Raw genomic sequence first — 72,089 nt, 5'->3', positions numbered from 1 at the left:
ATCAACCTTTCATCATCAACCTTTCGATATCAACGGCCTGCCACTACGTTCGTCATCCGCTAAGGACTCACGATTTTAGTAAGAATATTAATCATAAATGTGACAACCTAATAAAAAAAAGAGGCCCTGTTGCCGCAGGAGACGTATGGATAGCAGTAATAGTAGTAGTAGTAAGACTTTTGAGGACTCTTTCCCATTTTACCCTATATTTGAATGTAAGGAAGGATTTTTATTGCTCTTGAAACACTCGTACATAAAGGAATATGTACCTGGTAACACAATCTATAGGAACATCGGTGGACAAAAACAAGTCAGAGACATTGTGTTTGTTAGTTATTACTTAATATAAGCATTTAGAGTAACAGAAAGGGCCAAATATCTGGTCCTTGGACTGGATAGGAAGCTAAATCTCTTCCCAGTTGTCGTTACAACGTTAATGACCCTCCTATCCTCATGGAAAGAGTGGGAATGGGATGATGTGAGTCCATCCATGCATACAAAGAGCTCAACCGTAGGGTAACCGGAGATGAGTATTTTCAACATCTGGCGATCTCCTTTAGTTCTCGGCTTCCCGTCTAGACAATGTCTTTCATTCAGGCTAAACTGATGGTAATAATAAAGGCCGTGTCACTGGTACAGAGTGATTCGATACCTGGAGATGATATCTACCTTTTCACTGTTGGCCAGGCGGCTATAAAATCCCTAACAAAGCAATCGTCAACCTCCAAGGTAGTCGTGAAATGTCGCACATCTTTTAACGAGATGGCTGAGTCATTTCAACTACAGGTAACATGGGCTTCTGCCATTGCGTCATTGAGGGAACTAAATGGCCATGAACTAACGAGACTTGGTACCAAGTTGACCGAAGAGTAGGCACACTCTTACCGACATGTGAGCTACTTAGATTTGAGTAAATTGTAAGAGCAGAGAAAGAAAGATGGCGTAACGAACCCAACTGCAGAATCATCCAATAACTGTGCCCAATTCTCAATGCTAAACGCACGGAATCTCTGCTAAGTTAAAAACGGCATAGTCTCAGCTCACTGATTTCCGTTAAGAAGGAGGACTGCCTTATATACAGATATGCCCAGAGGATGGATGTGCAGACATCCGACTTCTACAGAAGCTCTCTGATGAGGAAGAGATGATCTCGTACCTGCTGTGCCATGTAGACGTAGATTTACTATTTTAGGTAAGCAATTTTTTAATGAATTGGGAGATCTGAGTATCGTGAATGTTTGGAATCTTTTAAATTTTGAACACGCTGGTTTGTACACACTGGTTTTAGGAGAGATAAGCAATTTTTCTACTTGGCATCGCAATGGGCCATGAGCCTGAGTATTGCCCACAGTGGATAACCGCTTCAACCTAATCTAACTTAACCTAGGAGGTAAGATAATAATTTTGTGCATTCAGAATGTTTCTCTATCCTACTGTGCGTCGTACTTGTGAAAAGTGGCTCACCTACAGTAACAATAATCCAGTTGAAGTACAGGCAGTACTTTAGCGAAATAAATGAAAGATACCATTTCAAAACTTCAAGCCCCGGTTTCAAAAAGTGTATTCAGAAGATTGGATGCTCATTGAATTTACTACTGCTTAATATAAACTATAAACATAACTATTAATTATAAGTAAATATTCTATGGTTTTTAGAGTTCTTCTTAAATAACAAATATAGCCAACTTAGCGTCAACGCGCAGGCATCGATATTTTCTCTTAGAGCAGTGCAACAAAAAATTTTATTGCGTGAAGGAATTCGCAGTACAACCTATATTGAGAGCACTAAAAAATGTACATTATCCCAAATACTGAGGCACACGAAAAAACCTACTAGTACAGAAAAATCCTGTTTCAATAAATGCAATATAAAATCATCTCATTTATAGTTCAATTCATAGCTCAATATTTAATCACTTGTCAGTACCTTTCAATCACAACTGCATGACTATGTGAATCTCTATGATGCAATTACCTCATATCCATTTATTCAAGTTTAATAATCCGCTCCAATGATGACCTACTAAATATTTCCAATTTAATCCGCCTATGACACTATAGTTTGGCGAAAACTGAATGACGAAAAGTGGATGAGAAATGAGCGCACGTTCCGAAAATTGAATTGCCCATTTGTGTGAAGCACACGTACTTACCAACAACATACAAATATAAGCCTTTTTATATGTAAGTAAACGTGACTTTACGAGTATCAAGCTTTTACCTTCACTGCTTCATATACACCTTTGCCGTTACTATTATATGAATGTATATTTGTGCACATGTGTAAGTATATATTCCTGATGGTGCCGTAAAGAATGCACTGGTTTGGCATTCTTGGCGTGAAACAGCTTTCGAAAGTTCAAGCGACTGGCTGGCAGTAAGGCCATTAAGCCAAAGCACACTTACATAAGTGACATCCGTGCTGCCGAATAGTAGTTGAATCGAGTCGTACTGCAACGTAACATTCCAAAGCAAATGTGCTTGAACAAACAAACACATCGCACATCGTACATTCAAATATTCAAACATATTCCCATATTGTTTGTTTGTTTGTTTGTATTGCGAGTATGCTTTGGCGCCGCATTCAGTTGCAACTTTAAAATTTCCAACAAAAACGAAACCCAAATCGACACTAACTCAGCAAAATAGATTCTTTCGATACTCCCATATCCTGCTGTGCACCGTAATCGATTTCTTTCAAGGACAGTTCGACAGTTAGCAGGCGGCAAAGCAGCTGCTGCACAGCATGGCATGGCATATCAAACGTGCGGTGTGCCCTGCTGCTTGGCTTTGGGTTGTGCTTTGTAGCCCGAATAGTAAGCAGTTCATCAATTCATCTGTAACTTGCGGCGTACACCTCCGGGCGCGCTTGTGTGCCTACGTGATGCTTATGAACTTATCAACAACAGGATTGCGCTGCAGAAATCTTGAATTGAGTTGGTTTTAAGGTTACCAACTTTTGAGTTTGGGGAATAAAGCGCGGTGTTGTGACCTTGTCGAACTGAAAACTATTTATTTAGGAAAGCAGTTGAAAGTGAAGTAGAGGAAGTTTGAAAATTGTGTGAGCGTTTTAATATAATTAGAAACGGCCATCGGTAAAAGAAGAGTAAGGGAAGATATGTGACCTAATAAGTAAGCGAATTCTTTAACTACCAGATAGGGCACATAAACCTAAAATTTATTATAAATTTATGCAACTTTAAATATCACTTTGGGACGCAATTATTGGTGTGGCACGCAGAAGAGTGAGATGAGAATCATTAGTAGCTGATGTTCATATACAATCGCTCTATTAAGGGGTAACACCACTGTACACGCGTAAAATAAACACGATTTTTAAAGAATTTTTTTGTATAGAAGGAAAGGGGAAACAATCACTCTGATTTGGGAAGTTATTACTTATATACTAAAATACAAAACTACAAAGTTTGATCGAAAAATTTTACAAAATGGCGGCATTGGAGACATTTTTGTAATGTGGTTTCTCTTGAAGGAGCTCCGCGGCACGCAGCACAGAGGGTGCAAATTTTAATCTGGAACAAAGAAACATTTTTTTTCTTAATCAAGATAAGAATAGCTAGAGAAACACGTAGGGGATTTAAAAAATATTTATTTTTGTGGAATTAGCAAGCATTTGAAGGAAAAAACTCTATTTTGGACTAAAAAAACGGCACTTAAATAATTATAACAATCGTTTAAATTAATCTATCGAAAATCCCCTACGCTCTTCTCTTAAGAAGGTTATTATACAGACGTAGTGAAAAACCTGATTAAAAATATTTAAAATTGTTTGAGTTATGCTGCGTGCCAATTTCAGAAAACGTGTTTTGAGAAAAACGCGTTTAAAGTTTGGAAATTTGGAGAAGTCGTTAGGTAGCAGTCACTAACGCTTGGTTAAAAGCTTAAAATATTTATGAAATAGACTTCGGTAACGTATAAAACTTTTTGTTCTCTATTTTAAAAGGTTCAAAGAATTTTTTAAGCTTATAAAAAAAAATAAATTTTTTGAAATTTCTACAGTGGTGTTACCCCTTAAAAATTAATACTGGGAATATAATTTCGGACGGTGAAAATATGTAAATGTGTTTTCTTATTCCAAGTTAAAAACAGTCAAAAATTTGAAATCCACAAATCTTAAAAAACATTTTACCTAACTGCTTTTGCAGTTTTCGGAGCCGTAAAAGGGTTAGGGTTAAGCATTTTCATTAGTAAAATTAATATATAAATTATACACTACGGGGCGAAGCACTTCTTGTAATTTCATCAGCGGAATACGTAGAACTAGTGCGAGTGCTGTCCTTAAGGTCATTTTGCACATACTCGACTTTTACGTTATTTCCATCGCTGCTCAAAGTGCAATCAGGTTAAAGGAAGTTGGCCTCTGGAGGCAATCTTTCAAGGAGAATGGTCGCATTTTCGGCCAGTAGCTTTTTCGCATTTCTCTGAACTTCAAACATATCTCTCTATCCACAAACTGGGGCTTGAGGGTCGTGTCCGGGCAATCTTTCCAAGATTGGAATGACCCGAAAATCTGTATCGAAGCTGTTACCTCTGCCTTCACTAACGGCTTCAAATGGATTCGGGAATAGGAGCAGCGGTTTTTTTCTAAATAAGTAAATTTATCTATATCCTTAAATCCGGCGAATGCTGTTAGTGTTTGTCGGGTAGAAGCCTTTGCGATAGTCCAGGCATACATAATGCGTAGGGAACGTGGGAGCGAGAGAGATATCAACATTTTTTCCGATAGTGAAGCTGCGATCAATACTCCGATGCAGCTGCAAACTGGTCAACTCCTCTAAGGTGCCGATCAAATCTCTTAGGTGTGCAGGTAACATTTTTCCGATATGGGTTTCTGATAACGAATTAGCTAAAGGTGAATTAGTTAATTGCACAACTTATTTCTAACGAAAGCGAAGATCAGATAGAGCTCAATTTTTTTTGTGTGTTATTTCGAAAACCTTGAGGCCACAATACAATAGACGGAGGACTCAGAAAATCTTCGGAACTACATCTTATTCAATTTCCTAACTCATAAATGTGCTTACCGATGAAGGAGAAAATCTGGGTTTATCATTTAATGCCCATTGCAAAAGCTGTGAGTACTTTTCAGAGAAGAGACTGTTGAGCACTTTCTCTGTAAATATCCTGGTTTAGCAGGTAGACAATTAAGGTCACTGGGTGCTCCATTCTTCAACAGCCTGGGGCAGTGCTCCCACCTAAATCCCTTCAACCTTCCCCGTTGCATTAACAGCTCTGGTTGGCTGTAGATATGCTACTTGGGGAATGCCAGAGTGGTACTCCAATCATTTCGAATCCTTCAATCATTTCATATCCTACGTAGACCAGCTTGAAGGTTTTTTCTCCATATATTTTATTTTTTTTACAGGAAAACTAGCGGGCTTCCATTTTTTGAATATACTGCGCTTTGTTAAAAATTACGTTTGTGTGTTTTTATTATGAATTTAAAATTTGCAACACAGTTGCATGACTACCGTTCGGTATTGCCTGGGTTCCAATTTCCGGACATGAAGCACCAAATAATAAAAAAGGTTTTTCTAATGCGGTCGCTGCTCCGCAGGGAATTGAAAGCTTTCGAGTGTTTTGCTATGAAAAAGGGAACTCACAAGGGTCTACTTTCATCACCTCTTCGATCTAGGGAAAAGTGAATGCAGGAAATAATTCAAAGATTTTGATTTTAATACATGGCAAATGTGTTAAGCACCAATTTCTTAGGTGATGTCCTATTATTTTATTTATATCAGAGTACGTGAGAAGAGCAACAAAATGGTGCGGAAGCGCTAGTTGGATTCTGGAAGAATCACCACAAAAACCGACGCGAGAAGAATTGCTTAAATTCTTATTCACCATTGTCGGGCAATAATTTAATTTAGAATATAAAAAACAGAAGGTCAATGCGCTGAATGAAAATCTGATCTGGAAAGCTCAGCCTTCTGTTAATGCCAATCCTTCCTGCCAGAGAATTTTTCCTTTTTTGTACAAATCTTAAGAAAAGGTTTTAACTTAACCCAAAGCTGTAATCCAAACTGAGTCGCAATCATTGCATCAGCAAACAGTCATCAGGTTCTTGATTTTGGTGTTAGTTGTGAGTAAACGCGGCACCCATCTTGCGTATAGTTGCTTTCATCGACTTTTATCGATTATTTACTGTTGTGATATCAATTTGACAATCAAAACCTGACGTGACGTTTTTTGTGCTGGTTGGAAAAACCGAAATCGAGTATACCGGCTAGGGATGATTTCAATTAATGACTTGTCAAGATTTTATTCGGTTTGAGTGATATTTTTTGTGGCAAAAAGAGCAGCTTTCTCACTTTTCCCAAATTTTTGTCATAAAAAAGAAAAAAATAAAGAAATTATTTAACAGATAAGTCAGAAAATAATTACGATGTGTTTTTCAAAAGACGTTTCTTGCAAGGCGGATCTATTAAAGCTGATATCAGTACACCAGTTTTTTTTCGCTGTGTACATTGGGATGTTAGGACATGATGAAAGCTGTTCCATTCGTACCATCGTCGTGTGTTTCTCCTTTTCTTTTCTACTTTCTTTTGTCGTGACATATAAATGGACAAACCGTTGTTGTTGGTTTAATGCCATCATCTTTATTGAATTCTCTTTGGTTTCTTCAGAAAAAAAGCTGTATTTGCGATAGCAGCGCCACCTCTTCGAATTTTCGAGGGTTTATTTATTTAGCGGCTGTTGAAGTCGGATGGGTTTGTGGTTTGATTACCATTCAATGGGGTCTGTGTTCCAAGTCCATGAAGCACTAAATGATAGCAAAGATTTTTCCTAATGCGATGACACCTCGGTAGGCAATGACAAACCTCCGAGTGCTTTTCTGAAATGAAAAAAAAAAACTCCTCATAAAAACTTTCGCAAGCGATAGTGTCTCTGTTTCGAGCCACACTCGTAAACGGCTCTTTTATGCCTTGAAACTGCTTCTAACCCTGGAAACCCTATTTCATTGTAAAATAGAACAATACGGCAGATTTGCTTTTCAGCGCATCTAGTGAATTTTTTCTTCGATACTGCACATGGAACGAGTTTGTCGAATAACTACCAACTCAAGCGTGCGACAGGTGTTGCCTGATGACATCATACTTTGCTGCAATGTGTGGCAAGTACACCTGTGAATGCATTTGCTTGTAGTTGGAATATTGAAGTCACCGTTTCGTTAGGCGCCAACATGGGGATGCAATACAAAATTGTTGTACATACATAAGCCAACAAAACCCAAACAAAAATACAAAAAGAAGAAAAAAAAAATCTGATGCAAAAAAGGAATGTGAGCAAGAAAAAGTGAAAAGTGACTTTTGAAAAAAGTGTGATTGAAATAGGAAAGAAAATATCGAGCTTAAGGAAACTGCCGTACGCAGAAGAATGATAGCAGCAGGCAAAGGAAGGAAGGACGATAAAATGACGACGCTACACGCCCGACTGCCTCTGGGACTTGGCGACGAAGGTGTCAAACTTATCCAATAAATGTAATGAAGTTAAGCAGCAGTGGTGCGCCGCCGCGGAGAAGAGTGGATATATCAGGCTGGCTGCCTTGCTGCGTATAGTTACAGTTGGGCATGCAGGCAAGCAGCGACGGCTGGGGCGGCTGTTGAGACACACACATTTGCAGGCAATGTACGTAGCTTTTGACAGTGCTAACACGCCTCTCTTGTTGACATTGCACTGGCATTACCACCCATGCTTTTGCTGCCGCTGCCGCTGCTGATGCTTTTGTTGATGTTTACTTGACTTGATGGCGAATGATGCGTTGACAAACGGCGAGTGACGCTTCGCCTCGTCTGTTTTCATGGCTGCTGCATAAATGTTGTTGTTCTTTCGCTGGCAAGTACACTTTGCCTTCTGAGCACAGACTTTTTCCTGGTATTTTTTGTAAATGTTGTAAATAAGTAGTTCGCACATATGTTTGACTTGAAGAAGAAGAAGATACACATGTATGTATAAGTACTTGCATGCCTACAAACAAACTTTCGTGCATCGGTGTATTTGGGCAAGTTGGCACATATTTGCGAAAAGTACTTATATATGTACATCTGTTTGTACATTTAAGTTGCAAATTGAAACAAACGAGTATACGACTTTAAAGTACCTCGTAGTTGATTTTGCATTATGCATGCAACACAAATACAATGAGAATATTTAATACAAGTACACGTCAACGTGCCAGCATTGCCTGTGTACCGGATTTTTATTTTTTATTTTGTATTTTTTATTTTTGTTCATTCTAGCTCATTTTTCGCTGTGAGATTATTTTTTGGCGGACTTACGTTAAGTTCTTTTCTGAGCACTTCTTTTATGACATTTTTAAGAATTCTTAAGAATGTGTGAAAAGGTCTTGTGTTGACGGAAAAAAGTTGTTGTTGAGTCTTGAATTTTAAGTAGAACGAATTGACACACAATTGACATCTATACAAACGCGCATAACTACATACATAGATGTGTACATATATACAGGACTGCATTAAACTTGTGAAGTATATACTAGAATTTTTTCAAAGTAGCAGTGAAAATTATGAATTCCCCTATTTCAAACTTCTTTAGGTCCTTTGTGTGTTTAATTTTTTACTTTTTGTGCGAGTTATGGGATTAAATACCTACAATATACATACAAACATACTCGTGTGCACAGGAATTCGTTTAAGAAGACATTTATTTGGAATTAGTTTCGTAGAAAATCCTGCTCATCTGCATATCGGAGGTCCCTGATATTGCCGAAGAGAGAACTTACTGCAAATATTCTTCATATGTCGCACGTTCAAAAGATTTGCTTTTACTAAAACTTTAAATATTAGATATATTATATTATATTTATTGTCGAAAATGATTATAGTAAACTTCTGTTTTAATTTTCTTGAGGTATGCAAAGAAGCTGAGAAATTTTTTAAAAATTTTCCAAGACATTTTTGATACATTTTTTTATGACATGCAGCCGCTGTAACGTAGTATTTGAACGCTTGGCTTACCAGATTTTAGACTTTCTGTGAAAATATACTTATATAGGTATATATAATATGCGAGTATAGTTAGGAAAAACATTTTCAAAAAGTGGTTCTTATCTTCTACCGGTTATGAAAGAAAGAAACTCTATATAACAGCGAGCTACAAGTAGAAAGTAAACGTTAGAGGCAATTCAATTATTTTTAATTGATTTAATGATTAATTTTTTTTATCAACTTTACTCTATTATTTCAACCTTTTTGGCTTATAACAAGGCTAATCTACATAGGATGAAGACAAATTTGCTTACTCTTAGTTAAGATAATCTTAATTCGTCCCACCTACAAGGGGATGTAGCTCACAAAATGTATTAAAATATATTTTAATGTACCCAGTGTAACTGTTTTTTTTATAAAATGTTTCAAACGTATTAACAGTTAGTAATGAGCTAATGCTAGTTATTATTATTAAGGCGGCCATCGTAACTGAGTTGGTGTATGCGTGCCTAAAATATCTTTTATTCGATAATTAATAATATAAATATTTTTTATTTATTGAAAAGAGTAACAATTAAAAATAATTATTCCACTTAAAAAGGTAGGGAAAAAAAGAACAGCACTGGCTACTAATAGTATTTAAATTCATTTTTGCGTATTAGCCTTAATAAAAAGTTCTCGTAATGAAATATATTTAGTTAAGGCTATTTCAACTCTTCGTGTGTTATTGGTATATTATATTTTTAATTTTTGAGTTAAGGAAATGCAAGACATTTGTGGAGAATTAGATGGCAGCCCTATTAACACATATTTGGGCTTTAACGTTTTAAGTTATCGGCACATTGTGTTTCAACTTTTTTATGAAATAATGATTGAAGTTATCAGTAAGCTTTTATTGCAACTTTTTAAGGAATTAAACTTGTTTTGAAAAGGATATCTTAACCCTATTCAAACATATTTGTGCTTTAATTTTTTAAATTGTCATACATTGTAGTTAAACTCTTAAATGAATTCAGTAAGTAATTTTTTTTATTAGATGGTAACCCTTTTCAAACACATTGGTGCTTTAATTTTTAAGTTATCAGTGCTTTGTGTTTTAACTTTTTAACGAATTAAATTATTAAAAAAAATTTTGAGAACGAGGTGGCAACCCTATTCAAAACTGTTTTTGCTTTACCTTTTTAGCTACCGGTACATTGTATTTTAACTTTTTAATGAATAAAATAGACAATTTTTTTTACTTAGATGTCAACCCTATTCAAACATATTTGTGCTTTAATTGTTTAAATTATCATACATTGTGGTTAACCTCTTAAATGAATTAAATAAGTAACTTTTTTCTTAGATGGTAACCCTTTTCAAACATATTTGTGCTTTATTTTTTAGGTTATCAGTGCTTTGTGTTTTAACTATTTAATAAATTAAATTGTTAAAAAAATTTAAAAATGAGGTGACAACCCTATTCAAAACTGTTTTTCATTTACCTTTTTAAGGTTTCGGTACATTGTGTCTTAACTTTTTAAAGAATTAAATAGACAATTTTTTTTAAATTGATGGCAACCCTATTCAAACATATTTGTGCTTTAACTATTGTATTTAAATTATCGGTACATTGAGTTTTACCTTTTTAATAAGTGAATAGTGAAAAAGCAACAAATATTTAAAATGTATGGCAACCCTGCTCAAATATATAACTGATTCATTTCTGCCAAAAATATCTTTTTCGTATACAAATATTGAGATATTTTACTTCGGTTTTTAAATAATTAAAAAAAAGTGAGTAAACTTGTAAGAATAATCTCAGGGTTAACAACTAGTTAAATAAAATTATGTTAATACAAACCTTCGTCCAAATACTTAGTATTTTTTCCGATAAGCTAATGAAAATTGAGCTCCTTCCGTTCATAAGTTAACATTCTTTGATAGCTGCTCTCATAACATTTCTCATAAGGCTTGTATGAAATAGTTGCCCCGAAGGCTCTGCGTCATTTGAGTACGTAAAAGAGAGATATTTCCAGAATTTACTTTTATATTTAAAGCAAAATTTTGCCCCAAAACCGGGACATTGCGGGAAACTGCTGGATGAATGACTTAACTAGACAGGGATCCCGTGAATCCACAAAACGAGGGAACTGGATTGGACTTCATTTGACTACCTATGCTCTGCTTTTGGAAAGGTGGGCTTCACCTGAAATCAATAAGCGCTGGGCAAGCGCACCAACTTACACAGCCGCGCAATCTTTTGGCTCCGAAGCTCTCGAGGAAGCTGTTAAAATTAACAAAACCGCAGCTTTCGAGTTTTAATGGTGTGCTTGCTGGATATTATTTGATAGTTATACCTGCGGCGGGGCTAAGAAAAATTCATCTTGGCGCTCGTTTTTTCATTATGCCTATGGTTGTAGCTGGTTTTAATACTTACATTATTTACTGAATTACTTATTTATTTATTCATTTAATAATCAAAAAGTGCACTATTTCTTAAGGACTACGAAAAATAGATTAATGCTAAATAATCCAATCAAAAATAAAATAGAAATATTATTTATATTAGTAAAATGATTTATATTCAAATTAGTTTCCTTGGGTAGGGAGTCAATCGCGCCACTTATCAAATCGAAAACGAAAGTGAGGGAAAAGAGGCATGGAATTGAATCAGTACAATTCAAAGAATGCAAAATATAACATACAGATGCTTTCTGGTTACGCTCAATTTTGCTAATATTACAAAACCTGCCTCTAAAATAAAGTTCCGTTTTGACTAAAAGCTGGTTTAAAGCTTACGACAATAGCTGCTGGCCTCTCAGTTTTCGTTAAATCGCGCAAAACTTTAAATAAAATATTAGATATGACAAATAATTCCCATTTGTATATATGTGTATGTGTTTATGTACATACATACATACATACACACACGCGTATATAGAAATGAATATTTAAGCCCCAGTTTGCACTTCTGTATTTAATTTCAATCTGGGGACCAATTTTCACCGAAAAAGCCCAATTTCGAGCCATGCGGCCATTTGTCGTGGAATATTGCAAACAAAAATAACAACAACCAAATATATTCTACGAATACCGACAATATAACAACAAGTGCTTGTCAATTCCGCACGTAGAAAAAATATTTGCAAGCGTTGAGGATTTATTTCTTTGTGTGCTGGTCATATAAGTATGTAGAACATATAAATATTTATGTGGCGGTATGTATGTTTGTATGCATACGTAGCAATGAAGAGCAATGCCATTTGACTTTTTCGTTGCCGATTGTTGTTGTGCTCCATTGTTGCTGCCATAATGTTCGTTCAGGTCCGAAAGGTTCGAATTGGATTCGTACTCGTATGACAAGCACTGCGATACGAAGCTCTCTGTTTTGTACTTGTACTATGTGAGTGTGTGATCAAGTACAAGTGTCACGCTCTTGTTGCTGCTGTTAGTTGTTTTTGCGTATATTGGAGCTGTTGCTGCCGCATCCATAACACATCTGATTTATATTTATTAACACCAATTTCGTACTATGACCATCAAAATATTTGGGATCAATTCGGTCAGTTGCCGTTTTTGGTACGCTCTCGAGGCGTCACACAGCCAGCGCTCATACAGACATATGTACTGGTATGTGTGCGATTGTAGTAAGAACACTGTGTTTTTTGGTTTTTGTCTTGTTGTTGTGTTATTGAGTTGTTTTTGTATGTTATTTTTCATGTTGGTTGTTGTTAGCCGTAAATTTGCGCTGCGACAGCAGCAAGAACAACAGTAGCACTAGCAGCAGCAGTGACAACAATAGCCAATAAAGCAATAAAGTGAGTGGAGAGTGTATGAAGCACACATGCACACACACACACACACACACACACACATGTACCCATTCATTAATTTGGTGTCTGTGTCCGTGTGCCCTATTGCTGTGTCACTGACTAGCAACACTAACAACAATAACCTCGACAATAACATGACACTGACAGTTTATTTATCGCTGGACGAAAGCGAAAAATGTTGAAATTGTTTTAATTTTGGCCAATAATGTCGATATTAGTGTCAGTGTTGTCGAGCATGTAGTGGTAAAGTAAAGGACATTGAAATTGTAACATAGTAAAATCAAGAAACAGCAAATAATGCCAAGCACACAACCGCAGCTGCCAACAATCAGCAAAGTATGTATGTTACCGGGGTTGTGCAGGGCAGTATTCAAAAAAGAGCAATATGGCGCAGACATAAAAATAAATAAACAACAATAACAACATGCTGGTATAGTTGTCCCATTGCTTTTAAGGGCAAGTGCCAAGTAATGGATGAGCGCGGAGAAGAGGAGTGTGGGAGTGTGGCGCTAAGCATTCGCTAATAAATAGCGGCATGCAAGCGTCGCCTACGACCCACCGTTCAATTCAGACAGCATGCAGTACTTACCAAAATAAATGCAAACCTTATAAGAAAAATCAAGCAGTTTATAGTTACTTGCTTAACTGGTGTAACGTAAACTACTACAGGTTTTAGCTACATCCGATTATAAGGAATCTTTTAAAAGTGACGCCAAGATGTCGCTAGTAAATAATTGCTACACCTTTTCTAATGCCATATTTGATTTTGTCTTTGTTATTCTTTGGTAAAACTAGTCGTCCGAATGAGTTGACAATACAAAAGTTGTCGAAAAATTTTCAAGAAATTCTGCTTCTGTCGAGGAGGGAAAAAGGACTGGCAAACTAAAGAGCAAAAACTGGACGTTCTGTTGAGAATATTGTTGCTGTAGTGCAAAGTATTACTGAGCAACTTTCAACATCCAAACATTAGGTATTAATGGACGGACAGTTTGGCGGATTTTACCTATTTTATTCAATAGTGAAACCTGAAAGAATCTAAATTTTTACTGGAAAGTTATCCTATTTTCTTACGACACATAATTTTTTCGGTAATTCCTGATTAATTGCGTTGGTTGAGAGCATGTTGCAAACTCAACAGCTTTTGAGATATTCGATATATTTAAAACTTTTTTTTTTCTAGATTTAATATTAAGTAGCTAGGATGACTTTCCCAAAGCCGAATATGCAGAGGTCTAAACGCTAACGCATACTACATTACTCCTCAAGCTAATTTTAGCAGGGAACCAAAGGTAGCATTAGAAAGAGAGGGATGGCGGGAGGAAAAACTTTCAATGCGCCACCCCTTTAACATATACACAAACGGTTTCAAAATGGAAGAGGGTTCGGAGCCGAAGCATTCTGTACAGAATTCGGCTAATAACAGTCATACAAATTACCTGACTACTGTAGTATATTCCCAGCTGAAAACGCAGCAGACTTAGCCATAGAGAACACTCCTCCGAACTCTCAAATTAACTTTTACATTGACAGCAAAGCACTATCACCATCACAAAAGCAGCTGTAATGACAAGCACACACTGTGTACGAAAAGCCCAGAACAGCATAGATGAGCTACGAATAGAGAAACAAGCCACCATCTACTGATTCCATTCCAGGAACTGAAAGCACCGAGAAAATGGTCATACTAGCCAAGAAAGGCGCAAATCTTCCTGTAGCTAGACCAGTACATAGTACAATGGATATACATGCAGCAATGATTCAAGCAGCGAATTCAGGACGGGAAGAAACCAGGTAATACAGGATCGTGAAAATCATACTACGTAGGCACTCTGTCAGGTCTACAAACCATGTTTTATCTCTTCCCAGGTAAGAGGGTAAACTTCTAGCGTCGTCGATCGTACGCGGCCACACTGAGGCTAGTGCAGAACGATACATGCACAACATGTAATGAAGCCAACGCGAGAGGACCTCCGGAACACCTACTTAGTTTGAAAAACAGAAGGAGTAAAACCAAACAAATTAAAAAAGGAAGTAGGGGCTTTGGATTAGAAGATGACGACCAACAGTGGCTAATTACAATCGTGAGTGAAGTCAGGCATTTTCCGGCTAATTTCGAACGCACAAGCAACGAGCTCAAGGCCCTAATTGCCACTTGGGTGTCGGAGTAGTAGAGTTCAAGAACTAATACACTGCTTCTTTAATTGCGTCTATCGCCGTTTGGAAAATAGTACAGTGGTCCGGTAGCCTAAATTGCGTTTCAGGAGGCATATATATTAAGTTCCTCGGACTGGAATCTTTGCAATTTGTTACTGGAAATTTATCAAGCAGAGTTGATCCAAAGGCGCTCTCATTGTGTTCAATGCCCAGAAGGAGTTTATTGAATAGCTTCACCTTGCACGGACACTCAATTCGCTGTAAAATCTGCGTGTCTGGTCGTTTATTAGCTCGTGTCTAAGCGAGCAGCGTGAGATAAAAAGCGTTTTCGATTCGTTACTTCTCTGTTCGCTATCTCTGGGACCTGTTCACTTAACACAAGATTCGCTTGTGAAACCAACAACAAAGTTTTGAGCAAGATTCACCGCCAGCGAGTATAATTATACCTCACGAAACTGCTATAACTCACTGTTTTCAGTGCTGCCAACTCTCTTTAGAATTGAATTAGAGCGCGTTCATTTAGGGAGATTTATCTTTTGGTGTTGTCCTTCCAATTCCACACCTAGCAATTGTAAGTCTGCAGGCAACAGTAACATTGAGAAGAACGAGAATACCGGAGTTGTTCACCGAATGTGAGCATCGCAAATAACGACTTGAAGCAACAAATATTCCCCTGTGTGAAGCGGTCTTAATAATACTCGTCAGTGTTTGAACTCGGTAAGGTATAGCCAATCAAAGGCATCTAGGGCAATGTTCCCAAATGATAAGAGCAAGCTTAATAATCGTGTTTCGAAACTCACAGGATGCCGACTCCCGCTGTTTATACTGGATTTTGTTCGCTGGACTCAGTGGTGGGACTTAGCGTAGAATATTTCAAGCATAATCTCAGCAACGATTCGAGAGCTAGTCTGATTTCGAGAGGGTAAAACTCGGACTCCTTAGCTTCCAGTTTTTAAATAAGGCAGCAGAGCTACCAAATTTGCCAATGCCTTATGGTCAGAGTTGGAAAATTTCTTGAACCGCTGTTTTTCTTATTTACCTCTCCCCTCCTTTCTAAATATATTATATTTCTATTTACTCACCCATCTGTGCCCGTCTTCTTCGGGAGCCTCCATTTAACCTAAGTCAAACCATTTCTGGTAGAAATCAAACTCGACGGACCGCTAAAAAGCTTTTTCTAGTTTGATCTGGTCCAACAGGGACACTTTCAGACATATTAGCGTACCTAAGAGCAGTTTATGTGTGTGTAAAAGAGGAGGCAGGCGGTAGCGTTGTGTTGCCTTGCTGCGCTGTGCTGTGCTGTGATGTGCTGAGCACTAAGCGAGTAGAAGCAGCTGCTGACACATGTAATAATTCAATTGTGCGAACGACTATTAAATAAGATTGATGACAAGCGTGAAACACTCAATGGCGGCACACAATTTACACAAGCGCCCGCCTTCTACTTCTACAACCACGTTCCACACGCTTCTAGCACGACGATGGACTCACTGAACAATGCAGTCGCCACGAGTTAGGTTGTTACCGCTTTTAGCGCAAATGACGTCATAAGAATCGTATGCCTTTTACACAATATGCCATCGCACTTGGGACGGATTCACTAAACCAGTGGGACAAAATGCAAAAATCAAAGCCATGCGAATCGTGTCAAAATGGAATGGCTTACTTCTCAATGCAGTAGATAATTGTAACTCTTATTCTGGTTTAAGCTTATAATTGGCTAGTCGATGCAAGTCAGATAGCTGCAGTAGGGAATTATTTGGGGTATTTCAATTAGCTGTTAAAAGAAAACAATTGAAAACAACTTTTTTTTCTTGGGAAGTGATTACCGGTAGTAGAAAAATTATTTTCTAAATGCTTAAATTTAAGAAATATTTTTTTATATCTTACAGAGCTGAACGTGAAAAGTTGGACTTGAAATTATTTAATTGGACTTTCAAAGAGAAGAAACTAAATAGTTTCCCAGAATTTCGATTCAATATTTATAATATCTATGTAGTGTTGGTTTTAAGGTGGGATATACTTTAATACCGGCTTTGTGACTCCTATAAAATTATTTTCAATTTTCGGAATGGGGTCTCCAATAACGTCGCATTTTTTTTTAAATTTGGCGGTGAACTGAAAAAGAAACCAAAAAGATGTAATGTGGTAACGGCATCTGTAGGTTTGAATTTTCGGAGCTATTTCAAATTGCAATCGAAAGTTTGAGAAAAGTGGGTGAAAAGCCGGTAAAAAACGATAGATATCTTAGTAAATTTTTGGTGTCACTGCCTATCATATAATTGAAAATATATAATCCAAAAATACTGTCGGGAAAACAATAAAAATTCTTGAGTATTACCGTGAGAAGTTAAATTAAATTTAGTAAATTATCGGAGCTTTCATTCAACATATAAGAACAGGTAGAGGAGTTGTGCTTCGCAAAAGGTATAAAAAGAACTGAGCAAACATCATTTAGAACCTTTCAGAAGCTTCATCCAGTCACAGTACTGCTATGGAAGTATTTTTTAAAACCCGAATCTCTGATCATGAGTTCCACTTACTTCTCACTCCCGGTGAAGCACTGAATCTAATGGCTGACATTAATTTACCCAAGCATCAATTTCAGCTCTCACAGCAAAAAATCCAATTGATGTGTAAGGCTTTTAGCCCTTCTTATCCCTTCAAAAAAACTGCCAACGGGGAAAAAAACACTATCCCAAAGGAGCAGGGCTTCGTAGCTCAAAATATGTTAGCCTCAAGGTGGCAAAAAATGTCTTGAAATTTTGTTCAAATGCTGCTGCGATGGAGCCCAGTCGATCTCAGTACAAGCAATCATTTTCAATGATTGCAAGAAAAATGTTGGGGATTAACTCGAATACAGTTATCTTGAATCAACTGGTAATTTCATCAGGTCTACAGAGTCCGGCACTTGAAGTGTAACCACCTTCAGACCGCTCATACATCAGCTGTCTGCTAGTTGGCTAAATGTCAGTTCAGAGCATTTTGACGAGAGTATACGCGAAACAAGAAAATCAGTAATGGATTACAAACGTACCAGCGATTGTTGGTGAGCTCGAGCACCTCAAAGTTAATAAAGTTTTTGTTTGTCGCACCATTACTCATTACAATTATACTGATAGCATCGCGAAACGTCATGGAGGTGGCCATCAAAAGACTGCAACGGCACCTGAAATGTTTCAAAAAGTGAAGAAGAGACTTGAGCGCAGACCCCGACGAAGTGCCAATCAAGTGGCTAAAGAACTGAAAATATTTGACAGTAGTACCCGCTGCATACTAAAAAATGATCTCAAAGTTAAGCCTTACAAGATCCAAAAGGCACATGATCTTACAACAAAGCAGCAACAAGTTAGACTTGAGAGAGCGAAGGAGTTGCTTCGCTTTGCCGAAAGCGGTCAGTTTCCGAAAATTGTGTTTTCCGACGAGAAAATTTTTGAAATTGAGGAATTCGTAAGCTCCCAAAGCGATAGGGTTTATTTGACCGACCGTTCATACCAGAATTTGAGTCATCGATTTTCCACCAGGAGGCAGCACCGCCAGAGGTAATGGTGTGAGCCGCACTGACCGCAGATGGACGCTCTGCATTCGTTTTCATCGAGCCTGGCGTTAAAGTAAATGCGAAATATTATCGGGAAAGTGACATCTAGAATGTTGCTTTGAAGTCGTGTGCAGACGAACATTTTACATGTTTCAACAGAACTCGGCACCGTCTCACAAAGCTCGAGTGAGAATGGGCTAAAAAACGACGTTCCGAACTTCATAGCGAATCCGATGGATTATTTTCTTTGGGCCATTTTGGAGAGCAAAGCTCGAACTTGTCACGAAGGTCAAAGTCCAACGAAGTCACCAGTCTCGGGGAGCTGAAAAAAGCTATTGTCCGCGAGTGGGCTAAAATACCAACAAGTCACATTCGAGCAGCGATTCGTTTGTGGACAGTTTGAAGGCCATAGCCAAGACAAAAGGTGGTCATATCGAGCAAAAGTAAATTGATTCTTAATTTTGTATTATTTTCATACATGTTTTAGTTTGAATTGAATAAAAGAAATTTTTCAAACTAAATGTATGGCCTTTTTAATTGGTTACACTTCGAGTGCGAGACCCTCTATATAATTATAGGAGGTTTATAGTATGTCACACTCCAAAATGAAATCGTTCTATGATTCCAAAAGAAGTCTTTTCCTTGCTATCAATAGATAATCGCGGATAAAAAGTGGATACGAATGTGAGTAGCTCAAAAGTATGATATTATTTCTTCTTGTTTAAAGTAAAAATAAATCCAACTATAAAACAAAGAACACTATAATATAAAATTTTAATTTTTTGTACTGTTATTACGCCATCGATTATATGTTTTTACTTTTCTGAGACACTATTCCTTATCTATGAGGGATCGTAAAAATAATTCATAGGCACTCATGAATCATAAAATAATTAATTTAAAATATAATTTTCCTTCGCGAAAGAATTTTGCTCCACCAGATTCGTAAATCCAACCACTCTGCGTCGCCTGTTCCTTGGCTCACACATTTAGATTATTCTTCGTTGGCAGCCATACTGTCGCCTAGCGTTTTCATGTACTCGCTAACAGCTACTTTCGATTATTTGTGTGGGTGTGTGCATGTAGGTATGTGTGTGTACCACATTGTAGTTGTATTCATTACTGTCGGTATATAAGCTACATAAATTTAGTCTCCCCGTGAGGAAGTGCCAGCTAGAGATTGTATGCGCTGTTGAAGTATTTCTCAACTTTTTTGTGTAGATACGAGTACTAGGGTGAGGTAAAATTTATTTGGTGAAAGTAACGATATTTTTGAAATAGAAAAAAATAATTTATACTAGTACCTTTCAATTGCTTTTAGAGGGAGTTTCTTTTACAAAGAAGTCGGTTAAAGTAGACAAGCAAATAAAACTTTAAATTCGCCATAAAAATAATCAGAATTTTGCTTGAAGTTAGGTATCCGCTTTTGGGATGATTTTTTTTCTGTAATCTTTTTGTTATGTCATAACGTATATCAAATTGTAGCTCACCTTCTTCGTCAATTACAAAAATGTTGCAGTTCTCCCAACTCTGAAAATCAGCGTTATATGGGAGGTGAGCATACATAGGTACTGATAATTCAAATGAGAATTTTTTTAATAGGAAGAAAAAACAATTTCGTTATTTCGTTAAATTATTTCAAATTTGAATACCCATCCCAATAGTGGCATCTACGATGTGAGCGCAATTTCATTGGAATTATAGAATTTGTGAAATAATAACAGATAGTTTGGTAGAGCCTACTCGAATATTGGCGAACAAACTTTTGGTAGGTAGATGAAATGGTTGAAGTACCACTCTGGCTCTTTGCAATTAGCACTAAGGCGCCTTTGATACCATTATAAGACCGCCAACGGGCAGATATCTACATCCAAATAGATCTGTTGATGTTACTGTAGAACGTTGATGGGATTTAGGTTAGAGCACTGCCCCCAACGGTCGAAGAAAGGGTCACCCAGTGACCTTGTCTAGAGAAAGAGGTCAACAGTCTCTTTCTCTGAAAAAGTTCATTATCGTCTGCAATGGGGGTTAAATGTTAAACCAAGCTTTTCCGCCTGCGTGCCGAACGTCAAATGACCGATAAGCATAGCTACAAGTTTGGAAATTGATAGCGTAGAGTACCCAGGACTATCCGTGTCCTGCATCTATTATACTAGAGCAATAGGATTTTCAACATAGCAGACGATGGAATGGAGCTCCATCTGATCTGCGCCTTTCTGAGAAATAAGTGCAATTTTCTCTAACAATATTTAGGGGAATGCCGTTGGCGGAGTAGATCACCTCTGAGATTAATTCAGGCGTCTACTTCCTTTCAAGGCGATCAGTGATTTTATTTTCCGCTCTGCTCCGATGTCTTGAAACCCAGATCAGAAAAATATGACTTGCACCCCCAAGAAATGAGCTCCTCCTTACACGAGCTGACCTGTTTGGATCTGCACGATGGTGTCGTCAGAGGCTTTATTGCGGCTCGACTATCAGATATAATTTTATTAATAATTTTAGCATCTCACTCGCTCCCACTTTCCCTAAGCATTTTACATGCCCGCAAAATCGCAAAAATTTCCCTGCAGAAAAACACTTGCAAAGAGATTTATAGAAAATTCCTACTCGGATTCCAGATTCCATTTTGGAGCCGTCAGTCAGCACAGAGGTACCCGTATCCTTACAAATTTTCCCCTCATTTCAATTCTGTATACTTGGAAAGATTGGCATGGGAAAAATGTTCGAACAAGATATTATTTTATTTTTTTAACAAGTTTCATTAATTACCATTATTTTTTCGTATTTTTAAAACTACTACAATCATCAGGTTGTGTTCAGATATCTTGATCGCCACTCGAGTTATTGAGAAAACTGGTAGAAAGGTGAAGAAACGAACTTACTGGTACTATAAGCGTGGAAATTTGGCGTGAAGTTTATATTTATATATATCCTTTTTTAAAGTAGTACAACAAAATCCATATAATGCATACTTTCGAACTGTGCACAAAATTTATATAATGAAATTCGATAAAATTTTAAACTTTTCTGTCTCAGTTCTTAAAATCTGTATTTCCATGAAACGAATACTCGAGATTTTTTTGGTAAAATTTCTGGCTTATGAAAAAAAATTTTGCCCAATTGTTGCGCATTTTCACCATGAAACGAATGCACAAATTTTTTTTTTCCAAATTTTTCATTTTTGAAAATTTTATTTCGCTGAGATGTTGCGCATTTTCTCCATGAAACGAATGCACGAACATTTTTTTGGGAAATTTTTGATTTTTGATTAAAATTTCCTTTAGATGTTACGCTTGTTTTCAATATACCGAATGCCCAAAATTTGTCCGAAAAAATTACAAAAAAATTGGTGCGAATTTTAAGCTGTCTCTTGTAATTGCTGATACTGATTTCACTTAAGCTATTACAAATAACAGTTATGTAAAAAAAGTTATAATACCCGATTTGACATGAAAGTCAAAATTTCAGCCACGGCCGTAACTTTTGACCAATTCTGAGATATACGAGTATACGAAAGCAGACATAACAAAACGCTCGTTTTACTCAGTCTCAGCACCTGAAGCGTAAGGGTATTTGATTTAAATCAAGTCTTCGACAAATAAATGCAGGAGTACCTCAAGGCAGCGTTCTTGGGTCTCTGCTGAACCTTATCATTACACATGACCTACCGTCTGATATAAATTACGTCACAGCAACGTTTGCAGATGACACCGCCTTGATTGCAGTTGGTGAAACTGAAAACGAATCGATAGCCACATTACAAACCGCGTTAAATAAGATCTGCCAGTGGACTAATATATGGAAAATTAAACTTAACCAAATAAAATCTGTACTCGTAGTTTTCACACACACTAAAATACAACATATCCACTATACATAGATGATCAACAAGTCCCATACTCAAACTATGCGAAGTACCTAGGTATGACACTTGACTGCAAACTTCTATGCAAAGAGCATGTCAAGAAAAAGAGGCAAGAATTGGACATCAAACTCAAAAACATGCAATGGCTCATGGGTAGCAAATCAGCTCTCACGGTGGGAAACAAGCTGTTAATTTACAAGCAGATACTAAGGTCAGTACGGAGTTATGGTGCGCAGCTATGGGGGTGCGCCAGTCAAAGTTCGAAAAACCAAATCCAACACTTCCAAAATAAGGTCTTTAGGTGCATTGTCAATGCACCATGGTACTGCAGAAGTTCCGACATTGAGCGCGACCTTAAAATAAACTCCGTCAACACTGAAATCGCAAAGATTGCAGTTGCCCATAAAGAAAGACGAATAAACCACATCAATGAAGAAGCACTTAATTTAATTGAAACCAACGGATTAATACGAAAGCTCAGACGCACTAAACCTAGCGATCTCATACCTACATAGAACTTCTTTATGTCATGTAGAGTGAAAATTGTGTAATGTTAACATAATTAAGTTGCTTGTTAGTCATTTGTAAATATTTATTAACTAGTTGCAATAAAAAAAAAAAAAAAAATTAAATCAAGAAATTAGCCACCCCGGAAGTCATTTGTGTTCCCATAGTTTTATTTAATCGATTCTTGCTACTAATGGGATGTAAAATTTCCTCAATTCGAAGGAAATACGATCCGCCCTAATCCATAAAGCGTACATCGTTTGTATGCGCACGTCTGCATCTTGTGTTTGTCTTAAATGTCAAATAAATTCTATGTCAAATGAAAAATGATTTGACATTTGGCGATTAATACAGTATTTCCAAAAAATAGTAAAAACAAAAACAAAAAAATACAGCGTAAACTTCTTTCTGTGCGTTCGTGCGATGGGAGTTTTATTGTTGCGACGCTATCGCACACCATGGCGTATACGTGCTCAGCAGTCGACTTAAATACACAGCATTACAAATGCCCTCCTCGCAGCTGTTAAAACAGCCCGCTGAGTTTGTAGCCGAACACGTTTTAATGTTGAAATGGCTTGGCGAAAAAAGCAATTAGCAGGTTGTTAAGCGCTGAAATTGGTTTCAATTTACATCTACATTATCTGCCTGTCACTGGAGATTTCTGCAAATTATGACGCACTTTGGGCTAGTTAGACCAGCTATAATTATTTTCGCTGCTCTTTGGATGGAGAAGTGTCTGGCGGAAAACATTATTTTTTAACGAATGAAATTATTTGAAGATCGTAAATTTTGCTTTATCTGTTTGGCGCAATTATTAGGAGCATTAATGAGATTTTAACTTTTTTTGCGCTAAAAAGGCAAATGCTGCTTTCAAATATGCAAAGCGATTTCATTTACTAATTATTTAACGTTGTTGTATGGGAAATGTATGCAACTATTTCACTCAAACTTTAAACTGACTTTATTATTCAACTGTCATATATTACATTTTTATTTATTTCTTTTCGAAACTGAAAAATTGTATTCAGCCGCCATGGTGGTAGGATTAAACTAGCGTAGCATATTAAACATAAATTTTTATTTTCTATTGAACCAGACAGAGTCACAGCAAGGCGTATCAGTAATAATTTTTATAAATGTGAGCCGCCTAGTTAAAGTTTTTTCACAAAACTCGCTTAAAATCACATAGAATCTAGAATAAAATTTTTAAATCTTAGAATGACTCTTTGATTCCCGTAATTTTTTAGCCATACTTGTGTACCCCAAACAAAGTCTGCCAGAAGAAAGCTTGTAATGACAAGACGAAGGTGAATTTCTATAAAAATGACTTAGTTTATTCCCCAGATAAGGAATTGCTTGCTTCCTAGGCTTACAGTTGATCAAATTTGTGACGCTGCATTCGTTATATTTTGAAACATTCTGTTAAGGTCCCTGCAGTTCATATTTAGCATGTGCAAAAGCTATTTTTATTGGAAATAATATTTTAGACAATAATTGAGTTAATAACTGAGGCACATTCGGGCCGCATTTCTGCCGTTGGTGTTGGTCTAAAGAATAAAAGTAGATCCCTGGCAGCTTTCAGAGAGAAGCCTGCTTACATATTACTGATGCCATCAAGAGTTATCCTACTGTGGCTATAGAAGTGATAGGACTATCCCTTATGCATATTTTACTCAAAAATTATACAGCCAAAAGTGCATTAAATATTCAAATATTACATGGGAAAGACCTTTCTGACTTTGTTCAAACGAGTAGCATAACAGAGATACCAAGTTAGAATATAATCTGTTTATTAAGAGGCTATATGATTTTAAAATATGTTTTTGTCTGTAGGCCGACTGCCCCTCAAAACAAAAAAAAAAGCTTCAACCAATATATAGAAGAGACCATCCAAAACTTTTTTTCGTTTTGTATTTTTAATATTATGGGCAAGACCTTCGCAGAGCTGGAACCCTTCCGATGCAAAATCTTAAGCTTCTCAGGGTATCTAAGGACATCTGCTACAAACCATTAATATAAGGCCACTTATGCCTCACTACTTGGCAAGTGGAACTCTCCGTAAGTAGAGCAGAAGTTAGTCCCACTCTATGAAGCAGAGATTAGCAGCTATCGATTTAGCACGCTAAGGTGCCATCGTTTATCTACAACTATCAAAGCTGTAGTCATGTTAGCACAGATTCGCATTTCGTTGCTCAGGAAGGATTCTTCCAATCATATCGCTAGATACTCTTAAGTCGTTCTGATTTTTTGTGAACTCCAATAAAAGTCTCTTCAGTGAGATTGTACTAAAAATAAGGGGCTATCGAAGAACAGGTTCACTAGAAATCTTAAATGAGTCCATTATGAGCATAGGAAGTCCAGCGAGGCTTGTGCACGCCAATTCATCAATCACTCTGACAAATACTCGCTTTAGGTTATCGCTCGTTCGCATTTTTTTGTTTTTGTTGTACGAGAAGTAAGCATCACAAGTCTAACCCTGTCGGTATGGGGCTTTAACCTAAATTAAAGTTCCTACCATGAAAATACCAATTCCCCCGGTAGCACCATCAAGTATTTCGTCGGAAGGCGGTTTGAGCACTAGACTCAACGCAAGTTACTGCCCTAATGCAATACGTACCAAAAGTACCATCTTCATGTAACCACCCATTGTTAGAATCATTTCATGAGAAAGTGATGACTCTCAAACCTGTACGCCTCCACCCATGGTATCTGTTCATACCATAGAGAAGTTAGTTTCTAAGTGTCCTATTGTCAGCTAGATTAATTTGCTGATTTATGCGTCTAAAGAGTTATTTTAGGAAATTAATGGATCTTCCTTTTATATCGCTGTTATAATTGACAGACCCCTGGAATTTTTGTTCCTTATAAATTTTAAAGGAAAGCTATTAAGAAAATTACCCAACAAAGCTATAATATTTCTCACGGACTTTTCACCGTAATCATGCTGAAAGTACTTGGCCTATCGCAGTGGAAAGTTGTTCAAATAATAATCCTAAATCATACCGCTCCATAAGTTTACTCCCGGTTATCTCTAAACTAATGGAACTTTTTTTTTTGAAAAGATTATCTCCACTAATTGAGGAATGCCAAGTTATTTCCAAACATAAATTTAGTTTCCATAAGCAACGCAGCACCATTGAGCAAGTGCACAATCTCATCGAATACATAAATAACGCTTTCGAAAGCAGATTTTCTAGACATTCCTCAATCTTTTTACATGATATAGCACAGCGGCTTAATTTACAAAGTAAATAAATCTCTCCCAATAAATTTCTATAACTTCTTATACTCGCATACTACCGATAGACTCTTTTTTGTCAAACAAGGCGATGAAGTAACCAATCTCCACAAAATAAAAGCTGGTTTGCCTCAAGCCTCCGTCCTAAGTCCGGTATTATACCCATCATTCACGCATGATCTGCCTGCCTCAACAGGTGCCTTAATCGGATTATTTTCCGATGATACAGCTGCTCTAGCTGTAGGTAAATTGGCGAAAAGCAATTCTAAAATTGCAAAAATGTCTCGCTGATATTATCCAATGGCTTCAAAACTGGCGAATTAAAGCGAATGTGACTAAATCGGTTCAAGTAACATTTGCAACCAGGCGTGGACACTGTCCTTCAGTAAAGTTCAATGGTATCGATATCCCGCAATCCAAATACTAAATATGTATTTAGGCGTTCATATCACGTCATATCATTCACGTCACTGCTTGCGCAGATGACTTAGCAATTGCCATTAAAGGTAATATCCTAACACCCTTATGGATATTCTGCGCTCTAACGTGGCAACACTTAGAAGCTGGACTGAGAGCAGGGAACTCAATATAAGCCCGCAAAAACTGAAATAATTCTCTTCACAAAGAAACATGGGCTCTCTTTAATATTCCCGCTAATTTTTAAGGGTGTGGAGATTCCTTTGAAAGAGAATGTCAAGTACCTAGGACTCATATTAGACAGGAAACTCACGTGGAAATCTAGTATTGAAGAAAGAGTAAAGAAGGTCGACGTTGCATTATTTACTTACTCGTGTTACGCATTGCCTTAATACTTCTGTAGATAGGCCAATCTTAATGTATGGAATACTTGTATGGTGGCCTAACTGCTCAAAAGGCGAGTTACGCTAAAATCATGATAAAGGTCCAAAGAACAGCGTTTTTATGCATCTCTGGCCTAAATATAGTGGGAAAACACGTGGCCGCCGCCTTGGCGCTCAGAGACTCAAAAGTATGCCGGTATGGAAAGACCGGTGGTTTGGCCACGCTTCTCTTTGGCACTCTCTGAATAATCACAACAAGAAATATACTACTCTATCCCTAGACTCACCTTTGAAAGGCTCCTGAAGACGAATATATCGTCAAGAAGGGAGTGGCAGACACCAAGGCCATGGAGAAGGGGGGAATTAAATTTTTGTACAGATAGTTCCAAGCTAGGCAATAAAATTGGCTATGGAGTTTTCTCGAAGGGATTAGGACTGGAACTATCCGTTCGACTACATGACTATTGCAGCGTTTATTAGGCATAGGTTCTAGCTGTAAAAGAAGTAGCTGCATATCTGAAATCAAATCAATGAATGCGGCTATACTAAGATCGATGGTTGCACAGGAATGCCGGGCAGTTCTAAATGATATTACCACTGTCTTCAAGTTCAGCTTCATTTGGGTTCCGGGGCACAGAGATATTGAGGGAACCTGTGAAGCTGCTCTTTAATTGCTCAGTGATAAAAGTACCATTGGAATACCCATGGCCGCGAGTAAACTAATAATAAAAAAAAAATAAAAAACAACATTATCCAAGAGGCCAACAGGTCGTGAGAAGATGAAGATACATGCGTAACAGCCAAGCTTCTATGGCCGCAAATAAACAAGAAACGAACAAAGGAATTGCTTAGCTTCTCAACAAACAATATCTCGAAGGTCGTGGCTTATTTAACCGGGCACTGGCTATTTGGCAGGCATTCCTCGAGACAAGGAATTTTCCCCCATGAATATTGCAGAAGTTGCAGAGATGAGGAAGAGGAAGAAACAGTTGAGCACTTCCTTTGCAATTCTCCAACCCTAGTTAAAATCAGAGCAAGTTGTCTAGGTAAATACGTTTTTAATTCTCTTACATAACTGGGCTGTGATCAATACTACGTTTCATAAGAGCCACAAATTGGTTCCACGAAGGAAGGTAAATGAGGTTCCCGTATAGCATAGTGGTATCACAACGGACCTGTAAGGTCTAAGTGAGTTGGTCGTGCATACCGACTACCACCATAACCTAACCTAACCTAGGAATTCATATGGACTCAACATTCATTTGAAAAACTCACATCCTCACCAAAAGAAAAGATTAGGGTGTAAAAATTACTTCTCTCTACTGGTCACTAAACAAACACTGTGGCTATCTGTTGTACCGGAGCTTTTCCGACTACTTCAGGCCCGGCACTAGATGCTCTGATTGGTTTACCACCACTTGATGCTTTCATCCAAGGAGAGGCCTTGAAGGCCATCTGCAGACTGAAACACAGTGGGAACTGGTATGGCCCTTGTCCGGCATTGGAACACAGAGAAGGCGTGGACATCGATCCAACGATTCTCTCCATGCCCCTTGACTCCATGCCATCAAGAGTCGTACTTGAAAGAAGATACAGTGTAGTGCTACCAGAGGCTCAGTTGTGGGGAGACTCAGAAAATGAGTCCGGCAAACACTGTTTTCGCATTTTTATGGATGGCTCCAGGACCGAGCATGGCTCTGGCTCTGGGGTCTACTTGGAATCAAGTGGGACAAAACTGCACTTTGCTCTTGGAATTCATGCATCTGTGTTTCAATCGGAGGTGTATGCAGTTCAAGAAGCGATGAACTTTGTTGTGGAAAAACGATGGAGAGGCAGATCCATATGTGTCTGCAGTGACAGCCAAGCTGCGCTTATGGCCTTAGACAGCCCTCCAACCACATCAGGGGTAGTGAAGTCCTGTAAATCCAGACTGAACTATGTCGGTAGACATAATAGCCTGATGCTAACATGGATCCCGGGACACGTGGGTATCGCGGGTAACGAGACCTCTGCCTCCTTAGCTAAGATGGGCTCTGAGGCCAATTTCTTTGGCCCAGAGCCCGCTTTGCCACTCCCCTCTGCGGCCATCACGGCCACGGTTAGCAAATGGGTAACTACTACCCACAAGCGAGCTTGGCAGGCTGAGAGAGGCTGCAGATGGACAAAACTGATGTTACCTGTCATGTCCGATCGACTGTCGCAAACCCTTCTGTCATTAGGCAGAGGGGAGTGTCGACGGCTGGTTGGACTGATGACGGGCCACTTTCTGTGGGCAAAGCACATGAAAAGGTTGGGCATCTCAGACAGTGTACTCTGCCCAGCTTGTGAAGAGGAGGATGAGACGGCGGACCACTTCCTGTGTGTCTGCCCCGGCTTCGCTCGAAACAGGTTTGAGGTCTTTGGCACTGATGTGTTAAGAATCGACCATCTTGGCTCCTTGGCACCACAAGATCTACTCAGATTTCTTCAATTAATGTCTGAGTGCTGCACTTGCTAGTTGTCCCGACAAAAAAAAATATCCCAATTGTCGCCACATAACAAAATTCTCTTGTGTAAGGTCATTCTCAGACCCATTTGCATAAACGGTATTCACCTATGGGGTTCTGCACCCAACTGAAATATCCAAATACTACAGCGATTTTAGTCTAAAGCACTCGGGGTTGTAATAAATTGTCCGCGGTATGTCTCCAATGTACAAATACACATGGGTCTCAAAACACCAACGGTTAAAGAGAAAATGGAAAACGCAGCAACCCGCTATGAAGAGAGATTATTCTTCCTCCCAAATACTTCGGAATTAATTGGCTTATTATTCCATTGAGTTTATATTTTTAGTGACGGTCGGGTCATTTGACGCGTGCGCCCAAGTTAGTGATATGAAAAATGTAGTATTCTTTTATATTGTACTTATATATATTCCTAGAAATATGATGACTGAACTAGCAGAGACTGAGCTCATACTGTTTAAAGTAAGTTTTGAACTAACAGAATTGCCTCTGTGGAGTCAATCAAAAAATTAATTCTTAAATATTTATAAAATATTTTTTTTTAGTATTGAATGGTAAAACGAATTTGGTCCGAATTTCCAAATTTCCAAATCTATTATGTTTATTGTGGGTTTATAGCACTTTTATTTATACATACAATTTTCACCCCATACATGTTCTATTTCAAAAAATGTACAAATTTCATTAGTCAGTATTCAAAGTAAAAAAATATTTTTGTTTGTTTTAATTGCAGAAAACTTATTACCTGCGCTGTATTTATTAAAAGGTATGTATTACTTACGTGGCATCGTATCATTTATATAGTTTATATAGTTTTTTAGTGTATACCTAAAATTAATTTGCATCAAGATTTATGAATATTTACTATAGTTAATCAACGCACTGTCACTTGCTTTAGGGGCAGATCAGTAACGGTGTGAGGTTCATGATAACGATTGTGTTTCGCTGCACAAGCCAGTTGATTCATTGTATTACGATTACTCTGCTATTCATTGGACATTCAAATCATTTAATCCAATTCAATCTACCCTAAAGTTTTTGATGCAGGCTGTCAGGGCTTATTTTCGGTAGAAAATAAATTTAGTTTTATCAGCAAAATGAAATATGAAGACAGAACAAACTACGCCACCACTTTCTATGCCTTCTTTCTGAAAATTACCATAACTTGTATACGTATTTTACTAACATTTTCCTTTTTTTACACTTCTACTTATCCCTCACACACTCACCCACGCACACTCACACAGACTTGAGCGGTGACAAAATCGCATAAAACTTATCGTCGGGTGATCAACTAATCCATAGCTGGGTATAACTTTTCATAGCAAAGCGAAAAATAAGCGGAGACTAGATAATAAGCGATTGACCATTTTACAGCAGCCACTCGCTTACTCTCACACAAATGTACATATATAGAAAGCGTACATTAACTAAAACTATCGGGCGATTTCAGAGCACTCATACACCCCAGTGGCTGTGCGAGATGTGCAATATACTTGAATCAACTAATGCAGCAACAAAGTAGTGGTAAAAACTAAAAAAAAAAATGCAAAAAAAGAAAAGCAGACCTGGATGAACTTATACGACTGAAGTTTGTCGGTCAACCTATTTCAAACCGTTATCGCTCAAAGGCGTGACAATGCGTGCGACGGCGTTGGGGCAGAGGTAGGATTATAAAAGTGACAAGAGCTTGATACGTATGAGCGATGGTTTTATTATGGTTGAGCAAGTAACCTTGTCATGTATAGAATTTGCTCGATTGACATTAGGTCGATGTCGGGCGTTTATCTTGTTCGACTGGCTGTTGTTATTATTGTGACTGGAATAAACGTAACAGGGGGGAACTGTGCATGGTCGTACAAAACTTATGTACCCGTACGTTACTTTGACACGCATACACCTATACCTACTTACATTTAATGTTATTGTGTTTATGCATGTAGGTATGTATGTGTGCATGTGTGTGTGTGTGCGGAAGATTAGTTTGCAATACAAGTGTAGTTGCAGCTATTTGTAGTTGTGTTGCTGCTGCTCGTGTCATTCAAACTTGGACAGCCCCTTCAGTCAGCGGAAAATACGGAAAATTTCAAATGTGTAACAGCAGCAACAAGCTAATAAGCAGCAACAGCAAAAACAACTAACATCTAACAAACGCACAAATAGCAAAAGCAGCGACAATAACAACAATAACAACAATAACAACAACAACAACAACTTTAGCGTCTCTGTATCCTATCTAAGCCACTGCAGCCACGGTCGCTGCTTTCACTGCACTCGAGCTACTGGCACGTGAATATATGTACGTATTCACTTGCCATTTCTGTTACTGTTTGTGTGTCTTGTTGTTGTAACACTAACACTGCATGCTGGTCACTTAATCCGCAGCGTGTTTTATCTATTTGTGCCAACACTGCCCCAACGCCGGTGAACATTGACAGCCAGCTATCAGATAGTTCCACTGACTCTCGCCGCTAGCTGGGAACTACTTTTTGTTGCAAGGAAAACTTCCTGTTCGCCTTGGGGTGCGGGGACTAACGCCAACACTTTTCATCCATTTAAGTGCGATTTCTTTAAAATGATGAATGACAGTTGGCAGCATGTGAAAGTAAAGCAACGAAAGCAAGCCCAAATACACACATAGCAATATACTTTTAGTAGATATTACTAACATATTTATATGGTCTGGCATGTATACTACATTGGCAATAAATAATCCCATGTGTACTAAGTGTGTGATGAAACGATGCTCAATATCACTACATACACAAAGAACCCACAACTACATAGCTGCCGATGTGGAGTTATGAGTCCCGGCATTCTCGGCATCCTCGGTCAGTTTCAACATATTTGGTTGTTTATTAGAAGGGTGACCAATTTTATGTGTATGTGTGTGTAGATGCTTGAGCAGCGGCAATGGCTGACAGGATGTGTTCGCGCTGATGGATAGACAAACGCTTGTGCACTTGGCTGTTAGAAATACTAGAAATAATATCTGCTTGAGTTTTGCTTAACGTTGACGTTGTGCGAGCTAAGCACATTTGAGTTTAATGAATGAAGCCAATAAAACTGATATATGGATACCAGAGAAAATTAAAAAAAAAATAAATGATAAAATGTAGATGATTTGCTGGCATGTAAGTGGAGATTTGCTGGGATGTACTGAAATATTTGAAATTGAAAATACGGAATTTGGGATATTAATGTTGCGACAATATGTTGCAATTTGTGTTATGTGAGAGGGAAATGGATGCACCAAGGGAAAAATATAAAACTGATAATATCAGAAAAACTCAGCGTTACTTATAGCAACATAGCAATTTTTTTACAAATCTTAAATAATACCGTACTACAGTTATTTTGTATTTTTAAGACGAGAATCGAGAAAACTATACCTTCACAAAAATTCTAAAGGAAGTCTGCAATAGATAATCTTGAAAGTTGGAAAATATAATACTTTCTCAATAAAATAGTCTTAGTCTTAACCCCGTTTTTGAATAACTTTTTTAATAAATAAAAATAAAAAAATTATTTAGTGTGAGTGAACTTTTTATATTTTTTCTATTAAATGGGAAATATGATGGTGGTCACCGCCAGTGTTTTTTTTTAAGACGAGGAACCATCGAAAGCCTGTACCCCGTCAGTGTAGGACCTTAACCCAAACTAAACCTGTCAGCGTCAAAGTATCGATCCCCTCCCGGTACAACAGTTAAGTAAATCGTCGGCAAGGCGGTTGAGCACTAGGCTCTACGTCAATTACTCTTCACATGCAGTCCGGCAAAAGTTTCATATACTTTAATCCTCCACTAGTTTTGTTTATTCCCGAAGGAAACCACCCCATTTGGGCCTGTCCACCCCCTCCCATCATACTTGTAACACTTCGACTTTAGAGTCTGTTTATTTGTCAAGTTTCGTCTGTTTAGCTGCCGCTTACCGCGTAAAAATTTGTCCCCAGTCTGCTGAGCTGAAGGAATTTTTCACATCTAAGGTCACGACTATAAGATATTATATAACAATATTTTATAAGAGCGTACAATTGTTGGCGTATGCCGATGATATTGATATCATCGGCCTTAACAACCGCGCTGTTAGTTTTGCCTTCTCCAAACTGGATAAAGAGGCAAAGCGAATGGGTTTGGCATGGAGTCAAATCATGGCGAGAATCGTTGGGTCGAAGTCCATGCCAACTCTGTTGTCCAATGCCGAACCGGGGTCGCACCAATTCTCATTGTGTTTCAGCCTGCAGATGGTCTTCAATGCCTCTCCTACCACGAAGTGGTGGTAGACTAACCAGAGCATCTAATGCCAGGCCTGAAGTAATCGGAAAAACTCCGGTGTAACAGATGGCCACAGTGTGTTGTAGTCTCGATAAGGTCCTCCTAACTTCCACGAGAGAGAGTTTACTCATCCGGACCACTGATGCAAAGGTGATAATAGGTCTTATCATAGCCGTGTTAATGCATAGGACCTCGCTAAGAGAAAGACCCCACGTTTTCCCAAAAACACCCTTGCACTACAAGATTGCTGTCAGTGTTTTGGACGACTTTGTTTCAATGTGTGACTTTCAAAGGAGTTTACTATTGAGGATCACTCCAAGATATTTATTTTCTTTGGATAACTGGATTGTGACTCCTTTTAGCTTAGGTAGAACGAGTCCATCAAGCTTCCTCCGTCTGGTAAAGAGGAAAATACCAGTCTTGGTGGAATTTGTCGAAATCCCATTCGCACAGCACCAAGTGTCAATCATATCCAGAGTTTTCTGCACTTTCCTACAGATGTTCATAAGCTAAGGGCCCTTTAACAAACAGGCAACGTCGTACGCATATGCTTGTGTGTAGACTCCAACATCATTTAAGGTGGTGAGCAGAGAATCGATCATGGGGCAACCTCTATTAACCTCGGATGACACCAGAAGATCTTCCTCTGCTCGCACCGTAACGATTCTTTGAGCCAGCGTCGAACGAATCCAATTCACTAGCACTCTGTCTACGCTATGCTTACTACCAGAGATTTTTGAAACATAATTTTGTGTTGTATTCAACTAGATCTGAAATCTCTACTACTACTTTAAAAGTAATCTTTAAAATAGGTTATCTGGATACTCCCATAGAGAAGGATCCATTTAAATCTGAATTCCAATAGTGTTTCACCAATGTTAACGAGCTTCAATTCGTGCTATGAAACGTTGCACATTCGTGACCCAATTCTTCTCACAACAAGGACAAATTTTGTAATATTACAAACTATCGTAAATTTGCTTACATATGCTGAACATACATACAAACATATAAGGTTACATGCATACATTTCTCTATGTAAGAATTCACTTTCTGAAGTTGGTCCATAGTTAGCAATATTTTTTCATATTTCTCATGTCTCCACTTCTATTGTCTGTTTTATTTATTTACAACCATAAATACATACCAAGTGCATACGAGTATCTCTCTTCCACGCTCACGAAGCGTAATTAATTGGATAACACGTGAACGTGAGTTTTCATTTTGGTGAATTAGAATTCATTGCAGGCGAATTGTAGTTGTCAGGCAGCTGTTGGCAAGCGATGTAAGCCAATATGACACATAGTTAGCAAAAAAAAGGAAAAAATATAGAAACAAAAACAAACAGAAACAAGGAATGAAAGCAAAATTATATACAGGAAAAGAAAAAAACTGCACAGCGAAGAAAACAAATGAGAGTCAAAGCAAAAACGCCTGAAAATCCTGATTGCATAGCATGCAAGGAACCGATGCGACAAAGTAACACCATTCATATTCTTGGCTATACATGAAGCTAAAGCTACTCCTTTTTCCAACGGATTTCCTCTCTTCAAAAGCGGATAAGCTTGCGCGCAACAACAACAAAGTACAACCCATGGAACGTTGGCGACTATGAAAGAAATATCTATGTGGCACGAAAGTATGCGACTACATACATACATACGCAGGTACATAGTAAATTTTACTGTATATGCAACTAAAACAACCAGCAACAGCTGTGTCGTGAATCAAAGAAAAAGCTACAGAAAGCCGCCATAAAAACATAGATTTCACTCATGCATACAACTATGCGGATATGTGTTAATGTGTATGCGCCCATGCATGTGTGTGCGTAATGCCATTAGCATTCAGTGCTACAAATATGCCACAATTGGTATTAGCAGTTTTACGTTTGTGTCTTCGCACAGTTGGAAGCGCAGCTGAAGCCGTGGCAGCAGATAAAAATTAAGTCGATGAAAATGAAAATCACGACAAATGGCCGCTAAGCGCTTAGTTGTACGGCTGAGTGCACACGAGACGCTGTTTCTTCTCGTTTAGCAGCTTTAATCCAAATGCTTTGCCACTTACGGTACGTATTTGTGTGAGTTTCTGTCATTACTTCCTGTTATTGCCTGTTGTTGAATTTAAGCCCGAAAGCAAAGAAGCAAAAGTTATGTCGTGCTTTGAATTGAAACTATCTGACGTTAGCAGGCGTTAAAATAAAAAGAAGGTTGAACTGCACCCAATTGAAAGTGAAGTGGACTTGAATCAGCCGGTGCATTGTGTCAGGAAAAAAAAGAAACAGATAAATATTAAAAAATGTGATTTTCTTAGTACTTATATCCAAGGTGGTGCAAAATTAATCATCCAATTTTGTTTTTGAATAACTTTTTTGCTAAATATTTAAAAAAAAATATTTTGAGCGATGGAAATCTTTATTTTGACATTTACGCGCTTCATTGATTGTCTGTTTGTATAAGTATGCTGCAGCTGTTTAGCTCACAAATGTCAGAAACGATTGATGCACGACGTAATTTACAAAAATTATAAATCTTAAAAATACAAAAACAAAAAAATAAAAAAATTAAAAAAAATACTAATACTAAATACTAATATAAATTTTGAAATTTTGCGCTACCCTGTACTGCACTGTGACTAGCACTTAAGCACTCGTAGAAAATCAATACCCATTAGATATTACTTCGTGTAGTAGGAGCAGCCTAGCGAGCCATTTTTGTTTGGATAGTGTTTTCCAGATTGCCAGCAATGGACCAGTTTTCTTCCAACTCAAAGTATAAACACAATAAATTATTCAAAAATTTCGTCAGACTAAACTTCCATGTCAAAAGTAAAACTCGTCTGACGTGAACTCTAGATTTAGCTCTCAGTGAAAAATATAAACATTTTCTTCGCCAACGTGGCCTCACGTGCAAAATACTTAAAACTTTTATACCTAATTTGAATTAAACGAGAAACTTTCAGATTCATATTTTCGCTTTTGATTCGAATTTGGCTTTGGATATCTCTTACTGGGCGGCGAATGTCACTGCATCGTTCGACGAAGCTCGCTCACCGATTTAATTCTGTTTATAAAAGGTGATCAATTTAGAGATATACGGTTTTAAATTGAAATAAAACATCGAATTTTTAAATTGAGTGGGCACTTCTTATTATTTCTACGTGGAGTCATTCATGACATTTATTTTTTAAAGATAATCCCTTTCAAGTGTTGGCCGCAACTGGGGCTTAATTTGGCTATTCGCAAACAACAATTTTGAATGCCTAGCTGGAGGATTTCGGTCGGTATCTCATGAATGACTTTAGTAATGCCTCGATCGAGGCAGATTTATTCACAAAGCATTTAGACTTTACATACTCCCAAAAATAAGGGTACAAAGGTGTGACACCACGCGATTTTGGTGGCCAATTCACTGGTTCGAGACGGGAAATAAATTGAAGCTGAACACCATAAGTTGGTCTGAGCGCGGGCTGAACACTTTTCACAGAGCGTCGATTTTCCTAATACAGTTGTTCGGTTTGTAGTATCATACAATGGTATCCTGACTGAGTGCTTGGACTAGTCCATCCCCCCACAAATCTAATCTAAATCCAAGCGTTTTGTAAACGTTGTTGAGGTGTAAGTCTTTCCATGATAAAATGGGAATGAACACTGAAAAAAAATCACGTATTTAGTAATCCCTCGTAATCTACAATATTAAAAAAAAAATAAAAAATTTATTGTAAAAAGTACCGCCAATATGATCACCCTTTACTGTCAAACCTAGTATCCTCTAGGTTATTGACCGAGAATGGCATCCTCATCTTCATGCTCGGGCTTTATTTGTTTATTTGCAAAACGTGGACAGAGGAAAAAACAGAGTTCTGCATTTAACTCCGTTCACACAGAAGGTACAGAATGGGTCGACCTCATACTTAAGGGTATGACTTAAAACAACTATGCTCCGTGGGTATTTGGACCAGATGCAAATCCAATTTCTCGTGTCCCCTGCGTACTCATCTAGGATTCAACGCTAATTCCCATTTGAGCAAATTAATTCCTATATAAAATGTCTCGAATAGCTTTTATGACAAAAGCTGCAGCTTCGTGCGAAAGCTGTCGAATAATTGTCCCAATTTCGACCTGAGAACTATGCTTCACTTACTTGGAGGAGTCCTTGCAAAAGTGCGCCGAAACTCCTCTTAGTTACAGGTTACCGTCTTTAGTGCATGTTAGCCGCTCACAGCCGCTCACAGCCTCTTTACACCAATTTCCGTCAAATGTAATAGAAATCTGTGAATTGAAGAAAAAGGAATTGATTAATTGTTCTGCAATAGTGTTGCAACATAACAGAAGTTGTATTTGTAGGTATATAATATAAAAAAAAAAACAGAGGCTGCAGATGCAAGCGATTTTCAAGCGCAAGGCAACCCTACGCAAAAATATTTATGACTTAAAATTTCCAAAATACCTTTCATTGGGTATCAGCATAGTGAATTTTTATCTAATTTCTGATATATTGGAAAAAGGTGGTCACTTTATATGAATAATAGCATATTAACACCTACTAAGAAAAACGAACAAAATATAATTTTATCTAAATACAAAAGCTCATATTCATTAAAAAGGTTTGTACGAGAAATCAACGAAATTATTCGCTCACATCATCATCATTGTTAGCTCAACAGCCCGGTCCGGGACATTTAGCAACAATTCGATTTATCTTTCGTTTAAGGGGTTATATACCTTGTGGTCCGGTGAAATTAGCGAAAGTTGGGTTTTTTTTAAAGATATGTAGCAATAATTTTATTGTATAAAAGTTTTTATTATTGGATATTACAATGTTTAAAGAAAAAAAAAGGCTTTGTTTGTGTAAAAATATTTAAAAATGGCGGAGTTATGGCGTTTTCCCCCAAGACCCTTTTTTTGGAAGAGGCTTGCGGTGGACGCGATTCAAGTCCACCAAGTCAACTGAAATCAAAAAATCGAAAAGATTTCATTAGTATAGGGTTATATCTTCTTAGTGAACGATCAATATATTAAATATTTTGATTTTTGTGAAAATAGGAACATGTTTTTAAAAAACTCCACTTCTACAGTCCTAAAATTGGCATTAAAAAATTCATATCTGCAAAATAAAAATTTATACATAAAAAGTTGATCGTTCACTAAGAGGCGACATCAATTACGAACAATTTAAAAAAAAATTATAAAAATCGGTTGAATACTTTTTTTGCAATCGCGTCCACCGCAAAAGCATTTTTGGAAAAACACGTTTTTGAGATAATCGCGTTTAAAGTTTCAAGTTTAGTTACGTTACGTTGTGACGACGCACAATTTAAAACGCTGTAACTTTCGATTTATTGCTCAGATCTCTATGAAATTTTTGGAAAATGTTCTCAAGGGATTGTACTTTACGATAAAGAAATAAAATTTATTTTGATTTTTTTGAAAAACACAAGGTATATAACCCCTTAAGTTTTCAACAACGTATACCAAATAGCTCAGCGTCCCGACCTTCGTCCTTCAGCCATCGGAGTTTTGGTCTTTTTTTTTGTCTCTATTTCTTCTGAACATACCCAGTAGGATTTTCTTTGGTCGCTATGTTTCTTATGCCCTTATATTATAATAAGACCAGCTCCTTGTAGACGGTTTAGCTTATTTATTGTCGTGAAAATATCCGAGTGGTTATACAGTCTTTGAAGCTCGTGATTGAATGGTATGCTCCAAATGTCGTTTTCACAAACAGCACCGAATATTTTTCGTGGGATTTTACGCTCCAAACGTTGAGTTTCTGCTCATAAGGATGTTTAGTGTCTTAGTTTCACGTCGCGTGTAAAAGTACTGGTGCGATAAGAGTACGCTAAATTGTTATTTTCACTGATCTTTCAAGAATGCAATGTTTTAGGTGTCTTTGTAATGCAAAGTGGCATCGGTTCGCGCCAAGAGCTCTTTGATCAATTTCAGGCGTTATGTTATTTTTATTGTCAATTTTGATACCGACATATTTGAATTCCTGCTCAATTTCGAAAATGTAGGTACCTATTTTAAGACTTTGGCCAATGTTCTGCATTGCTCGTTCTCGGGTTGATGACACCATTGTCTTCATCTGGTCTGGATTAATGATAATCCTATTGTTCAAGAAATCCTCATCAATGCACTCTTAAATGATTTTTTGCCCTAGCATTTATTTAAAACACACTTCAGTTGTATTTTCAGAAGTATTTTTTACTAATTGTGCCAATGCCAAATTAAAGTGAAAAATGATACCTGGAAAAAATAAAACAAAACTCTCACTTGACGAAAATATTAAAATGCGAATGTGAATGTGTGAGTATGAAAACTTTTTTATCTTCTATTCAAGACGACCCGAAGCATTAAACCAACATACACTTACACCTCAATAGGACGACCTCATAATGATTGCACTGTTCTTAGTTAGAGTATAAACAAAACGCTTTCATGTATTTGACACAATTTTTGTCTGTTTTCAAATCTACTCACCTGCCTTCTCCACAAATGCCTCTGCGCCATATGCTTTGTCCGCTTGCGCTCAATAAATTGCACAGTTAAACACGCTGTTGAGCTGTAGTACCATTGTAAGCGATAATAAAAAATTATTACAACATTCAAAGTGGCCATTGTCACTTTTTCCATGCCCCCTGCACTCCAGTCCTTTTTTTGTATTTACCCTGAAAAGCCAAGGTCATGACACCATTTCATCGGCCATCCCACCGGTGTCGTTGATGTCAACAGAATGGCCTACATTTAACTACTTCTGCCCGCTCCTGCTGCCTCTGCCGCTGCTGCTGTTACCTACTTTGTTAGTGATTTTTATTACACAATAATAAATTGGTGTCGTTGTTGGTGTGAGTGGCAAGGCAGCAAAAAAGGGGAGCATGAACGAGTGACATTCATTGCTGTGACGTGGTTACACACCTGTCACGCGTTGTCTAACGCCAATGTATGCATAATGTATGTATGTATATATGAGTGTACGTACACATATAAAATTTATTTTTGTTTCAATACTCAGCTCAGCTCGCCTGTTCGACGCAACTCGGTTGTAATTACGCCTTAATGACGACAAACAATGGCAAGGCTTCCGCAGGTCTAAACAAAAGAATTAGCTGAGCACCACTACCTCACGCAACAGCAAAAAGTCTCATCGTGGGTAGTGCCTTTTGTTTTTGCGCTGTGAGCAACGCACTGTTTGTTGCTTTTTCTCTTGCAGTGGTTGTTGTTGACATTTATTAGCCTCAGCACGGCAGTACAGTGAAGTGGATTTCATAACAATAGCAGAGCGCACAAAAAGCGGCTGAACAAGCAAGTGAATGACTACGGGAATGATGATAATTTCAATGTAAAATGTAAATATTGTGAATTTGCTGATGGCAACATCTGATAGGTGACGCAAGCGATGAGGCAGAAGAAAAATAGAACTCATTTCTCAAAACTCACCGTAATCTCATCTCTCATTTCGGTTTAAAATTGTTATAATAAAATAAAATTTCTCATTCACTTTTATTTCTCAATCTCGCCACCTTTTTTTACTGCAGTATGGCAATCGCAAATTACATAACATCCTTTGTACTTTTGAAAATCTGTTTTTTTTTAAGGTGGAACTTCTTAGGCGTCGATGGACGAGCGAGAATGGAGAGTAAAATTTCAAGACCATGCAACGTTTTGGGTTTTTCGTTCCGCGAGAGAGAAAAAAGATATAATGTAGAGGAATAGGAGAGAGAGAGCTATACCTTTTATATATCTTAGATACACTTTAGGCTATTTTCCCTTGCTATTTATTCTTTGTGGTTGCTAATTTCTAGTGAGAAATAACACTGCCTACTTTTTGGCGCTTGTTTGTTGGTGCAAATTTGTAGGAAATATATTTTTGGTGCCTACTTTTTGGCGTTATATTTCCTTGGTGCCTACTGTTTGTAGTTGTGCGCGTTGTTGCCATGGTTTGTGTCCGACGTTTACCTACACCGGTCGACCCTTCTCCGTTTTTTGTAAATTTTGTATATTTGTATTCTCTGTAAAGGTTGTGAATTTATTTAGATATACATTCTTTATCTCTCTCTTTCTCTCTCTCTCTCTCTCTCATTCTCTCTCGGTTCTCTTCCTCTTTCTTTGTCTGCCTTGAAAGTTTCACCTCTGTTATGTGTACTACGCTACACGCACTTTGTTTTTAATAAACTCCGCAAGATAGGTCGCTGTCGTTGCTGCAGAAATGAGCTACATTCTGTAAAAAAAATATTCTGAAGCCTTGTTCTTAGTGTAGAACCGCTGGTGCTCCAAATATTATACGCAGGTTGATTTTATACTTTGTATGCCCAACGGTTTCGGAGAATTAAGAAAACCAGCAGCCGAAGACGAAACAGTCTTTTCCAAGACAATGCAAGCTCTCGTGTATGGACACACAAAAGAGAATTATTGAGCATTCTGAATATCGAATTAATAGACCATCCGCCTTACAACCCTAATTTGGCACCTAATGATTTTTAATGTTTTTCAACACCTGACTAAGCTGTTAAACGGCTTGTCTTGGAGGTATCCACTTCTGTGTGACAAAGGTGCTTTGAAAATTGGTTCAAACGAATGCAGAAGTGTATTGAATTCCAGGGAGAATTATTTTTAGTATAATTTATTAATAAAATCAAATAAATTAGCTTGATAAAATTGACTAATGAGCTGAACTAGTTATCTGGAAATTTAAAAAAATAATAAAGCATTTTCCATTTTTATTTTACTGATAGCACTAGTCTACAAGGAAAAGTATCCGATATAATTTAAACTAATATCTGCTTCTCTGTCCATGCCAAATTCGGATTGATAACTAAAATTAATTTATTAGTTTGAGTTTTTACGATAATCGTATCTTTCGTGTTTAATGGAACTAGGCCGACAAAATTTAACCAACATTCAGACCCAGAAACCAGACTATATATTTCCGAAGGTTTATGATGCGCTGAATCCAAATCTGGCCTCAGAATTGCTCTATCAGCTCTGGTTTTCGAGATATCCTAACCTAAAAGTGCAAAATATATTGAGTCCCCCAACACAATATCTAAGCGTTCCAGCTTTGTCCGCCATATTTATATATTTTAATTATATATTTGCCGAAATTTAACAATAATGTACATACCACTCGCGCACGGTCATCAGCTGTCTAGTTTCATCTATCGAAATACTGTTAATAGATATCGCCATGCATTTTTCTTTCTCCGTGCATGAAACACAAAATAATAGAAAAAGTGTATTTTTGCCCAGAAAACCCTCCTCATAAAAACTATCTGCCGAAGAAATCGTAAGAACAGCGAAATAAAGATGAGATAATGAAACCAACTGCCGAATCGCCCGACAACTTTGGCCGACTTTTTCAATGCTAAACTCACATAATCTCTGCTAAGCCAAAATAAGAATAGTCTTAGTACACTGATTTAAGGGGCCCCGGTGCTCTAGGGCTCGAAAATTAAGGTATTTTCAGGATTTTTTTTTTACAATAAAAAAATGAAAAACTGTATTTAAATTTCTTAGACTTGTCATTTAACTTTTTTTACATACAAAAATGAAAAAAAAAATTGTTTCAATATTAAAAATACCGCTAAAGTTCACCCTCCCGAAAAATTGGATCTGGACGATGTTGTCTATTTGTGCTCTTCTATTTATCTAAAACACAAAAGCCAACAAAATTATTAATCAGTGTGACTTTAGCTATGCCCCGCTACAAGAATAAAAAAAAAAACATTTGACAAAATGCCGCGATTTAGAATTTACACTCTACAAATTGGTTTTTTTTGTCAGTTTTTTAATCACCAAATACGAAATAATGAAAATAATATATTAATATGATTCTAATACGGGCAAAAGCCATTGATAATGTGAACAACATATTAACGCCAGGCGAAAAAAGTAGTTTCGAGATAAATGAGTTTAAAGTTTGAAGTACAGGAGCGCGCAGACCGCTCTCAACCTAGTTAATGGCCTGCAGAAGCTGTAATAATATCCTACCAAAAATTTGAAATATAGGGAAAAATCGATGTTTTTTTAATTTCTAGACCAGCGGGTCCCATTAAGTCATAACGGGGCACTACCTAATGGGTAGACACGCCCAAAGAATGGATGTGCAAACACATGACTTCTGTAGAAGTTGTATAGATGAGGAGGAGGAAGAGACAATCTCGCACCTTCTGAGTTACTCACCTGTCTGCTCTATCCAGACGTAGGCTTACTATTCTAGGTAGACAATTTCTTAATGAGTTGGATGATCACAGTTCTGTAGAAATCAGAGATATTCTAAAATTTCTTAAAACCACACACTGGTTTTAAGAGATATAGGGACATGTCCCCCTTGCGGCATCACAATGGGCTATGAGTCTGAATGTGTCCCACAGTACACCCCTCTTCAACTTGACCTAACCTTACCTAGTTCTCTGAAGTGGCTCGAACATTTTTTCTGAAATTTTCTCTCTAAATTATGTCTTACTCTTTAAAACTCTTCGGATAGGCTAAAACAACAAAGCTTCGCATTTTATAAGCCTGTTAAGTCATTCGACTTGCACTACCAAAAACATGCCACCCTTATCGTTTGTGACGACTGGTGCTTGATCCATGACACACTTTCCTTTCGCTGCAATACCCTGCGCAAATATTGAAAGTGGTCGAGTTATAGCAAAACAAACGCCATGCGAACAGCTAACAACGCATTTCTTTCGTTTGTGTGGATGTGCAAATATGTTCACGCCAACAACAAAACTCAGATTGTCGCAGACTGACAGCAAAAGCCAGTCTTCTCCTAGCTGCACATGGTTAAGGTGGGAATGGCACAGCAACCGTCCCATAACCCACAACACCTTAACGCAAAGTATCAAAAAGGCACGCCTGCTCACTCCACCTATCACTACTAAAATCATCATTTCTTGTGTGCTTTGGCTTTCATTTCAAAAGTTTTCATTTCTCTGTCATTCTCGTTGTTGTTTTCTTTTTTCTTTACGTTTTGTAAGCACAGCGAATGCTGCCTCGACGTGCTTTCAAATGGTTTGCTCTATGATTGGGAGTCGCTGATGCCGTGCTGATGATAATATTGCTATTGAGTATGGCAGCGCGGCACACATATATGCATACAAAGGGGTACGTATGTACATCGGTAGGTGGACATATCCTACATTTTTCCTATACTGGCTAGCAAGGCGTTGGTAGGGAAAGGGTTTTATGTCAATGGTGAAAAGATACGTATGTATATATGTATGTAAATACGTGCCAATGCATGGCGCACTGCGTAGCCAAAAACAATAAAATCGACTAAAGGCAGCAATAACGTCTCGACGTTAACGAGTTGTTTGCTCATTTATGGCCAACTTGAATGTTGATGGTTGGCATGCACTTCGCTCGCTTCAATGTGTGCCATTACATCCATATACATATGAATATGTGGGTGTGTATATGTGTATGTGTGTATCGCAGGGATACTACATATAAGATTGCTGGTTGTTTACCTGGACTGCGAAGAACAGGAATGTGGAGTTGCGTAGCTATTTTGTCGCCACCAAATAAAAACCACAATTCCGACAACGACGCTGGTTTTACCCCACCCTAGATCATATAAGTATAGGGTTTTCCAAACAGAGGTGTTATTTTGATATTCACAGAAAAATGCTATTTTTTAATATAAATGATCGGATGTTTATTTCATTATAAAGAGAAAGGTATGCCATTAATAGTGGAAAATAACATCAGGCAGATGACCACAACGACCACGCTTACAGGACAATATCCTTTTCATGAAATTTTCCTTGACCGAATTGCAAAGTGGTGCTCTATGTCCTTGATAGCCTCACGAATTCCATCTTTGAGGTTTTGAATCGACATTGGGCTCTTGGCGTAGACCTTCTATTTCACGTGGCCCCAAAGAAAAAAGTCACAAGGTGTTAAATCATAAGATCTCGGTGGCCAATTTTGATCACCTCTTCGAGAGATAACACGGTCTGGAAACTTTTACTGTAAAAGATCAATGATTGCGTTGCTTGTGTGGCACGTAGCGCCGTCTCGTTGAAAATAAAGATCAGTACCATCCAATTCCGGCCATAAAAAATCGTTAATCATCTCTCGATAGCGATAGATAACACCTGATATTGGAAAACCCTTTATATACATATATATATGCAATGAAATTAAGTTTAATTGTAATGCATAACGCGAGAGTAATAATTTTTTAGTGCCCACATATAACGGGTGATCAATCATGAGGTGCTTTTTTCAATAGTTAAAAAAAAAAACAAAAATGTAAATTATGTTCAAAACTTTATTTATCATTTGAAAGGACATTCTTTGACATTTACTTTTTGAACATGACTTCATTCAAATGTTGGCCGCAACTACGCTTAAGGTGGTCCATTCTGAAGGTCCAATTTTCAATCACTCGTTCGAGCATTTCGACTGGTATGTCGTGAATAACACGCGTAATGTTGGCTTCCAGAGCTTCAATTGTAGCTGGTTTATCAGCATAGACCTTGGACTTCACGAATCCCCAAAGAAAAAAGTCCAAAGGTGTGATATCACAAGATCTTGGTGGCCAACTCACAGGTCCTAAACGTGAAATCAGCTGCTCTCCGAAATGATTTCTCAATAAAGTCATTGTTTCACGAGCTGTATGGCAAGTGGCTCCGTCTTGTTGAAACCAAATGTCGTAGAGATCATTAGATTCAATTTCAGGTAGCAAAAAGTCCGATATCATGGTACGGTAGCGAGCACCATTCACAGTTACGTTGCGGCTATCATCATTTTTGAAAAAATATGGACCGGTGATTCCACCAGCCCATAAACCACACCAGACCGTTGTTTTCTCTGGGTGTTAAGGTAGCTCTTGAACCTGTTCTGGTTGCTCTTCATCTCAAATACGGCAATTTTGCTTATTGACGTAACCATTGAGCCAGAAATGCGCCTCATCGCTGAACAAATTTTTGCTCGAAAACAGCGGATCTTCTTCAATCTTTTCAAGAGCCCAATCAGCAAAACGGTGACGTGCAGGAAAGTCATTTGGCTTTAGTTCTTGTACGAGCTGTATTTTGTATGCTTCTAAATGAAGATCCTTCCGTAAAATTGACCAAGTTGTTCCATACGACAGTCCAAGTTGCTGAGAACGGTGCCGAATCGATTCATCGCGGTTTTCACGTACACTCTCTGCTACTGCCGCTATATTCTCAATGCTTCTTGCTGGACGTGGTCTATTCGGTCGAGAATTATCCACCAATGAATATTCGGATTCAAATTTGTTGATGGTATGTCAAATAGTGTTTAAGGCAGGCCGATTATGTTGACCATAATGCGGTCTAAGCGCACGAAAAACATTTGTCACAGAACGCTGATTTTCATAATACAGTTGAACAATTTGTAGACGTTGTTGCGGTGTGAGTCTTTCCATGATGAAATGCCAAACGCTGTTCAACAAATCCACGATGACAGTTTGCCACAACTCGCGCGCGATCTGTAAAAAAAAACGCAAATGAAAAAAACTCCTCTTAATTGATCACCCGTTACTTACATACTAGAATATGTAAGTAAGTAGAACCTGTTTAAAATAGTAAAGTAAACGGAGATGAAAATTTTGAGCTTGTAAGTAGGTAGGTAGGTATAGTGGTTGTTAATTGACATACCTAGGCCTGCTGTAGGCTCATTGTGATACCACTAGGGCTGTCCCCTCTCCTCACTCTACATTGTCCTCATTGAACCAACCTGTGGCTTGTTATTTTTATATTGGCTACTTCTGCCAAGTTGTTCAGAAAACTTCTTCCTAAAATATTGAACCTTCTTCTATTCAGAGCCATGCACCCGCACAGAAAGCGTTCTATAGGCTCTTCTTCTTCAATGTCGCAGGAGCTGTATGCAATAGTCGTTATAGGATGCTCCCCATCTGCTGACATGCCTCCCAATCAGACAGTGCCCTGATAGAACCCCAAGAGGATTTCTCATGTTCTTCCTGTTTAGTTTCAACAGTCAGTTTGTGTGGCCCATTATCCATTCTGGCCACGTCATCCTACTTGTTACACAGGTCAGGGACTGGGAACGTAGCCCGTTGGCAGCTTTGATAGCGCGTTTGTCTATAAGCATCTTACAAGTGGTTAGAGGTATAGGTATGTTCGCTTTGTCTGGTTGGATCTGTAATATGGTACCATGGTACTCAATCTCGCTAGTTCATCTGCTTTGCAGTTGCCTGCTATGTCGCTGTGACCCAGAGCAGGTTTATTGTAGAGTACTGTGATAGTTCTGTCAAAACGTCGATACATTCCTTTACTGTATTCTAGTTAATATTAGGTGATTGTAATGCCTTCAGGGCTATTTGAATATTTTATATATTTATTTCTCTTGTGATGAGAACACTTTTCTTTAAGGCTAACAGCCCTTTCCTGATAGCCAGAATTTCAGCTTGAAATACGCTACAGTCATCCCGTAGCCGGAATGAAATGTTGGCACTAATTTCCTCAGAGTGAGGGCCTCCGCCTACTTGTTCATTTAGCTTGGAACCATCAGTATAGATACTAATTCCGCTTCTATTGTCCATTACTCAATTGCCCCAATCTTCTCTGGTTGGAAAAGTAGTGGTAAAGCATGTATTTACATGCATCTCTACTGAGTTACAAAAGTCTGTCGCTTGATGTAAGAAGGGGTATTCATATAGTATTCTTGCTGTGGCTGGTTTTTTTTACTCTATCGTTTATCGTTTGTTTCCACGAAAGTTCCTGTCTAATACTAGTCCTAGGTAGCTTGCTTCTTCCCCGAGTGTGATTCCCCAGTGTGATTCCCCCAAGGGTGGGTTGTTTAGAACAGGTATCCTGTGTTTTCTGGTGAACATGATTAGATCTGTTTTGTTGGGATTTGCCCAAGACCACTTGATACAGGCCACCGACTTACTTCATTCAAGTCATTTTGCATTATATTGTAGAGGGTATCTGGCAATTTTCCTCTTATTAGTATTGCAACTTCTCTCCTCTAGAACCTTTAACAATCGATTTATTGCCAGTATCCACAGCAGAGGGGAAATTACACCGCCCTAGGGGGGTACCCCTCCAGACAGATCTACCTATCGTTGAGAGATCCACCGTCGATTTCACGAACCTGCCTAATAACAACGGTTCTATAATTTTCGCAAGTCTCCCGGCGACATCCAAATCAGTCATCGCGTTTGTTACGACCTCCGGTAAGATGCTCTTGAAAGCGCCCTCTGTGTCTAGGAAGGCTACCAGAGAATACTTTTTATTTTCTATTGACTTGTAAATAACAGAACGAAAACAAAACTTTTTCTAGAATATATTGAAAAAGTGTCGAAGAGAGAAATGTCGCAGGACATGTCGAAAAATGATTACAATTTTATTATCTCCACTGCAAAATTGATTACCAGTCAGTCATCCTACAAGGAAGTACAAGGAGGCGCAAATCTAATCATGCAATTTCTTCTTTGAATAATTTTTTTACTAAGTAAAAAACAAAAAAAAAAAAAAATATTTGGGTGATAGAAATCGCTATTTTGACGCTTACGCTTACCATTGCTTGTCTATTTCATAAGTGTAAAATAAGATTGACCTACGACATCATTCCCAAAAATTATAAAACTTCCGATAGGGAAGAGCATTGCAGCTGCAAAAAATGGTGTCTACTAAGCTCCCGCAACAGCTCATTCACATAAAATTCCGCTACACAATCTGCACAACGGTAAGAGCTCTGTTAGCCAATACTTAGACATAATTTTACACAACTTAAGCAAACCTACTATACTATGCCAGCAACTCGCGTATTCAATTAGATTAAACTCCACTTAATATAGAAAACTTAGAGATAAATTAAACTGCGAACGAAATTCGAAATAATGAAACCAACTGCAGGATAACCCGAGAACTGCCGCCGACTCTCAATACTAAACGCACAGAATCTCTGCTAAGCCAAAATAAGCTGAATAAGTGATAAGGCTATCACACTGGTTTCAGTCATAACGGAGCATTGGCTAATAGGTAGACACGTCCAAAGGATGGGTGTGCAAACACATGACTTCTGTAGAAGTTGTCTAGATAGGAAGTTTACTATTTCTGAAGGTTTCAGATTTCTAAGTTATGTATTTTACATTGAGAGACGTGAGAAAATCGTGCTGCCAATCAATATTTTTTACCTATTTTCAATAATATTCTTCCAAACATACCGTACAAAATAGATTTTTCGTACAAATGCAGAGCATATACAGGGTCCGCCATATAACTTTACGGAATTAAAAATGCTATAAAAAGAAACTACTCAATATTTTTCCAAACTGTTTTTTTTTATTTTGAAGTACAATCCTTCCGGTTAATGACGAAATACAACTTCATTCATATGGCTGCCTCGGCTAGCCATGCACCATCCCATACGGTCAGTCCAATTTTTCAACACATTTTCGATTGTATGCGTTGAGAACGACGGTGAACTGATGTTCCTGGTGATTCACGAACACTCTCGGCCACAGCATCAATATTTTCGAGTGTAGACACGGTTTTTGGTCGGTCACGCGTTGGTTTGTCAATAAGCAACCCAGTGTCTTTTACTTTTTTCGCAAAGTAACGCACATACCCTTCATTCGGTGCTTTTCTGCTTCCCATTGCCGTACGTAATTTTCTTGCACATTCTGCAACATTACCACAATTTTCAAAGTAATGTCACAATATTTCCCAGCGTTCTTTGAGCGTATACACAACCATTTTCGTTCAGCGGAAGAATAAAACTAATTTTCTGTCAAATCAGATAACAGCTAAGTGTTACCATTCTTCAAATAATACCTAGTTCAAATCCGTAACGATAGATGGCGGGCCCTATACAAACACATTTAAGCGAAAATAAAGCCAAAGCAAACAAATAAGCAAAAACAAAAACATTGTAAACCTGGAAGATGGGAAATATGGCCGGCACAATTTGTGATGACGTGCTGAGTGACAACCTCTAAGTTTCAATGAAAAGCTAGTACAGAGTGTAGGCGGGGAGTTGGGAATTAAAAGCTACAATAAATTTAAAAAAATAATTGCTAATGCAAGTTTAACTTCTTAACTATTATAAAGAAGGTAAGTGCGGATTTAACTTTTAAAAATGATTTCCTCTAAATATTGACCGTTATGGCGGCTACACTCTTGAAATCGGGCCTCCGTAATCCGTGCTACTGACTAGAGAAATGATGTTGTGTTGTGGACTTGTTGCATGTACTTCAATTATGGGACACGCCAGAGAAAGAAGTCAATAGAGATAAGAGCGGGCGACCTGAGTGGCTAGGATATGTAACCGAAACATCTTTTTAGTTTTAGAGCAGAAATCACGCAGTATCGTCATGGTCTCTCAGGCCGTATGCGGCATGGCGTTAGCTTGCTGAAACCATGTGTGTGTGTATTAAAAGAAGGATGTTCTCTCATTATTGGCAGAAAATAATCACTCAGCGTGAGCCGGTAAGAGACACCGTCCACAGAAACTGCTTGCCATTAACGATTGTCTAAAAAAATATGGTCTAACTATTCTATCGGTTGACAATGCACATCATATCGTTTACTTTTTTACTGTTATATACTTCCAATTAAACGAAAACGTGCTTCATCACTCTATGTTTTGGAAAAATATTAAGACATACATAAGCTGAGCCGATTTGAAAATACCTACAAAAATCGAGTTTTTTATATGCAATATAAGTTTTTGAAATAATTTTTTCCAAAATCTCACCCTAGATGTTAGAAGAGTTTATGCTTAAAAAGTTGGCATAAAAATGTTTACAAATTTTTTCTACAAGATGAAGATAATAATTTTTTTGGAAGTACTTTCAAATCACTTCGGACCACGTTAATCCTAATAGTTTCCCAAAATATTTTTATGAAGGTTTAAATAAAGTTTTATAAATCCGATGGACAAATATTACTGACTTATTTTGTATGGAGAGTGATGAACTATATCTATATATAGTACACTAGAATTTGGCATGACAAAGAGAAAGTTAAAATAGAATTGTGTGCGAATTCTCCATAAAAAGCAGTCTTTAATTAAAATCCACATAAATTTAATTATGTCTTTTCTTTTTATCAGTTGGCAACATAAATGCAAATACATTTATATGCCCATAAAGAAATCAATACGCAAATATTTTAAAATGTACAAAGAAAGCTGCAGGCGTCCAAAAGAGCGAAGGCAAGTGGCAGTTGAGTAAAAGCAAATACATCAGAGTTAATTGACTTGACTGTTGCAACATTAAATTGGCAACACAAATAGCCGCCAGCGACTGGCGCCAACTGCTCAGAGAAAATTCCACAAATAAAGAAGAACATAAGAAACAGGGCAAACGATGAGGAATGGAAGGAAAATGGGAGCAGTGTAAAGATAATATACTGTTAATAATAAAAACAAATGCAATAATGAATCAACACCAACAAAAAAGAAAATAAAAAAATTGTAACCGGCGTTTTATTCATATGCCCTGCCATGCGAAATTTAAAGTGTTGGCAAATTTGCTTTAAATCAGCAAGTTATGTTGGTTATGTTGGTTATCTTTTTGCTTTAAATTTCCCTGTTGCGAATGCGGTTTGGCTTAATTTAATGAAAACATAAGTAATATAAAATTATAATAAAAAATAAAAATAAATAAAAGGCATAATGAATTAAGTTGAAGCGGGTAAAAATTGTTGACCCAAAAATTAAATAGCTTCGAAAATAAATGTATTTATATTAACAATAAAAGGCAATGTAATCAGGTATACTAGTACGAGTGTCGTTTGAAAAGTGCGTGTAAAGTCAAAGAGATGGAACTACTGGCGCATAGCAAAGTTATGGAAGAACATACACAAAGTTCCAGCCAGATCGGTCAATTTCTTCGTGTTTGTCATTCGTTTAAAGCGAGGAAGTCGAGTGATTTTCCCTTTCCAACCCGTTTCACATCCCCGCTTTTCTCCGGACTTGGCTCCCTCGGATCCCTCGAACTACTATTTGTTCCCCAATTTGAAGAAATGGCTCGTGGGAAAAAGATTTTATTCAAATTTTATTCTCATTATTCGGAATGGATTAACAAACGACTCCTAAACCGGTGTAACGTCTTCCAACCTGAGATCTATGCTATAGAGAAAGCAGAAAAAACGACATGACTATGGACTTATGGAAACTTAGGCACCATAACATTACGTTCGGTTCATCCCCCAGCGCCAGTTCTTCTTACCTCCGGGGGTCAAGGTACTGGTCTCAGCGCGCATCCATTCAAGATGTGTTAGAGAATGCAGGTGGTCGCTCTCGCATACCCAACAATAGAACACCTCTTTTTGTTGAGTCGCCAGCCACTCTGGAATGGAGAGTAATGAAAGAGTAGTTGAGGGTGTAAGCAAAGGTTCTGAGATTGAACTTCAGCGATTGGTAGAGGACATAAAGATTCCTCTAAATGAACTTTATACTGCGATTGACTTGAGCGCAATCGCGGACATCAATACATAGAAGGTAGTCTCTGATTACCAAGGCGCTCTGGCTAAAACTGAATCTTGAAGCGACCAAATTTCTGCTTGGATTCAAGAGATCAACTGCCAGCGTGCTCGTATGTGTTATAATGTGTCGCTGGCACCCCAGCTGTCTATTCGTACCCTAGGAAGCGGAATGGATATGCCTCATAATGAGTTCTGTAGAGATGAAGAAGAAATTGAATCGGTACAACAACTCCTCTGTGAATGTCCTGCACTTTATATATCTTGGCAATTGTTTCTTTGAGGACCTGGGAAATACGCAAATTGTCTCACTATAGAGATTAGTTGGCATCTTAAAATGATCCAAGTGATTTAAGCAACTTAGTTAGGGGAAGGAAATCAAATGTAGGTACCAACATGGACCTTAAGGTCACCGAGTGTCTTATCTTAGACAAGCATTCAGGTGAACCTAATCCATCCTAACAGATGAGAACAGTGTTAGAGGAAGTCTAAAAGGTGACTACGAGGAAAAATTAGGTTTTACCCAAAAAAATTAAGTACTTTTTATATTTTCACGCACTTTTCAAACGGCCCTCGTATATATGTATATTGGCAAATAAATAATGTATTGGTATGCAGCGAAGAGCGATGCGCACTGGGTGGTGAAAATGAAAGGGTGAAAATAATCCATAAGAAATGCATTCCGGCAACGATGAAAAAATATGTAAAGAAAATAAAGTATGAAAATGAAAATAAGAACAACAATCAGCTAGTCATTGGCATTGCCGCCATGCAATCAACATAGCAACAGCACAGCAGCAGCAGCAACAACGAAATTGAGTGCAAAATGAACAACAATAATTTTACTGCAAGCATAATAAATCATCGTACAACATTTCTGTATTTCAGTTGCATACCAAAATCGCCTAGCACGACGCCGTGCCTGCGAATTGCCTGCTCCTGCTACTGGTGTGCTGGCTACTCTTGCAGCAAGGCAATGACGTAGACGTTTGCACACACTTCTTATGCTTCCTGGCCAAGTTGAGTTGTTGAGGCAACGCGTTTGTTTGGCCGCTTGTCCGCTTGCCATTTTTTCTTTTGCTCCTTTTTTATGCCAGCGATGCGAGCATAACACAATCAATTCTTATTTTAAAATTCATGTCGTTTACTAAATGCTCTACTTTTGCTATTATTCCATTTTGGTGGTGTTGTTGTTATATATTTCTTGTTGATTTAGATTTTATGTATTTTGTATTTGTTAGTTAATTTGGTTGTGGCGATGGCAGCTACTGTCGGAATTGCCATTGTCGTTGATGCTGTTGTTAGTTTCTTTTCGTGGCCAATTTTCATGAGGCTGAATTTGGAAAGTGTAAATGTATGTATGCTTGGTGCACGACATCAACACAAATTAACACTCTCAGATGCGGTAATATAAGTAAATACGAGTACTGCCATGGATATGTGAATTAAGTTTGTTTGGAACTAACTTCTGGCGAAAAATGTTAGCCAAAGAATGGCAATTAGGTTGATGGTCGCCAATTGATTGGATACGTCCCTGATGAACTGACTGGCTAGTTGACTGACCAACCCAACCGATTGACTAACAGAACCGCTAATTGCCTATTTGGTATCATTGAATATAAATACTGATACTGAAATAAACTAAGATAGATCTCGGGAATCGATATCGGAGTCTTAGAGAAAAAAACAGAAAAGCTTGCTAGTTTTCAAGGAGTAAAGGAGGAGAAAATATACTAAGATTGATCTCGAGAATTAATATCGGAGTCAGTGAGTTGTGTTGTAGAAGTGCCCCAGAGAAAAAAACAGAAAAGCTTGCAAGTTTTCAAGGATCTAATTAGATGTTAACTTGAAATAGAGAGAACTATGATAGAGTAAGTAATGAAATTTAAATATCTGGGAGTAGATATATCGAGGGATTGCGATATAGGTTCGAAAAAATCTGTCTCCTTTACTCCTTTGAAAAGTATAGGACCTCTACAAATCTTCTCCAACGTACGAGGTTAGATGCTATCGTCTTGGCATTGTTCCAGTTTGTGTCTACGGAAGGTAAGTTATGCCAGATGGATATTTTCCAGCCGACCGCGGCTTCTGTTTCCCTGAGGATTAAAATCTAGGATCATTCTTGTGATGCTGTGGGGCAGTTTTCTAAAAAGTTTTTTCTCGTTTGTCTTCAGAGTTGTTCGTTGCTTATTATGTTGTACCAGAATATTTTGCGTATTATCCTCAAACGTTTGTTGGTGAAACATTCAAGTTTCTATATGCCCGTTTTTAAAAAGAGCCACGTTTCACTTCCATAGCAGCGTTGACTTGGCACATGTGTTGAATGTCCTGAGCTTGGTGTTTCTGGATATTCTAGGCTGCATTAAAAACGATGTACTCCGAACCAAACTGGAATAAACGGCATCGTAAAGTTCACCAGAACAAAACGCCGAGCTTGGAAAAATTATGTTACAAGGGCTGGAAGTGACAGAATTATTAATGTAGCGAGGAGCTTTATACCATCTGGAATACTCAGGCCGAATCGTAGTAATAATAAAAATAATTTGTAATGTTCTTATTGCTTTATGTATACAGGATGCTTACAGTATTTGAGGACATCCATAATTGTGGCAATTATTTCCCGAACTTCTTAACTCTTCTTTTTGATCTTTTGCAGATATGACATGGAGGACTAAAACTTAACTCAAGATTTGAAGGGACGTGCAGTTATCGCTACTTTATGTGTAAATTCATTCAATTTAGAAATCTCTAATTTTTTTAAGTGCACCCGTTTATTTGTCTATAAGGTTTGCTGTGAATTGGAAGCATCAGGCGGCGATGCAGAATTTGTTGCAAAGCGGGAGAAATACATGAAACGTTCTGACACTTTCCAATCTGCAGAATTTCTTCAAGTGCGCGCTTGGGGCCCTGGCGAGCCTTGTTTGGGATGATTGTATCTTTCGAGTTGTGCATAAAGGATTTCGGTAAAAATTCTACGTTGGTGACCACCGTAGCAGAAAGAGTGCGTGGCTACCATTCGGAAGTACGTGGGTTCGAGTCTCCGTGTATGAAATACCAAAATGAGAGAAAAAGTTTCCTCCGAGTGTATTTCTGCCATGAGAAAACTCCTCATAAAAACCATTTACCGTTCGGAGTTAAAACTGTAGGCCCCTCCATTTTTGATACAACATAAGGTTCACACCACAAATAGAAGCAGGAGCTCGACCAAACACCCAAAAAGGGTATTCTTCTAGACAAAATTAAACACCCTGAAGCGCCTGAGATGTTATGTTTCTGTTATGTTTTTGACGAAAAAAGTGTTGACAAAACTAAAAGACCAATCGGAGAAATGGCCAGAATTACAGATGGCTATGTTCCAGTCCTACAGAGGTTTCTGTAGTCAAGCACATAAAGTTCGCAGTCACTGTTATGGTTTTAGGTGTAGTGAGAAACAAGATACATGTCCTTCTACCGTAGTAAAACCCTGGATTGATAGTGTACGCGGTGACAACCCATACTTCATTCAGCAAGACTCTTCTCCTTAACACAAAGCGATGGCGACACAAGATTCGATGGCGCAAAATTTTCATGACCATATAACACCGAACTTATGGCTGCCTCACTCAACAGACCTTAATTCCCTGGATACTATGTAGGCGTAGTTGAGTGTACGTTTCTATTTTTTTGGTGTTTTGTGCCGGTAGTTTCGAACCCGTGAAATTCCTGCAGGTGGTTACGCATCAACACATTCGGCTACGTTGGCCAAATGGTGGTGATTTCCTCTAGATAGATGAAATGGTTGAAGTGCCAGTCTGGCATTCCTCAAGTAGCACTAAAGCGCCGTTTTGATACCATTATGAGAACTCCCACAGGTAGTTATCTACAGCCAACCAGAGCTATTGATATAATGGCGAAGATTGATGGGATTTAGGTTGGTGAACTGCCCCAGGATGTCTAAGAAAGGAGCAACCAAAGAATCGTTTAACTGCCAAACCCGGACATTTACAGAGAAAGTGCTCAACAGTTCCCTCCTCGGAAAGATCCTCACAGCTTCTGAAATGGTAACCCTAGCTTTTCTGCATGTGACCGGTGACCGGTAAACACATCTACGAGTTTGGAAATTGAATGGCGAGGAGTCCAAAGAACTTTTTTAGTTCTTCGTACATTGTATTGAGGCCAAAGGGTTTCCGAAATAGCACATGAAGAAATGGAGCTTCATCTTTTCTGCGCTTTCCTGAGAAATAATTTGTGCAGTTCCCTTTTAACAACTATTAGGGGGATGCCAATGACCGGGTAGGAGGATTTCCTCTACTAACATTAAATTTTCTGGGCTTGCTGGGTTAGATGAAGACTAATAGTTTCACAGCCCAAAGCAAGAACTTTTAAGCTGTTACAATAACAAATAGCTAGAATTTAGATAATATTTTGCTCCTTAACGACTGTGTAATTGTGAAGAAAAGTGACTGATGATATGTCAGTTGTGGTAGTTAATGTGGAGCAATGACAGAACGGCTAACTTTATACAAGACTAATTGAAGTTATTGATCAATTGAAAATATCAAATGAAAGAAAATGCAAAACTGTTAGAGTGTACGACTAGCTCTACTGCCATTTGACTGATTGACAATTTATACATATCCTTATAATGACTGTGAAATTTAGTCAGTTAACTAATTTATTAGCCAACTAAAAACGATAGCAGACATTTTGTCAGACTACAAGCAAAATTATTTATTTTATTTATATTACAATATGTGTTATTGTTGAGTGAAAATTCAGTTACCTGTTATTTAAGTTTACCTGAATAGTCATACAATTCTTTAACTTTTAATCAATAACTTCACAAAGTAATCTAAACTACAGCTAAATTTGCAATTGACTTAGTGGTTAGTTAACTGACTGACTATATAAGTCACCCACTGACTTTGCTGCAGACCAGCTTGGTATTGATTCTTTGAACAATTTATTTTTTGCCGATTGCCTCCCTGATAATGCAACGAACAGGTAAAAGCGGTATCTCGGCAACTTGCTGACTTATCAATATAAGCCTCTGAATGACTGGCAGAGAGCGTGAACGATTTATGCTAGTATTGAAGCGCATACAGGCACGTTATTGAGTTTTTCCATTTATATCCGAAGCCCCGGTGTATTAAAGGCGGACATCATCACTGCTGTTTTGCGCAGTTGTGCTGCATAAAGACTGAAACTTAACTCTTAGCCAGCAGCTGTTATTTAATAATTTATTTCTACTAACAAACGCGTAAACAAAGAGTGTAAAGGGTGTTTTTTTCAAAAATGATCAAAAAGTTCCCGGAATATATTCAGAAAATTTTAAGTAGAAGTGATATTATCGCCTTTAAAGCGCTCCGCACCAATTCCAATGCACTTATGCCTGCGTTTGTTCCAGCTTTCAAATCATTCCTGCAACTCTAGTTTCGGTATATCTATCAGATCCGTCTTTAATTTATCCATTAATTCCTTCCGGTTGTTACAAAGCACGATACCCGTAATACTTTTTTGGCTCGATCAAACAGGAAAAATAGCTCGTTTCAAAAAGTCGTGGATTGCGTGTCGTATTCATAAACCCACGTCTCAGTCGCACTCATAAACCCACGTCTTCTATCTAGTAATGATCGGTTTGATGAATGTTGGGTTGGTTGGTTCAGCCTTGGGATTTATATCTTTGGCGAAATCAACGCGATCGTTTTTTCGCATGAAATTCAGGTCCTTTGAGACCAACTTTGAAGCAGCACGACTCGTACCCAAATCATTAACTAAAATGTACTGAATGGATCTATAAGCAATGTTCAAGTTCCTGCGTACTCTCTGATGGTTAATTTGTGGTAATTCATTAACTGTTCCTTCACTTGATTGATTTCGTGCACTTTATCGGTATAATTTTCAAGTAGTTTTTGGAAAAAGTAAGGCCATATTTCGGAAATAACGAATGCTTAGCTTTCAATTGTTTTTGATTTATCGGCATATCAAAGCATACAGCTTTACTTATCCCTAGAGAAAAATAACCTGAAGTATTTAAATTCTGCCGGCGAGGTGGCCAGTAACTCCGCCGAGCCCCTAAAATGCACCCAACCGTGAATTTTTCTATATATAATCGGACCCTAATAGTCCCTTGTATATTATCAACGCAAATTGAGCCATGCTTTGTCAAAATAAATCTGAATACTTTGAAAATGTTGCTCCGCCGTAAGTTTATTTTTGATGAGTTTCCATACAAACTAACCCCAAACCTACCGAGAACTGCTAAATCGGCTGTCATAGGAAACCGTGTTGCCAAATTAAAGTTCCCAATCTCTAATGTGGACACCCTTTACTAGTGTGTCTACACCATTGGTGGATTTTTGCTACAAAGCCAATCACAGTAGTGGACGACTTGTTAACACTGTATAATCTCGAATGCAAAATCTTAATTTGGTTGTCGGCGCCCAAGCTGAAAACATGAAAAAGGACAAAATAACGATGTGAAAAAAAACAAGAAATGAAACAAATATATGCTAGAAATCCCACCGAGGCGCTTAAACCGCGCCAAACCACTGGTTGACAGCTCAGCAACCAGCAAGCGACGCGTCCAACAACAGTAACTTGGCCGACAATACTGATAACAAAGTTGTTGACAGCAAAAAAACAAAGGCAATAACAACTAGAGTTGCAAGAACAATAATAGCAGCAAGAGCAAGAAAATCCAAGCTTTGCACACGCAAGACTCACAGATCCACAGTAGCCGCTACCCGTGGGATGAAAATGTTTGGGTGGCATCCTGCTGTGTGCACTCCAGCTGCGCGACAATGAATAAACACAAAGTCTTAAAATTAATCCGAAATAATTAACCAAATAACAATTTCAGAAAGTGCCGCTGTCACAGCCATCTCCGTTTCCACCTACGCCTCCGTCCACGCTTTTTCCCCGGGCGTGTGCCAATTTCACATTTTTTGTCAGCCGCCGGCTTCTAGCCACTCGTTGCGGCTGTTGCTTTTCATTAAGCTCTGTGGTGCCATTACAGACAGAGAGACATCTTTCAGTGACTGCGAATCGACTGCCAGTATCATCAAACAAATAAATAAATTGCATGAAAGCGAATTAAATACCTATGGAAATGAGAAATGAGGGACATTTTTCTTCACTAATGTTGACAACAAAATGAACACCACGAACGATAGCAGATTTTCCAGACGGGAATACGCTGATAGCGCCAGAAGAACAGATTCAATAGCAAAATATGCAAGCAAAGAAGCACAAAATCGAAACAGTTAAGCTGGAGAGCAGATCAGCAGAAGCTGCCACTTGAGCTAATGTTTCCTTTTGCCATTCAAAAATGTGGAATATTTGAGTGCAACTTTTCATGCTTGAATGGATGCAGATAAAATATGGAAAGTGGCTGCAATTGTGGGAAAAGTGTACGAGTACAGAATAGATATAGAAAAATGTTAAAGGCTTTAAGTGCGCTTAAAAAGGCAATTTGAGAGGAATGATTTAGAGTGGAAGATACTTGGAGAGAAGATAAGAGGAAATACGCGTTCTTCTAAGACGGACTGGGTGTGGAAAATACTAAAAATTATTATTGCACTAACAAACATGGAGTTAAAACAAAAATAGGAAGTTTTTGACGAATTGAATACACAAAATACAACGCAAGGGGATTAATCATGGTGAAGGAGCTTAACAGCTTGCAGAGCATTTCAATACTTGGCTGAATTGACTGTTGCTCCACGTTTGTAGCCATTAAGCGAATGTTTGTCAACTATTCAGCTACAACAGTAAGTAGCTGGGACAAAGATCATACATAAGGTCCTATGCAGAGTACCTGATAAGTGGTAAAAAGTTTGACTGCATTTTATTGCGCATCGCTTAATTTTTATCATGGGGAGTCGGCCTAACTAAGAGCATTTGGAGATGGTGACGAGAATGTTTTGGTTATCCCTCACAAGTCTAAGCCTCAACTTCACGTAGTACTTCCTGCTTAAAACAAACGAGGCTCTGGCGACCGTAAACAGGCGATTAAAGCGTATCAGAGCGCGATGAAAAAATATTGTGGCTACCAGTCGACTGGATTGCAGTCAGCAGATTCAAATAGCTGCCGCAGCCTCATGCCCAGAATCTTAAATCTTGTGATCACTGAAACCGCAGTGGCCCTTTGTAGCTCCCTGGAACTTAAGGATTATTTGGGTTTATAAAAGTTAACCCGCAACAATGGTCAGCGAATTCCTTCGGCGATATTTTTTGCATAATTTTCGCTTGCAGCTTTATTATGTTGACTAAAAGTGCGAAGTCACAAACACTTCTATCCGTGGGATTCATTGAGCAAGTATCCGCGCAGCCAAATCCAGCGTCGGAAGACATTGCACGCACAACAGGTAGCGACAATAACAACGTCAACGGGCAGCGATGACAGCGGCGGTAGTAACGACGTCAACCGACAGCGACGACAATGAGGGTAGCTTGGGCTGAGGCTTATAAATAAGTTGGGTGGAATAGTCAGTCCTAAGTCAGATCCAAGGGGTCCCGGTGGTCTAGAGTTCGAAAATTTAGGGTATTTTCAGGAAATTTTTTTTTGCAATAAAAAAAAAATCAAAAACGATACTTACATTTTTTTGGGCTTTTGATTTAACTTATTTTCCATACAAAATGAAAAAAATATGCAATATATATTTTTTTGAATTTTAATAATTTAAAAAATGACCCTGAATTAGACCCTCTCGAAAAATTGGACCTGGACTGTGTTGTCCATTTTGTTTCTTCTATTTATCTGAAACACAAAAACCAAAAAAAAGTTATTAATCAGTATGACTGTAGCTATGCCCCGCTACTAGCACCCAAAAAAAAAAAAATTGTCAAAATGGCGCGGTTTTGAATGTATACTCTAAAAATTGGGTTTTTTGTCAGTTTTTTTAATAAAAAAAAAAAACGAAATAAGTCAAATAATAATATGATTCTAGTACGCGCGGTAGCTATTGATGTAGCGAACAACATATTAAAATTCAAATGATTCGATTGAATAGTTTTTTTTTGACAACACCAGGCAGAAAAACGTCGTTTCGAGTTTCTTCGTAATCAAACCATTGTCATGACCCCGGTGACGTCAGTCAATCAGTTGGTGTTTTTAAATTCGTTGGGTGCCGCTTAGCAGTCTGATATGTAACTACATTTCACTGCAGGTTTTATACGGTTTAAACGGTTCGCAACTGCTAATTGGTTTTGGTACATTACTCGCATTACTGCTATCCTAATTTAATCTAACGCTCCACTTAATACTCTAGCTTTGAATATATTTGTTTTGTAAAAGTCTTCAGTGCCCTCCAGTTCATGCAAATATCATAGTATTTTTTATTTATATTTAACGTGGTGGGTTCAACACAAATCTGCACACAAGATGCTTATAATCGGCGCTATTCTGTCGTGTCGATTTAGTCTTAGCAAAGTTCCATGCAAATATTTCCTCGTCAGGGCATTTATGTAAATTTCACACATTTTGTGCCTTCTTTTACTCTACTTCATTTTAAGAAAATTACTTTGCGCATTTCAACTATTCATCATTTCGCTTAACAACTTCCACAAAAGCAACAGCCGCATATGCCATTAAATGAACAACTACTATGTACCGACTTTGGTAGGGGTTGTGGCTGTGCTGTTCCTGTTGTTGCAACTATGCTAACTGCCGCTTCCCGCCATTATGTAAATGAAAATGTTGTAACAGCAGGCACCACAATTACAGTTCAATTCAGGCCGACAAACCGACAATGGACGTGAAAATACTAAAAGCTTTGCTTGCCGCTATCAACTCCCGCTCACCCATCCCTTCGCTATGCACTTTTCATTAAACTTCCACGCCATTTGCCTCAGCATCATTATATTTCTTCTTCAATGTATCTATGAAGGGGGGTACTAAGTCTTTCATGGCAGCGAGGGAAGCCGCCCATTGCCAGTGACCTTAGCGTTGGTTGCAAGCGGCCATAGCTCTTACGTAAATATGTACGTATGTACATACAAGTATTACACAGTTACCCCTGACATACGGAGATGCTGCTGCGGTGGCTGTTCGAATAAATGAAATGTGGCTGGCATTGTCCAACTGCGGCGCCGGCGGCGTCACAAGCTATGCATGTATTTGTATGCAGTATATAAAGAGTGGCATCAGCAGCTTGTTGCTTTTTTCCACATTCCGCTGACGGTCGCGTTTTTGCTTTAGCGTTGACGGTTGAGTCTATCGGAGCGGCAACAACTCTTTGGGCGGTCGTACGGTTAAGACAAATAAATCTGCATGCATTGCAACCAAGTAGTGGCTTAGCTTGTAGCATATTGCCACAGGCGCAGTGCAATTTTATAATTCAAATAGCATTTATGCAAATGTAGCAAACGACTGCAAAAACAAAGGCTCCGGCTACACAATGTACATTTTACATACAACAACAAACACAAGTGCATGCTAATAACAACTACAAGAACGCGTTCTTTGCGCGCCAAGTTCGTGGCACGCATGTGGCAAGCAGCAAGTTCAGGCCAGTTGCATTCGTACAACTTCATTTTGTATGGCAGCTGATATAGGGCGGGTTAGTTTTGCTGTTGCTGTCGGAAAAACGGAAGCATTGACAAGCAATGTGTCGGCGGCAGCAATGTGGCATGCGTCAGCTGCTGAATAGACACAAGCCAAGTTATTGACTCAGTGGAGCGCGAGCAAAGTTGCCGACGGTTGATGGCAGCTGGCAGTTGGCGGCTGGTGGTTGGTGAATGCAGTGAACAGCAAAGATGGATGAGTGGCGTTAAAGTTGCAGCGATACGTGTCTGCAGTGTGGCTCGGAAAGCTGATGCAATGGTGAGCTAAAAGCTACAAGACATAGTTAGACAGTTGCGGCAGTGTAAGCGCGTGGCAGTTGCGGCATCAGACAAATATGCGAAAAGTTTTCATTTAGTGCCACAATTGTTGGGGAGTGTCTGGCTTGCCAAGTGGATCGCCGATTGAGTTGGGTGGTGTTTCGCAAACGCTTGCACTTTTCTACTTTCGCCGCTACGCTACGTATGCAGATGCCGACTGTGGTTTATCCTCATTGCAGCGCTCATGATACAACCGGGTGTGTTGTGGCGATTAAGGCTGTAAATTTGAGCTGAGGATTTGATGTTTGTGGCACGCACGCTGCCTTGAGTTGATAGACTGCTTTGTTAAGTTATTTTAACTTTTTTTAAATGAGTGCAGATCATGATAATATTTCGCCCAAATTTCAAGGCGATTGGAGCAAAATTGACAAAGTTGTGAGTATTTGAGTGTTCGTTGATCCAAGCCCGTTTGCACCAACTGCTTGATTTGAAGTGGCTTTCGAATATGTTTTTGTTTTTTGAGGTTCAGGTTTTTTTAAGAGGTCCCGGTGGTCTAGAGCTCGAAAATTTAGGGTATATATTTACAAAACAAAAAAAAAAACGATATTTAAAAAAATGGCGCTGAAGTTGACCCTCCCAAAAAATTGGACTTGGACGATGTTGTTCATTGTGGCTCTTCTATTTATCTGAAACACAAAAACAAGAAAAAATATTAATCAGTATAGCTATGTCCTAGGTGAAAAAAAAAGATTTGACAAAATGCCGCGGTTTTGAATTTGACACTCTAAAAATCGGGTTTTTTCTGCTTTTAAATAAAAAAAATACGAAATAATTGAAATAATAATATGATTCTAGTATGCGCGATAGCCATTGATGTTGTGAACAACATATTAAAATTTCACACGATTCGATTGAATTGTTTTTGTTTTTTTGACAACACCAGGCCGGAAAAAAAAGTTTTGAGAGTGGCGGCGTGAGAAATCGGACTCTACCTGTTAAAACGGCCGTAGAATAGAAAATACTAGGAATATCCTTCCAAAAATTTGGCATTATATTCCTAAAAGCCTATGTATTCGAAATATCAAAAACAAAAAAAATAAATTTTTTGAAAATTCTAGACCACAGTAAGTAAGGATTATTCTTCCGATAACAAATTAGTACTTTTTTTTAACGGAAATGTTTTTTTTTTTGGTATCGTTTGCTTTCTCATGTCTACTCAAGATAGCAGCCTGAGAGCAATCAAATCGTGGGCATGCATTAACCCAATTAGCCACACGATTGTCTTAGTAGGAATGCGAAAGCTGGAAACAGTTTTCATTTTTGGGTTGGTATATTTTTAGCAGCTGTCGTAGCCGAATGGATTGGTGCGTGACTACCATTCGGAAGTGCAGAGGTTCGAAAGCCCGTACACATAATACCAATTGATTGAAAAAGCTTTTCCCAATAATAGTCGCTTTTCGGCAGACCTCCGAGTGTATTTCTACCATGAAAAAGTTCGTCATTAGAATACCTGTAGTTCGGAGTCAGCTTTAAACTGTAGTATCAGTGCATCGTTTTGGTTGCCCAATCACTGTAGTATCTTCCTGACAGAAGTTATCGCCATATGAGAGGGCTTATTGTTCTTAAAGAAGTAGTCGAATAGTCAGGCAGCTCTGAAATCGTTAGAGTCAATAAAATACTCGGTAGTTGAATGCCACAAATTATTGTGAGAAGTATCGCAATATTTTAAAATGGACCAAATCTGAATGCCAGGTCATAGAATTATAAAAGGTAATTGCAAAGCAGATGCGCTTACAAGGAAAGTATGTACAATACGAAATATTCTCCCAGATAATGTTTTTTTTTTTGTCGGGAACGACCAGCAAGTTAAGCACTTAGACACCATTAAACCCACTGTACTGCACTCGGATTCCCTTTTTAATTTTTTTTAAACCTTTTCGACCTCCGAAGAAATCTGAATAGATCTCGTGGTGCCAAGGAGCCAAGGTGGTCGCTTCTTAACATATCAGTGCCAAAGACCTCAAACCTGATTCGAGCGAAGGTGGGGCAGACGCACAGAGAGTCATCCTCCTCTCCACATGCTAGGCAGAGTGCATTGTCTGAGATGCTCACCTTTTCCATGTGCTTTGCCCATAAAAAGTGGCCCGTCATCAGTTCAACCAGCCTGCTAAGTCCCCTCTGCTTAGTGACAGGAGGAACTGCGACAGTCGGTCGGACATGACAGGTAATATCAGTTTTGTCCATCTATAATCTCTCTTACCCTGTCAAGCTCGCTTGTGGGTTAGAGTAACCCGTTTGCTAACCGTAGCTTTGATGGCTGCAGTAGGGCGTGGCAGAACGGACTCCGGGCCCAGATAATGTACTAATACCCTTAGGTATGTGAAAATGATGAATAGATAACCACTCAAAGTGCTGCTAATGCGCGTTGATTGCCTCCAACCTTTTACTTAAATAAGCAGGCGAACTTGGTCAAAATGGAAGCACATGCGCACAAAATCGTTACTGAATCTTAGGCGACAAGATATGATAAATACGATAGGGGTTCTAACAGGGACATTGTCTACTTGGAAGGCATGGAAATAGGCATTTGTGTATCACATAAGGACTTTTGTCGAAGCTGCCAAGATATTGAAGAAGAGGAAACCGTGGAACACCTGCTGTGGACATGCATTGCTCCATACAGAGCATTCCACGCTAGAATTCGCCTTTCTTGACATCACTAAAGAGGTCTCACAAATAGGGTTGCCCACTCATTAAATCCACAGTTTAGTTCAGAGAAGACTCAGGAGTGTAAAAGACTAGTTCCAGTGGTATCACAATGGGACTTTTCAACCTAAGTGACCACTCCACCTAAACTAACCTAATCTACAGTGAGTCACAGTCAAACTGAGCCACCAATTCCTTGAAGATATTTGTTTAAACAACTTTTGTAAATACTTTCAAACACCCATTATTTTTTGTCAACTTTATCAAGTGAGCATGCTTGTGTAATCTAACTGTATTTTTTCTGTTTGTTTGCTGCCGAAGTAAGAGTAATAATGAAGAACAAAAACAAACGCACAAACTAACGTCACACTCAAAGTGAGCCGCCTAACATTGTTTCTTTTAAAATAACGGGATATGTATTTTTGGATATTAATTTTCGCTTGCATCTTATTCTTAGTGTTTTAGTTGTTTATTATCAAGCGGGTTATAAATATGGGTCGACAAACAAGTGTTGAAATTAGACAGTTAGTAATTGATCTTTTTAAAGAAGGAAAATCCCAAAGAAAAATTGCGGAATATGTGAATAAAAGTCGAGGAACTGTCCAGCACATCATACATCGCTTTACTAGAGGAGGAAGAGTAGGAAACAAGCAGAAAGAAAGCAAAAAAGGCGTTTTCAGAAAGGGACGAGGCACTTATTTTGCGGGAAGTGAAGAAAAAATCCTCATCTTAGTGCTCCAAAATTGACGAAGATGGTTGAGGAGCAGCTAAATATCCACGTTAACCCCGAAACTGTAAGAAGAGTTCTCAGAAAGCATGGTTATAATGGTCGTACGGCCAGAAACAAGCCATTTATTAGCAGCAAAAATCGAAAAAAAAGGTTGGAGTTTGCGCAGAAATATGTCTACAAGGATATGAGTTTCTGGCAAAAGGTTCACAACGGTATAATGCAACGTAGAGGCTATAATAATATTTTTGTAGGTTCTCTTTACAGACGAAAGTAAATTTAACTTATTTGGCTCTGACGGTAAGAAGATGGTATGGCGACAAAAAAACACTGAGTTTCAGCCGAAAAACCTAACTCCCAGTATAAAGCACGGCGGTGGCTCCGTCATGGTTTGGGGCTGCATAGCAGGTGGTGGAACTGGAAATCTTCAACATATTCCAGGCATAATGGATAAATACGTTTATATAGACGTTTTGAAGCAAAATCTTAAGCCAAGTGTCGAAAAACTAGGGATCGAAGGCGACTTATATTTTTACCAGGACAATGATCCTAAGCACAAGTCGTTTGTTGCGCGGGAATATCTATTATATAACTGTCCCCACGTATTGGAAGTACCACCGCAGTCTCCAGATATAAATATAACTGAAAACTTATGGTTCCGTCTTGACCAAAACCTGCGGAAACATAGCATTTCTTCAAAACAAGGTCTTTTAGATGCCTTACAAGACGAGTGGCATGCAATTCCTTCCACATATACCTGTAAGTTATTAGAATCAATGCCCCGACGTCTAAAAGCCGTTATTTCCGCCAAAGGTGGCCCAACGAAGTATTAATTTGTTATTTAAGTTCAGTTCAGCTAAGGTGGCTCACTTTCACTGTGAAAATAGATTTGTGAATTATTTTAGTTTTTGTTCATTTTTTTATAATAAACAAAGAAAGTTCTTCATGTAAGCGATGAATTATTGAAGCTAATATTCAAACAATAAAAACACATAAACCTTTTTTCCAATCTGTGGTATTTTTCAACAAATTTCTACTAAATCTGATGACTAGGAAGTGTGGCTCACTTTGACTGTGACTCACTGTATATATTATGTAATATTTCTAGCAGTATAAGTTTTGATTTTATTTGGCTGCTTTTTTTTTTGCAAATATTTTGAAATTTTGATAAGCGAATACTCAATTCTACCTTTCGTCTCTAATTCTTAACCCGCCAAATATGTGCTGGCTGACATATTCTTCAAAAAGTAATGAAGTTCATTACAGTAAAAGTCAGTGCTCTCAAAATAATTTAACGAAAATGCTAACCTTTTACACGTACAATAATTTATTAGACGATTTAAATTTTTATGACTTCCTTATTGACTCAGTTGTCTGAGGTATTTGCACACATCATTTCCCTAACGTCGATTAGCCGAAGTTATCTAAGAGCCTTTGTTGACAGGCTGTAGGGTATTTGCCCGAAGTGAACTTCATTAAATTCACGTTTGCTGTTTCAAAGATGTTTATACAAATGTGCATACAAATGTGATTTAAATTTCTGTATCTCTGTATTGTTTTGTACTTTTGCCCTTAGAACAGTAAGAATCGCGAGTGTGGACGAGTACAGTCTGTCTAATAGAAGAGTGACCGCCATAACTTGGAAACTGTTTAACGAATTCGGTTCAAACAAACTGCATTGTATGGGCTTATAATATTTATTATACGCAGTATATTCAATAAAATCTATGGACACCACCAGTAGCTATAATTTTCTCACATCTTCAAGTCATATTTTGTGTTAATTTCTGCGCAAGTTGTGGAGGTAATCGGCTCCAAATCAGTCGAGTTCGCCTTGATAAATGTTTGACCATCCATATTTGGTTTCCTTTGAGTTTTCTCTTAACCTATGCCCAAACATTTTCAATTGAGTTCAAGCGACTGTGCGAAGCCCATCCAACATTTCAATCCCATTTCGCAGCTTCCATTCTACGCACCTTTGGCTGCGATGCTGGGTACCGTTGTCTTCTTGTAAAATCCAAGCTTGTCGAATTCTTTCAATTATCTTCGCAGCTGATAATATTAATGCTTTTTGGTAAATTTTATTCATCAAAACGGCATTCAGATTGACGGTAAACACAAATAAACCATCAAATCTTTTTTGGAGAAGTAGCGCCAAACATGAATCATAACTGGATGCTGAAGGGGATCCGGTGGTCTAGAAATTTCAAAAAATCAATTTTTAGTTTTTTCAATATTTCGAAACTATAGTATCTTAAGAATATACTGGGAAATTTTCATGTAGAAATTCCCAATATTATAGCTTCTACAGCTCATTAACCAGGTAGAGAGTGCTCCCCGCGCTTCTGCACCTCAAACTTTAAACTCATTTATCAAAAAAAAAAAAAAAAAAAAAAAAAACAAAAAGAAAAAACTATTCACCCGAATCGTCTGAATTTTAATATTTTGTTCACAACATCAATGGCTATCGCCCTTGCTCGAGTCATACTATTATTTCAATTATTTCGAATTTTTTTTATTAAAAAACTTTTTAGAGTGTCAAATTCAAAAACGCGCCATTTTGTATTTTTTTACTCTGGTATCGGAATATAGCTACAGTCATACTGATTAAATTTTTTTGGATTTTGTGTTTCAGTTTAATAGAAGAGCCAAAACAACGGTGTCGTCCAATTTTTCGTGGGGTAACTTCTGCGCAATTTTTAAAATTATTAAATTTTTTTCAATTTTTTTTAATTTTTGTATGTAAAAGAAGTTAAGTAAAATTTCGAGTTCTAAACCACCGGGACCACTTAACTGTTCGTTGATGTTGTCAATTATCAGTAGTACATTTTTGGCAAGTATTCGCCAAAAGAAAGATTCATCTATGCCTATTAGGTTGGCCCAATCCCGTTCAATAGCTCATGCAATTTTTTTCTTTCAATTTGTGATAATGAGATCAGTTATTTTTCCAATACCCTCCAAAATTTGAGGTCTAAAAGTCTTCCGTTTTTTTGGATACATTAGCACCTCTTTTCCTTAAAATTGCTTCGGCTTTATGCAATGATAAGTTCGCACAAATCATTCAATGATCTTCTAATCTTGCTTCGAAGAGGTTTTGTTTTTGTTTTTTGATCTTGTCCGATGAAGTCGTCAACGTTTTTACCTTTACCTTCGGTATACCCATTTATTTATGAGCGTCTTCGACTGCTTCACATATTTTGCGGGAAATACACGTGCCAATTTTGGACCTACAGGGTGTGTACTTCAAGTCGTTTTTTATACGCGGAACTTCGATCGAAGCAATTTTTCAATCTATCTTCTAAATGTTACACGAAGTATTATATTTAAGTAGAAAGTATACATAAGGGACTGGTGATAAGTCCGGCTAACTCATCTTCCGCGGCATAGTGTTTGGACATTTTACACATACAATAAACCTTTGGCGGAGCACGCAACAAATGTTTGAAATCACTGCTAAGAAGGTCGTTGGTTCATTTTAAGGTCATATAAGACCGAGATTCCTCTCTAATTGAGATGTGCTTCTTGATATTGTCCCACAGTTGAATTAACCTTCATCGACTCCTTCTCCAAAAATTTCGACGGCAGCAGCGGTGAATAATTATCCAACTGGAGTACTAAAATGGTCTGGTTAGTCTTGGATTAAAATCTACACAATAGCAGCTACATGAAGGAATGATCAAATAATCAAAAATCGAAGATCAAAAGTTTACCACCGGGTAACGAAAAGTAGTGATAAAGAGAACAACGAGGTCGATGTGACCAATTTTTATGTTTATAAAACACTTTTCCTGTATTCATTTATACTTCGAACTAAGCAATTTTCCAATCCATTTTTGCTCTTTTTCTATTTTCCTATACTTGCAGAGCTGTAGAGTTTGTGCTATTGATATACCAAATGATATTACTAGCGTAGTCGCTAGATCTTTACTGAGTACGATATTTATGCTCCTATAAAATTCAAATAGTTCATTTTTCCATATTCTTGAACCGAAGTTGGTCTAGGAGTCGAAGTTGGACGCATAGATTGGTGAAGGAGTATTGAGCGAGGAGCTCCCATCAAGGCCAAATTCAGACTACCGGACCACTGGAGTTTAACTTTTTTAAACAAAAGTAACCGCAACCAAAGAAACAGTGGACTGGTTGCTTACTTCTGTACTACTGTAAGTGAGGTAAAGGATTACTCCGATAGCCAATCAGCAATTAGGATCCTAGGCTCGTTGTTGGCGCGTTCGAAGTTAGCTGTGGAATGCCTGACTTCTCTCCAGATTGCATCCGAATACTTCGATATTAGGTCCATTTGGGTTCCTGGTATATGCCACTATAGCGGCAAACTGCTAGGCTGATAAGTTATGCTTAACAGGGAACCCGCGAGATGTTTCACTCATGAAATGGGAGAATCTGTGGTCTGTTCTTGGAAAGTGGGGCTTGGCGTAAAGTCAGCGGACGCTGGGATAGTGCGGAGAGGTGCACTCGGAGAACTCTTCTTCAGGCAAAAGCCTGCTTCAGACATCTTGATGCTCACTTTTTTGCTACACCTGCGGATATATAACATCTGATGAACTTCAATCAACTGATGAAGCGGCTAACGTAATTTTATTGTAGTTAGATACCATTTAGTCGGCATTCTCTTGTAATCCAAAGCCCCTCTTCCCTTTTCCTCTCTGTTCTGTTTTTCTCCCTCTGTCTTCCTCTGTATAGTGCCACAATGGACAAATTTGATTCTTTGTCTAAGTGGGCTCTTGGACGTTTTGGGCAATCATTTAA

This window comes from Anastrepha obliqua, chromosome 1, assembly GCF_027943255.1.
Source record: "Anastrepha obliqua isolate idAnaObli1 chromosome 1, idAnaObli1_1.0, whole genome shotgun sequence".
NCBI lineage: Eukaryota > Metazoa > Arthropoda > Insecta > Diptera > Tephritidae > Anastrepha > Anastrepha obliqua.
Note: the sequence above shows the minus strand (reverse complement) of the source record.